Here is a 72089-nt window from a genome sequence, read left to right as displayed (position 1 = left end):
ATGAAGGAGTCGTATCCGGCTCTATTTGCTTGAGGTATGTTTTCGAGGACGAAAACTTCTAAAGTGGGGGAGAGTTGTAACACCCCGAATATTGTTGGACTAATTCAAATATTATTTTAATATGATTATTGGAAGGTAAAATGATTTATTAAATAATATTGGGAATTATTATTATTATTAGTATAGATGTTAATTATTTAATAACAATTAAATAAATAAATGGAATATGAAGAGTGGAAGGGTAAAAGTGGAATTGGGATAAAAAGAGGCCAAAGTGAGAACTTAGGGTGTTTTCACGTATTGTTGCCTCAGAGTCAGAAAAGGGAGAAACGCTGAAGAGAAAGAGAAGGAAGAGGGAAAGGCCAAAGATTGCTCAGAGCTTCCTTCAATCCAAAGAGGTAAGGGGTCTGAACCTTATTAAACGATAATATGCGAGCAAATTCATGATATATGTTGGATTGTTGATGGATTTTGGGGATTTTAGGGAGATTGGGAAAGTTGGGGTTTTGATGGAAATCCCCGATTTGTGAGTTTCGTTGAGTTATATGCTTTATAACCGAAGTATGTTGTGTATGTATGACTGTTAAATGTTGATATTGGGTTGTTAGCTGTGGAGTATGAGTTATGGCAAGTAGAGAAGCAAAGCTGCGCTAGGTTCTGTAGCAGAGGGCTTCTGTTCGCGCGCGATTCGCGGCGCGAAGCCCAGTTCGCGGCGCGAACTGGGCAGAATCCAGAGGAGTTCTGGAACGCACCGTTCGCGGCGCGAACCCTGCTGCGCGGCGCGAACTGTGCTGTGCAGAAGTTGATGTTGGCGAGTTTGGGTACGTTGAGTTGCGAGACTCTTAGTAAGTCGCTGTACTTGTGTTATAAACAATTAATAGTGATTATATGATTGTGTATGAGGTGTTTATGATGATGAGATGTTGAATTTACGTGTTTGGTTATAAATGTGTTATGTAACGATGTGATATCGTTGTAATTGTTGTTGTTTTGTTGAGTGTGTGTCATGTTATTAATGATGATGATAACATGACTATATGATGCTGTGTTTGCTATGTTGATTATGATGCATGTTTGATGTGCATGCATTCATGAAAGGCCGATGCCTAGTGATGAACGGACTGAGTTCCAATGATGTTGTTGACTCCGGGCTTGTTGAGAGGCTTGGTTCCTTGCGGGGAACTCGGATTCTATGGTGATGAATCTGGGAGTGGTGATCCTATAGTTGGTCACAAAATGGGTATACCGAGTCGTGTTGAGTCATGCATGGGTGTGTGCATTGCATTGATATGTTGTTTTGTTGATGTTCATGAGTATGTTGATTATGATGATTATGATGAGCTGTGTTGGTATATGTGAAATATATTTATGTTTATATTTCTGTCGTTATATTATTATTTAATAATGTAATTCTCACCCCTTCTGCATGTGTTTATGTTCATCTATGATGAGCAATGTGCAGATAAAGCGGAGTAGATATTGTTGAGATTCCAGGAATAAGTGTAGAGTTATTCTACAGAGTCGAGTCAAATGCTCTGGTCATGTGACACCGGGATTATGGGATTCGATAGATAATATATTATTATTTTCGTTGTTATGATGACTAATATTGAGATGTTTGTTGAGATGATGTTGAAACATTATTATGAATTGTGATACGATGAATGATAATATTGGTGTTGTAGTCCGCTGCGAAGTTTTAATAAAATAAATAATATGTTTTTTGTTGTGATGTGATAAAAGTATTATGTTGTAAGAAATGTAAACTCTTCTACATGTTGTACTCTGATAATCTATCTAAATATGTCGTTTGGGTAGAAGGGTGTTACATTAGTGGTATCAGAGCATGGTCAGTCCAGTCGAGTCATAATGCGATGTTTTCCCTGTTGGTCGATTAGTGTAAATGACACTGTCGAGATTTAACGGTTGTAGTGGTGTTGTGCAGAGTATGGCTGGAGAAAATGACCGTGCGATTGCTGAGGCTTTGGCTGCTATGGCGCAGGCTATGCAGGCGCAGCAGAATCCGCCGGTCGACGAGTTTAAGAATTTGGGAAGGTTTCTGAAGAATAACCCTCCTACATTCAAAGGGCGCTATGATCCAGATGGTGCTCAGATTTGGCTGAGGGAAATTGAGAAGATTTTCCGGGTGATGACGTGTACTGAAGCGCAGAAGGTGCAGTTTGGTACGCATATGTTATCTGAAGAGGCTGAGAACTGGTGGGATAACACTCGCCAGAGAATCGAAGTACCAGGTGCTGAGATGACTTGGGAAAGGTTCAAGACGGTCTTTATGGAGAAATATTTTCCTGCTGATGTGCGATGTAAGAAGGAGATGGAATTTCTAGAACTGAAGCAGGGTAACATGTCTGTTGCTGATTACGCTTCGAAGTTTGAGGAGCTGGTGCAGTATTGTCCTCATTATAATGACGCTGGTGCTGAGGGATCCAAGTGTGTCAAGTTTGAGAACGGGTTGCGTCCCGAGATCAAACAAGGCATTGGTTACCAGGAGATTCGTAGGTTTCCTACACTGGTTAATAAGTGCAGGATATTTGAGGAAGATAGCAAGGCTAGGACTGCCCATTACAAGAGTCTTAGTGAGAAGAAGAATAAGGATCGTGGTGGTCCTTATGCATCTCCGAATGGTAAAGGTAAGCAGAAAGTGGTAGATGAGAAGAAGCCAAGTGGGGGAGGATCTCTCATAGCTGGTAAATGTTTCAAGTGTGGCGAGCCAGGCCACCGTGCGGATAGCTGTACCAAGAAAGTGCTGAGATGTTTCCGATGCGGTCAGGCTGGTCATAGAGTTACGGAATGTAAGGATGCTGGTCCGACATGTTTTAATTGTGGCGAGAAAGGCCATATCAGTTTGCAGTGCTCGAAACCGAAGAAGGCGGCTACTGCAGCTCATACTACTGGTAGGGTGTTTGCTCTGAGTGGGACTGAAACTCCTAAGAAGATAATCTGATTAAAGGTACTTGCTTGATTAATAATGTTGAATTGCTTGCTATTGTTGACACTGGTGCTACTCATTCGTTTATTTCGTATGAGTGTGCGACCAGGATTGGTGTGATTATGTCGTCCCTAGGCGGAAGTATGGTGATAGATACTCCTGCTAATGGTTCTGTGAAGACTTCTGTTGTCTGTCGAGGTTGTCATTTGACGATCTTTGAGAGAGAGTTCGTGGTTGATTTGGTGTGCTTACCCTTGCACCAAATTGATATTATTCTGGGAATGAATTGGCTAGAATTCTATGGCGTGTTTATCAACTGCTATAGTAAGACGGTGCGGTTTTCTGAAGTTGGTGAGAATGATGAGACAAGATTTCTATCTGCTAGGCAGGTGGGGAAATTTGTGAAAGATGAAGCCCAGATATTCGCTTTATTTGCGTCTCTGCAATCGGATAAGAAAGTGGTGAGTGTAGATTTGCCTGTTGTCTGTGAATTTCAGGATGTGTTTCCGGAGGATGTAAGTGAATTACCTCCAGAACGGGAAGTCGAATTTGCCATCGACTTAGTACCAGGTACGAGTCCAGTGTCGATGTCTCCTTATAGAATGTCGGCAACTGAATTAGTTGAATTGAAGAAGCAACTTGAAGAATTGCTTGAGAAGAAGTTTGTGCGTCCAAGTGTTTCTCCTTGGGGTGCACCAGTATTGTTAGTGAAGAAGAAAGAAGGTACGATGAGGTTGTGTGTCGATTATCGGCAGTTGAATAAGGTGACTATCAAGAATCGGTATCCATTGCCGAGGATTGATGATTTGATGGACCAGTTGGTTGGAGCTCATGTTTTCAGTAAGATTGATTTGCGGTCGGGTTATCATCAGATCCGAGTGAAGTCAGATGATATTGCGAAGACTGCTTTCCGTACGAGGTATGGTCATTATGAATACACTGTGATGCCGTTCGGTGTGTCTAATGCTCCAGGTGTGTTTATGGAATATATGAATCGTATATTTCATCCGTACCTTGATAATTTTGTTGTGGTGTTCATAGATGATATATTGATATATTCTAAGACGGAAGAAGAGCATGCAGGACATCTGAGAATTGTTTTGCAGGTGTTAAGAGAAAAGAAATTATATGCAAAGTTATCTAAATGTGAGTTCTGGTTGAAGGAAGTGAGTTTCCTTGGCCATGTGATTTCGAGTGGTGGGATTTCTGTTGATCCGGCTAAAGTTGATGCTGTATTACAGTGGGAGACTCCGAAGTCTGCTACTGAGATACGCAGCTTTCTGGGGTTAGCTGGTTATTATCGCAGATTTATTGAGGGCTTCTCTAAGTTGGCATTGCCGTTGACGCAGTTGACTAAGAAGGGTCAAGTGTATGTGTGGGATGCCGCTTGTGAAGCGAGTTTTGTTGAGTTGAAGAGGCGGTTGACCAGTGCTCCAGTGTTGATCTTGCCTAATCCTGGTGAGTCCTTCGTTGTTTATTGTGATGCTTCTTTGATGGGTCTTGGTGGTGTTTTGATGCAGAATGGTAAAGTTGTAGCTTATGCTTCTAGACAGTTGAAAGTTCATGAGAGGAATTATCCTACGCATGATCTAGAACTTGCAGCTGTTGTATTTGTGTTGAAAATGTGGAGGCATTATCTGTATGGTTCCAGATTCGAAGTGTTCAGTGATCACAAGAGTCTGAAGTATCTGTTTGATCAGAAAGAGTTAAATATGAGGCAGAGAAGGTGGTTAGAATTACTGAAGGATTTTGACTTTGAATTGAGTTATCATCCCGGTAAGGCTAATGTAGTTGCAGATGCGCTGAGTAGAAAGTCTCTACATATGTCTATGATGATGGTTCGAGAGCTTGAGTTAATTGAACAGTTCCGTGATATGAGGTTGGGTTGTGAAGTTTCCGCTGATAGTGTAAAGTTGGGTATGCTGAAGTTGACTAGTGGAATTCTGGAAGATATTCGGAATGGTCAGCAAGTTGATGTCGCTCTAGTTGATCATATTACTATGGTTAACCAGGGTAATGGTGGTAATTTTGAGATTGATGAGAATGGTATCCTGCGATTTAAAGGTAGAGTTTGTGTTCCTGAGGTGTCTGAATTGAAAAAGAGTATTCTTGAAGAGGGCCATAGGAGTGGATTGAGTATCCATCCAGGTGCAACTAAAATGTATCAAGATTTGAAGAAGTTGTTTTGGTGGGCTGGTATGAAAAGAGATGTTGCTAAGTTTGTGTATGCCTGTTTGACTTGTCAGAAGTCAAAGATTGAACATCAGAAACCGGCAGGTATGATGCAACCTTTGAAGATTCCTGAATGGAAGTGGGATAGCATTTCCATGGATTTTGTGACGGGATTGCCGAGGACGACGAAAGGTAATGATTCTATTTGGGTGATTGTGGATCGATTGACTAAGTCGGCGCATTTCTTGCCGATGAAGATTAATCACTCTTTAGAGAAGTTGGCAGAGTTGTATATTGAGGAGATAGTGAGGCTGCATGGTATTCCATCCAGTATTGTGTCTGATAGAGATCCCAGATTTACTTCTAGATTTTGGGAAAGTTTACAGAAAGCGTTGGGAACTAAGTTGAGGTTGAGTTCAGCTTATCATCCTCAGACTGATGGTCAGACTGAAAGAACTATCCAATCCTTGGAGGATTTGTTGAGAGCTTGTGTGTTGGAGCAGAGTGGTTCTTGGGATAGTTATTTGCCGTTGGTGGAGTTTACTTATAATAATAGTTTTCATGCTAGTATCGGTATGGCTCCATATGAAGCATTGTATGGTAGGAGGTGTAGAACTCCATTGTGTTGGTATGAATCAGGTGAGAGTGTTGTACTCGGACCTGAGATTGTGCAGCAGACGACTGAAAGGGTTAAGATGATTCAGGAGAAAATGAAGATTTCTCAGAGCCGTCAGAAGAGTTATCATGATAACAGAAGAAAGGCACTTAAGTTCCAAGAGGGAGATCATGTGTTCTTGAGAGTTACTCCGACGACAGGTGTGGGTAGAGCTTTAAAGTCTAAAAAGCTTACTCCGAGGTTTGTGGGTCCGTATCAGATTTTGAAGAGGGTTGGGGAAGTGGCGTATCGGATAGCTTTACCGCCGTCGCTTTCTAATCTGCATGATGTGTTTCATGTATCTCAGTTAAGAAAGTATATTGCGGATCCTTCGCATGTTGTTCAGTTGGATGATATCCAGGTGAGGGATAATTTGACCGTAGAGGTGTTGCCAATTCGGATAGATGACCGAGAAGAGAAGACCCTGAGAGGTAAGAAGATTGCTCTAGTGAAAGTTGTTTGGGGAGGTCCAGCTGGTGAGAGCTTGACTTGGGAGCGTGAAGATCAGATGAAGGAGTCGTATCCGGCTCTATTTGCTTGAGGTATGTTTTCGAGGACGAAAACTTCTAAAGTGGGGGAGAGTTGTAACACCCCGAATATTGTTGGACTAATTCAAATATTATTTTAATATGATTATTGGAAGGTAAAATGATTTATTAAATAATATTGGGAATTATTATTATTATTAGTATAGATGTTAATTATTTAATAACAATTAAATAAATAAATGGAATATGAAGAGTGGAAGGGTAAAAGTGGAATTGGGATAAAAAGAGGCCAAAGTGAGAACTTAGGTGTTTTCACGTATTGTTGCCTCAGAGTCAGAAAAAGGGAGAAACGCTGAAGAGAAAGAGAAGGAAGAGGGAAAGGCCAAAGATTGCTCAGAGCTTCCTTCAATCCAAAGAGGTAAGGGGTCTGAACCTTATTAAACGATAATATGCGAGCAAATTCATGATATATGTTGGATTGTTGATGGATTTTGGGGATTTTAGGGAGATTGGGAAAGTTGGGGTTTTGATGGAAATCCCCGATTTGTGAGTTTCGTTGAGTTATATGCTTTATAACCGAAGTATGTTGTGTATGTATGACTGTTAAATGTTGATATTGGGTTGTTAGCTGTGGAGTATGAGTTATGGCAAGTAGAGAAGCAAAGCTGCGCTAGGTTCTGTAGCAGAGGGCTTCTGTTCGCGCGCGATTCGCGGCGCGAAGCCCAGTTCGCGGCGCGAACTGGGCAGAATCCAGAGGAGTTCTGGAACGCACCGTTCGCGGCGCGAACCCTGCTGCGCGGCGCGAACTGTGCTGTGCAGAAGTTGATGTTGGCGAGTTTTGGGTACGTTGAGTTGCGAGACTCTTAGTAAGTCGCTGTACTTGTGTTATAAACAATTAATAGTGATTATATGATTGTGTATGAGGTGTTTATGATGATGAGATGTTGAATTTACGTGTTTGGTTATAAATGTGTTATGTAACGATGTGATATCGTTGTAATATTGTTGTTGTTTTGTTGAGTGTGTGTCATGTTATTAATGATGATGATAACATGACTATATGATGCTGTTGTTGCTATGTTGATTATGATGCATGTTTGATGTGCATGCATTCATGAAAGGCCGATGCCTAGTGATGAACGGACTGAGTTCCAATGATGTTGTTGACTCCGGGCTTGTTGAGAGGCTTGGTTCCTTGCGGGGAACTCGGATTCTATGGTGATGAATCTGGGAGTGGTGATCCTATAGTTGGTCACAAAATGGGTATACCGAGTCGTGTTGAGTCATGCATGGGTGTGTGCATTGCATTGATATGTTGTTTTGTTGATGTTCATGAGTATGTTGATTATGATGATTATGATGAGCTGTGTTGGTATATGTGAAATATATTTATGTTTATATTTCTGTCGTTATATTATTATTTAATAATGTAATTCTCACCCCTTCTGCATGTGTTTATGTTCATCTATGATGAGCAATGTGCAGATAAAGCGGAGTAGATATTGTTGAGGTTCCAGGAATAAGTGTAGAGTTATTCTACAGAGTCGAGTCAAATGCTCTGGTCATGTGACACCGGGATTATGGGATTCGATAGATAATATATTATTATTTACGTTGTTTATGATGACTAATATTGAGATGTTTGTTGAGATGATGTTGAAACATTATTATGAATTGTGATACGATGAATGATAATATTGGTGTTGTAGTCCGCTGCGAAGTTTTAATAAAATAAATAATATGTTTTTTGTTGTGATGTGATAAAAGTATTATGTTGTAAGAAATGTAAACTCTTCTACATGTTGTACTCTGATAATCTATCTAAATATGTCGTTTGGGTAGAAGGGTGTTACATAATACCTACATAACCTAAATAGACATCGACATTTATTCGATCTAGTGTCATCATATTTCAACTTTTTATTTATTTATTTATTTATACACATGCCTCTTTCACAACCTAACACAATAAATTGTTTTCTTATATTAGCACCAGAAGTAAATATCTAGATGACTATGACAAGATTTAACTTAACAACTTCACTGCAAATATAAATCAACAAATCATCTAGTGAAATAAATTTATTTTCAATCATAAAATACTTCCCAACATTAACCTCTAGTTGAACAAACATCATATTCATCAACACGAAATTTCTAAAAAATATTAAATATTAAAAATATTATATATTGAAGATTTGTGATTAGATTCTATAGATCTAAAAAAAACTATTTATGATTTTGTTAAAAAATTGAAATAAATAAATAAATAAATATAAATATATATATATATATATATATATATATATATATATATATATATATATATATATATATATATATATATATATATATATATATCTATATATAATACTTATATAATATATTTATCTCCATCTTAAATATTTAGAATTAAAAATTAATGCAAGAATTAACTTAACTAACAAACAAGAATAAGTTTAAGAAATTTAAATTTAAAAATAATAATAGATGTTAATTGTAAGACCAATGAATTTGAGAATTTAATTTGCCATTCTCTAACTTATACCTGACACCCTCACATATAAGGGTGTTCGTGGTGTGGCTTGCGCAATTTTTACGCTTAAAATTATTTGAACTGCAAGAGAAAAAATATGTGGTTTGGTTTGGTTTGATTTGGTTGAATTGTAGAAATAAAACCAAACCGAATCAAATCAAACTAATGTGGTTTGAATTAGTTCGTTTTTTTACAAGATTTTTATGGAGGCATAAATACTTCTATAGAGAACAATATAACTTTGTATTTAGTTATTCATACATTACCAAATAACAACAAAACTCATCATATTTAGACGAAAACTGATCATTCAATATACAAAATCATATTAGACAAAAGTGAAAAAATTAGTAGCATAAAACAATGTAAAAAACATTATAATAAAACAAAGAAAATAAAGAAAATAGAGAAAATTGTAAGGTTAAAGCATAATATGTTTGAGTTTTGAGTTGGATGTGAGATAAGTGAAGTTTGAGTTGTAACCTAATACAATTTGGTTTGGTTTGTAAAATACAAACCGCAAATCAAACTGAATCGCGTGGTTTTGTTGAAAAATGACTTAAACACATACGGTTTTTTGCAGTTTCGGTTTGGTTTGGTTGGGTTTGCAGTTTCCTATTGGGTTTGTTTGATTTTGAACACCCTTATCCACACATTGTGTTAATTGACTATATTATCCTTTACAACTTTAAAACAATTATTTCGAATCCATGCAAAACTTATGTATTTCACAAAATTTCTTGGCGATACCGGAATATTGAAACTCATACCTCCAATTTTATCAAAAGTAATAATTTGTCCACTTTCATGCTTTTTTACCGACAATGTTAAAATACCCGATAAAAAATCATAACTATCATGAATATTTTATGAAAATTTTGGTAAAAACGCATGTCTTTATACCGTGAATTTTGAAAATGCCAATATAAATATAGGAGTTTTTACCGGGGTTTTTAACATTGTCGGTATAAATATTTGAGTTTGTATGATGTTTCCTCCCTTCACCACTTCTTTTATCAACCAGGAGCTTGTATCAAGGCTACATGAGATTTGGGAGTTACTGAGGAGGCCATGATAAATGAGTTTTCATTTAATAGGGAAGCTCACTTTCACATGGCTAGGCTTCGGGACATGTATACCGGGCTTGTGGAGCGACATATGTATGAGGCCGCCGCAAGGGTATACATGCTACATCTAGTAACATGTACTATCTTTGCAAATAAGTCTCATGTTTATGTTGATGGTCGGCACATGTGATTGTTCAGTAGCCTTGAGCATGTCAGCTGTACTTGGGGATGCGCTGCATTGATTGTCCTATATGCAGCACTTGGAGATGCGACTACCTTCGAGAACATGAAGTTTGTTGGCTATATGAGTCTATTCCAAGTATATTAAAAAATATTATATTTATAATTTCGTTCTTATTTAATTGTTACGTATGACATTTTTTTATTTGTCTATGTTCTTTAATCAATATTGGATATACGAGTCTTTCTCCATCATTTGTGACAGAAGGGTGCAACCTACCTCTATTGGCTCCCGATGGCAAAAAGATGGAAGGTCAGGCAAGCATATCCAGGTGGTGTTCTAGAGTACAAAAGGAGGCTTGATGCATTGGCAGTAGAGGACACCCTATGCAGATGGCATAGTCTATCATGAGTTTTATGAGTCTTCTTTATTTTCTGGTTATTTACGTGAGAGAACTTAGTGGCTACACACTTACCTGAGAGATGTATGTGCAAATATGGGTATGTCTAGAGCATCCCACGACCAGTTTATATTGTTCCAACTGAGGGAATTGACAGATGGTTTCAAGGTAACATCATTCGCTCTGCTCGTGCCATTAGAGATAGTGCACTAAAGGTTCAGCACCCCGCGCAGCATGAAGATGGTTACTTGGAGTGGTACCTTATTGTATTACACCCCTCGCATAATCCCACACGTTGAGCATACAGATGATGGCGTGTCTTGTGGTGCTGTGAGACATGCCGATGACGTGCCATCGTCTCCACCTGGTGTTATTGACTAGCAGCGCTTGCAAATGATTTCTATTATTATGGATAACCTCATGGGTTTGGTAAACCCAAATGGTGAGGTTTATACCGGATTATCGTAGACAACATACATAACTCATGGGGGATCTATTTAGATATTTGATTTTACATTTGTATTATTTGTATATTTTGTGACTCAGACTATTTAACACCTTACTTTTTATTACATAATATTTTGTCGATTACATGTTTGAAAGATGAACATAACTGAACACATTACAACTAATATAAATTAACAATAATAAATAACAAAACCTAGACACTACCATATGGACGTTTTAACATATTGATTATGTCGTCGACGTATTTACAAATTTCCGCTTCAAACTCTGTCGATCCCTTAGTTAGCATACGATGAAATGTTATCCACATAACTTTCAAATCTTCATCTGTCTTCAACTCAATAAGTTCGTATTTCACATTTCCATCAGTATCAATCCAATCTACACGAAACTCGATCTTACTCACCTTTCTGTTCTCAGTGTCGAACAATATGTCATTCAACTTGGATCTCAATATAACGAGCCATGTAATGCCCTTCGAAAACCGAAACTCTAAGAGGTTTCACCCAATTGAAATACATTTTTGACTTAAAAAAAACCGAGACATTATAAGATGTTTTTCTTAACAACACATGATTCATTTTGAACCAATTTTAGATTCATACAACTTTAGATTCATTTTGAACCATCCAAAATAGTCGATACAATCAGAATTGAACAAAACCGTCGACAAAATCATAATCATTAAAAATTTAAACTATCAGAATTTTTTATTTCCTTAAAATTTTCAGTATCACATGTTATTTCTTAAAACATTGGTATTGTTTTAAAATAGCGATCATTTTAAAAAAAATCAGTATAAATTTTTTTAAAATATACTATTAGAATTTTGAAATATTAGAAATTTCTTTTATTGAAGTATCAGAAATTTAGGGCCTGTTTGAAACACTTTTCAATTTTAGTTCTTTAAATTTGTTTTTCAAATCTATTTTAAAAAACTATTTTTAAGAAGAAAATTAACAAAAAATTTGTTTGATAAAGTAACTTTTAAAAACTGTTTTAAAAATATGAAAATGAAAAAACTTGTTTGATAATCTAATCTTTTAAAATCACATTAATGTTATTAATGAAAATTATAAATTTTTTATGTTTTTTCTTCAAGTTTTATAATACTAAAAACCAAAAAGTGAGAAGCAAAACACAATTAAACTGTTTCACTTTTTTACTTTTAAAAACTGAAAATAGAAAAGAGTTTTTAAAAACAGTTTTGCAAAACATTATATTCAAACAAGTTTTTAAGTTTTAAATTTTCAAAAACTAAAAAAGAGTTTTTAAGATGCATTTCAAACAGACCCTTAATTCCTACATTTTAATCCAATTTTGCTGAAAGACAATTCTAAAATTAATGAAATATATGGGAGCATCAATATAATCTTGGAGGTGCTCGAACAATTTTGTCAAAAGACTAAGGGCCCGTTTGAATGAGTTTTAGTTTTTAGTTTTTAAAAACTATTTTGGAAATTAAGTTTTAAAAAAAAGTTTTGAGGAAAAAACATGTTTGGTAATCTAATTTTTAAAAATTGTTTTAAAATTGAACATCGTTACAAATTTGTCATTTATGAATATAGTACCATTTTTTCTTGTTTTGTCTTCTTCCTAATTTCAAAAACTAAAAACCAAAAACCCAAAACCTCTAAAATCTATTTTAGATTTTTAGTTTTAAAAACTCACAAATAGAAAATAGTTTTGAGAAATAGTTTTATAAAATTAGACTACCAAACAAATTTTATAATTTCTAATTTTTAAAAACTAAAAAACAGTTTTCCAAAACCATATCAAACATGCCCTAAATTTTAAGGAAGCTTTAAATATTTAAATGGTGACAGGTGGTGTAACTAGAGTAATGAGAGGTTTATATATCAGTTTTCTTAATTTGTATGGAATTTATTTAAAAATTAAAAATAATATCGGGACTGAGTCTGTAACTGGGTTTGTTCGTCGTCGTCTTCGGAGTGCAAAGCCGCAGTTGTTTGCTGAATCATTCTACAATTCCATCGAATGCACGAGCGATGAACTATCATTATAGTTAGAAACCTAGAAATCTCTGTTTTAGAGATTTGATGGCGGGAACGGGGTTCGGTGGCGCAATAGCACCGACGCCACTGGTTAGATCATGGAGAACCGCCTTTTTAACACTGAGAGACGAAACCCTAACGAATCCTCCTCGCAATTCCACTGCTCAATTGCTCCACAATCTCATTTTCTCTCATTCGCATACTCTGCTAAGTGCAGCACCCGAACTTTCTTCTCACGAGGTATCAATGCCTTTTATTTATTCTTATTTGCTTTTTTAGATTTTTCGTAACTTTCTCTCTGATTTTTTGTTTGATTTGTCGTTAAGGTTTTATCGGACATAGTGTTTTTGATGGAATTGGTTGCTTCTACTTCTTCAGATGAAGAAGACTGTGTTCATATCTATACTCAAGCTTCACGCTTGGTATCAGTTCTATTTTTGGCTTTCTTATAGTTTTCTGATTTAATTTATTTACATTAGGATTGAATTGTATTTAATAAGAATGCTAATTGATCTGGCTTCTCGCAGGTCCATGATATATGTCGACAAGTTAAGTTCGACATAAATGGCTCCTCTTTCGGTAGTGTTCTTGGTTCTTTCGGGAAGATGCTGGACCGGTTTCTTGGAAAAGATGCTACTGGTGATAAGTTAACTGGAATTTGCAGAGCCGCAGCAATTGTTTCTGCTGTTGAATGCTTGCATGCTATTAGGTTATTTCACGCTCCTGAAATGAATTGATATACTTGCTGCAATTTTACTTTGGCTGTACTTACGACAACTAGTATATAACTATGTCTTCTGTTTGGGGTTTAGTGATGCTTTTATTTGTGAATCGTAAGAGACAGAGCATGTTTTTGGTTTCCACAAGCTCTTTTCTAGTACATATGAGATTTAGATTCTGAACTTTCGGTATTTTTTTTAATTAGTAATGAAAGTGTTATTGTTTAAACCATGAGTGGGAGGGCTTTATTCATAATGTAGGTTGTTATAATGCAGTTTGAGTGGGGAATATCCACACACCTGGAGGGTGCAAGGCACCTAGGAACTGAAAGAAAAACTCTAGACTTTTTTGATTGTTAATTTTTTTAAAGGTTTTTGAAACTGTCTGTTAATTGGAAAACAGTGAGAAAGTAAATTGGGAGTTTCATATATTCCTTTTTGAATCTTCTCTTAACTGAAGATTCACAACATATTACAAAATTCATAGGAGGCTCATCCTAAACTCAGCTGGGGTTAAACCTGCACCTAAAGCTAACAAACTTGCATCTCGAGCTATCGAGCTTTTAGGCAGTTACCACTGCCAGAGCTAATGTGGCATTTTTCTAACAAACTGTCATGAGAGGGAGACACGACATCTCCACCAAAAATCTTAAGGCATCAGGTATATGAGTTCTCTCTTATAAATCCAAGATTCTACCCATTCATAGGCAATGTGGGACTTTAACCACTCACACCTGTACACAACACACTGAGCTTGCTATGCAACTCTAGAAATAGAGCAGAGGAGAGAGGTTTGGTCAAAATATCTGCCTTCTGGTCAGGACCTGGAATCTGAACAGCAGACAGCTTTTCATGGATAAAGAACAAATCAATCTCCATGTGTTAAGTTTGAGTATGTAGGAACTAGATTGTGAGCCATGACAACGGTACTCTGGTAGTCACAGTAAATAACAGGAGGAAGGAAGTCCACCTTGAACTCATGAAGCAGAGTTTGAGCCCACAGTAACACTTCTCTAATAAACTTACTAAGGCCAAAAGGCACTAATACAAGCTGCAGTTATTTATAGCATCAAACCTATGAGATCATGAAGCAGTGTTTGAACCCGTTCGCACCCCTAAGCACTTTTCGTTCTAACAAACTGACGAAAGACCAAAAGACACTTTTACAAGCCGCCGTTATTTATAGCAGAAAACACATGAGAACAACTCAAATACTCGCAATGATAATTTATCAAATAATATATTAGTTCCTGAAATATCTCCTCATATATTTATTACACTGATAGTGCATACCAATTAAACTCTAATGTTAATATACTAAATTTTTTTAGTTTTTTTTTTGTTATCACCTTTCAACTTTTTGTCGGTACTTTAGATTTACCCTATAAAATCTGCTCCCTGTCCAGATGTATCATTACTCTACCGAATCGAAGATGGTTGCAATCTGAAGATACTATACTAGTTAAATTTCTACTTCATGTTATTGTTAGCTCTCAAGGTGTGTCATTTTGGATGCCTCGTTCAGTATACAAAGAAAGACCAGCTGTGATTAATATGAGTTTTTCCACAGAAAGCAGTTCAAGTGAGCTACAGGCAGTATCTTTTGAGATGCTTGGCGAAGCAATCTCAAGAGCTGGGTCATCTTTCCCGGTTGATATCTGGAGATCAATGTTTGAGGTATATAATACTTCTTCCTTTTATTTCCTTATAACATTTGTATATTAATTCCAGCAAAATATTTTAACTGGTTTCTTCTGAAATAGGTGGTCAGAAAAACAATGGATGTCATGGTATTAAAAACCTCAGTTGTGGAAGATAATGCAATGTCCAGGTAACCTGTTTGTTGGAAGATCTCAGTAGAAGCCAATGATACAACTCATTGAGAATTGAGATTCATGCTTTGGCTATATGTCATTAACTACAAGTTGCTGACGCATTTTTCTGCAGGTTTTATGAATCTTTCCTGAGATGTCTGCATCTGATCCTTACTGATGCTAAATGTTCGGTATCTGAGCATGTAAGGAAGACTTTATTTTTTAATAATTTTAAGGGTAGTGCTAATATGTGTCCTAAGGGCACATGTTAAGAACTAAATAAAGAAATTTATTTTGGAAGTTTTGTATTGAATTTATTACAAACATGTAATTAATTTTTTTAATTATTTTTTCAAGACAAATTTTCTAATTATAGGTTTCTTAACATGTGCCCTAAGGGCACATGTTAGCATTACCCTAATTTTAATGCAAAGAACAAATAAATGTGTTTTACCTTTACCATTAACCATTGTGACACTTGGATCTTTTTTCAAGGTGTCAGTTTTTGTTGCTGTGCTACGAATGTTCTTAAATTACGGCCTTTCTGGTAGAACCCCAAGTACTCTGCTAGTTGGCCAGACGAAAAATAATCTTAATTATATCAGTCCTAAGGTACACAGGGATCAACTGAACAAGTCAGATCATAGTGTATATCGGCCTCCACACTTGCGCAAAAAAGACTGCTCAAATGTGAAGCCCAATAGAGCAACGTATTCTCAATATATCTCTGATAGTGAATCTTCTGCTATCAATGTTACATCTTCAGATTCAGATTTTAGTGATGGAGATGGGTCAGCTAAAGAGAGTGCTAGAGGGCAGTACTCTAGGGTTAGAGTTGCTACTATAATTTGTATGCAGGTAAATTCCAGATTTACTGTCCTCTCACCCTTCCGATGTAGTTTCATGATGTACTTTCATGAGAACGTAAATCCTAATATTGAAGTTACTGTTAGATTAGCCCAAAATTTATATTTAAAATTTAGTTTAAGATTTGAAATAGTAATTTTTTAATTCTCAGAATTGGGAAAATCTATATGCTAATTATCACCAAATACTGGATTTGAGGCAATGTGAATAGAAACTTGCCTCTCATAGACTCGTACTAGTTTATAATACCCAATAATAGGTCGCAAGTAATTTGTGTCATAGCTCACCATTTTAATTGTGGATTTGATCTTTTCAATGCGTGCATTTTGCTTCTAATTTTTCACTACATATTTTCACCAAAAAATATCACAAATTATTGATATAAATCTTCAGTTTACAGGACATCACGTCTATTAGGTAAAATGATAAGCAGAAAGAGTGAGAATTTCAAAGATAGATTCTCTAAGAAATGAAGAGAATTTTTGTGCTGCTGATACCGCAGGTACTTATAGCAGAGGATACAGCAGTAGGTAGATACAGAGATTAGTTACAATTGAAAAGCTGATGTTCTAACTAAATTGATGGAAGTAGCTTAAAGAGAAGATTCTAGAACTGAACTACAAATATTGCAAATTAGTAATGAGCAGACTGACGCTACAAGAGAGAATAGAAGTTTGACGATATAACCTGTATGAAGCATACTATAATAATATTCAGTTCATCTGAATACACCACACAGCCAATCCACTCAGAATAACCATACACCTCACAGCTACCAAATTTCCGGACGTTCTAGACTTCTAGGATGTGTTTTGTGTGAATACGAACATGTTATATCATACACCTCACAGCCATCCACTCAGAATAACCATAGACCTCACAGATACCAATATAACCAAATGTTCTAGACTTCTAGTACGTATTGTGCGAACGTAACATGTTATGTCACTGAAATAACGAGTCTTAATAACTGCATTGGCTGTGATGTGATAAAACACTTATACAAATAATCTAATCTAGTTCAAGTCAAATTAAGTGCTAATAATTTCAGCCTAGCTCTATAACGCTCCTAGCATTATAATTCAAAACTTTAACATTTAATTTGACTTGAAATCAAATTAGTCTGTGTTCCTTCTTATCGAACTTGTAAATTCATATTCTATAGAGTATTTTTATTGTTTATTTTAGTATGCATCAAAATCACTATGTAAAACAACAGATATAAATAGGGCATCTATAAGTTTGAAAACAATCGGTTTTAAAATTGAAGAAGACGGTTACAGCAGGAACTAAGGTAAACATTTCCCCCCTAAAGTTTTCTAATATTTTTTATCAGGTAAGAAAACCAATTTCAAACTTGCATATTTTGCAACCCTTTCCCGTCTCAAGATTTATAAAGATAGGATAGATATTCATCAATTATTTGTGTTATTTAATTTAAGTTACCCTTTGGTGACCATGAGATAGATCTTCGTCATTTTTCCCGTTGATTACCATCACCGACAGGAAAGTTATTTTGGCAACTTTGCCCTGGTTGCTTCTGGGTTTTTATTTCTTATTTACTATCGTTGTGATTATGCTGGGTGTGAAGGACCTTTGTCAAGCTGATTCTAAATCTTTCTCCATGCAATGGTCGTTGCTTTTGCCAACCAGTGATGTACTACAACCAAGGTATGGCCTGAGCATTCTTCTAGCATTTTATTCAAATTTCTACTATCATGTTTCTCGTCTCATGCCATTTGACTTTGTTTTGGTTTTTTTCTGACCATATAATTGTTTTATTTGCATATTCATAGGATGCGTGATGCAACTTTAATGACTTGCCTGCTATTTGATCCTTGTTTGAAGGTAACAACTTTTGTTGATATTTATGTATGGCTGTCTCACTTTTATTGTAAATTTCACCTTGAGTGTTAGTGGTCTCCCAACAACAATTTTCTACTTTGAAATTTAGCATGTGTTTGTTTTTGTGTCGAAGTAGCTTTGGGATGTGAAAAAATTAAGGCAGACGCAGTACCAAACATACCATTCGTTGCTGTATCTTTTTTTATTTTTATTATTAGAATGTGCCGTTACTCGCAGCTTTATTATGCTTCATTTTAACTATTATTTTATTTTACATTTGCTTTGTATTATGTTCTAGAATCTTCTGATTCTGTAACTAACTGAACTACCTTCGGTTAGTTACAACTATTATTTTACATATGTTGCAGGTTATTAGAATCTATAACTTGATAAATAGCTTTGGCTTGGTATAGTTGTTATTGTTTTTGAACATTAATTTTCTATCAATGCTTCAGCCTCTCCTGTCAGAGTTCTAACATGGTATCTAGAGTTTGGTCAGAACCCTTAATGAGCTCTGAAAATTTTGGTTCTCTCCCTCCTCCGGTGAATCCTGTCACCTCTTCTAGTTCCATTATTGAGAAGCTTGACAGTTAGAACTCTTGCTTTGGTACTATCTTCTAAATTTAATAATCCCATTGAAGTTCTTCAATGTTGAAGATAAATGATCTTGGTCCCATTTCTGAGAGAACAATACAAGAAAAATGCTTATGTCACAGCCCAACTCTTTGCCTTGTATGCTATTTGGTGGGCAATTGACAACACAAGTAAAACAATATAAATTTTGCTTAGAGAATTATTTATAATATGCACTCTTATTATTATTATATAATATCTAATACACTGTATGACATAGTTTTACAATATTAATGTATGTTAGAATCTGAATATTATTTATTGAGACGTTGAATATAAAAGCACTAATCTCTATATATAGAGTATTCTAACCTAATGGGCTTTACTAAAAGAAAGATCCAAAACATGAATTAATACTAATAATACTAAAAATAACAATAGTAAAGCATTTATTTAAAACAATATATATAATATTTAATACTCTTGATTCTTGAAGTAACTTAATTCCTTCTCATGTTAAATAAATACTGCTGTATATAATACGTAATAATATGTATAATATTGTTCTGTAATAACCATTTCTTTGGCATTTTCTCTGCATTTAGCACTTTCCCATTTTTGCCAACTCTTGCATCTCTTGTCATATACACACACAGCCCACTCCTCTGGAGCTCATATTTGTTTTCTTTCTAAAAATAAGCATTTGTAATGAGTCTATCGTATTCGCATATAAGAAAAGGTTATATTATGCTATCTATAGGCACGTATGGCATCTGCGTCAACACTAGCGGCCATGTTGGATGGTCCATCTTCCATTTTTCTGCAAGCAGCAGAATACAAAGAATCTAGCAAAGTTGGATCTTTTACCGCACTTTCAAGCTCCCTTGGGCAAATTTTACTGGAAATTCATAAAGGTAGCTAAAACATCTGCAGTATCTTATTTAATTACGTAGTCGAACAGTTTTTTTTATTAAACTTGTGTTCTTTAAAAAATTACTGACTCTTCATTTTCCATGGATTACTTGATTTTCACCCTTCCATTTTTTTCCTTCTATTGCAGGTATTCTTTACTTAATACAGAATGAAGCTCATGGTAAATTGCTGGCATTGTTATTCAAAATTATCAGGCTTTTGATATTACATACACCGTATGTCTCTTTGCTTCCAGCACCATCAATATATTTTATTTAATCTCACAATGCTAGTTCTGTTATAGTTGGAGTCGGGATTTTCTTCCGCGTCATTTGAAATGCTGTAGGAGGCGGATAAGATGATTGTATAAATGTTTAACTAAGACAACATGATTGAACCGCTCAGCAACTTCCATCTATAATTGAACCGCGCTGCCTAATGGTTTTCTGAATGCTCAATGTTGTCACCATTTAATAAGTGGGAGTGTACTACTGAATGTTGAAATTGAAACAATTGAAAATGAAACCCGGGGATGAAAAGTCGGGAATTGCAAATATGAAATCCAAATAGACAATTAAGCGATGTATCATTGAATATGTGGCGAACAACACAAAATTAGATTAATGTTTACATCTAATCCTTCAACCTCCTGTTCATGTAGGTTGTGAGGGAAATTTATAATTGATTAATGTAAGTCTGACAGAATTACTCACATAATCTTAAGCCACAAATTTTAACCAAAATATCTTGAAATTATACAGATAAGCCAGCTATTAATGCTTTTATCTTCTACTGCCTTTACATCACAACTTCTTTATGTTTTAGTGTCAGACAGCTCATTATTTCGTATGATCAAATTATAGGGATCTAAGTTGAGAAGGAATATATGAATTGTATTGCAGCTTGCGCAAAATGCAAGAGGCTAAGTACTTGTAGAAGTTGTAGCGTTTGGGGAGAATAAAATATAGGAAGTAGGGTAAACATTCAATAATTACAGGGAATAACAAAATAATTAATTACAAAAATTGATGTTGGTTATGCTTAATATATGCAAAATGTTTAATAGCATTAATTACACCAATATCACATTTGCTTCTTAATTTCTAGGAGTTAGTTTTGGGTCATTCAGTCTTCATTCTGAATGTAAACCGGTTAATTATGCTATCTTTACTGTTGACAGTTGACACTGGATTTTCAGTCTTTTATCTATTTATGCTTGTGGAAAATTAATTATTTTGCTCACTGAAATAGTTTTGTTTGCCAGATATTCGAGAATGCCACCAAATTTGTTGCCTACTGTTATTACTTCTCTTAGGACGAGGATTGAAGAAGGGTTTCGGTCCAAAAGTGACCGGAATAATCTGCTGGTTAGTTGTATGATTGTTCAAAGTATTGTTGTCCTTCTGGACCCAGAACTTCTGGGGCAGTAATATGTGTTTGACATGACCCGTGTTAGCAGGATCCTGCGGTTGGTTGTTTGACATTAGCTCTGTCTTCCTCACCATCCTCTGCTCAAGTAAAGAAGTTGCTCCACGATGAAGTTTCCTCAGGTATCTTTTATAGTACTCTTGATGTTTAAAGTAATTGAATAAGTTATCATTTAAAATAAAAGAAATGGTCTAAAATCTTAGATCAACCATTGCTCTAGATGTGAATATTTATGAATATTCATTCATTCTTAGTTTTTGTTCACATAATTCTTGAATGTGTATTTCATTTGAATGTTTCAGTTATTTTGATCGAGATAGATATAGAGTCACATACCTGATTAATAGTGAATGCATAGAAAATGATATTTTTTTGTGTATTGTTTAATTGGATTGGTGTTGCATTAATGATGTAAAAGCTAGGTGACGGAATAAGTTTCAGGGGTGTATTATCAGATTGTGGGGGATTTGATTAACGAGGTCGTGGTGGGTTTTTATAATTTGAAGGTTGTTGGGATATTATTTAGTCTATTTGTCACTAGGCTTGGATGTGTACCTATGGTAATAGTGTTCAATCTAATTATAAGTAATGATGCACAAAGTTTGATCAGGCATTGCAATGAATCCTAGGCGTCACCTTTGAGATTATGCATATTGCTTGGGATATCCTTGAAATCTCCGGGGTCAACTTTATGATTCATAAACAGGGAATTTGAAGATTTTTGATCAGGCATATTGCGTGACATATCCTTGAAATTCTGAGAGCTAATCACCTCTAAGCCTGAGCATATTCAAATATTTTATCATTAGAAAAATTGCTAAATGTAAGAAATGTTGTTCACTTACCCTAGCCATATAGCATTTTATTTTCACTTATCTTTACCACTCTTTCCAATGGGCTTTGCATATAGAATTTTGTTTTGCTCTTGGGATATATGAGCAATGAGTCAACAATGGATATTGCTCCACAATATTCTACTGGTTTGATTTTGGATATATGATACTGCTATCTGTTGGTTTGGCTTCATGTCTGCAATTGTTGGTTTTCCTTCAGGTTATCTCGAGAAAGAAAAGAAGTCGGGTGTTCTTTCTTTGTTATTTGAGTATGCATCGCAAGGAAGTTGCCCAAGCATTTGCCTTGAAGCCCTTCAGGTAATCTTGTCAGAGAACATATTTTTAGCATAATTTGCTGAGTGAAATGTGCAGTCTCCGTTTTGTTAAGGTGTCTCTGCATGTGTTGATTTTGTTGCAGACATAGAGTTACAATCTGTTACAGACTGTTAGGTAGCCCATAGCAAACCTATTAGAGTTAAGCTATAGAGGCTGTAAATTGAGAGCATAATCTCTCTCAGACCGTTCAACAACACTTTTTTTAGAGTGTTGACTTGACATTTTGTCTTTTTTGTCTGTTAATATATTTTTTGGCTTAGTTGCACTTTTAGCTTCCTAGCTATTTTTGTTGTGCGATTTGAGTGTCTCAAGTTCCAATTGCGCTCATTCAGTCACTAAACTTCCCATTGAGTCACTAAACTTTACCCCCACTGACAACTAGGCCCCTTTGTTAGTCTTCTGTCCATTTACTAATGGAAAATGATTATGTGGCACTTATGTAGTTCTTTTTGGGCTTTCCTTGATGTGGCTATGTGGAGATGCTACCTTGGATTTTACACGAGAGACCAAAAGTGCAATTACATCAAATTAAAAAAATGGAATCCCATGGTGTGAGTGAACCCATGCCTCATGGGTTTTAGACACACATGCACACTATTCTAGTCATCTCATTTTCATGTGTATACTTTTTTTTTGTATGTGCACAGGTGATTATTATATATAAGCTTATTTTTATTAATATATATGTATTTTCATCGATACATAAACATATTTATATAGGTGCACATTATGAGTTATTGTAGGTTTCAAATGTAATTTCTGCTTCTATAATATATGCAAAAAGTCATGTGATAAGATAATATTGGTTGTGTTTAATAGTTTTTTTAATGTTGATTTATAAGTATTACAACTTGTTTACAATAGTACATAATGAGAAAATAGAAAGAAATCTCATTTTCAAATAATGAACTCTGGACAAAACTTATACACATTCAACTCAACTAACACACCAGTTGAGCTACCCTATCTATCATAAAATCATTAAATATATCCCACCGGTCATTATTATGAGCAAAAAGGTGACCTTAAATCTTTCATTATTATAAGCAGAAGTTAATAAATTTTAAACTAATTAATATTTGTGTTACTATTATACCCCTGATTTAATTTAAAAGCATTTAATGTTGGTAAGCTTTATAGTAAATTTTATTTTGATTGCACATGAAATCAAAAAAATTAATTACACTTAACTAACTTTTTTAATCGGTGTGAAAGTAGTTATTTTGCTTATAATTGTGACCGGAAGAAGTATATTAACGTCTGGAAACTGTTAAGTGTATACGGATGTAAATGTAAATAATGTGTAATTGGATTCAATTCATTAATTACTAGTAATAATCCGTACACATATTTTGCTACTAATTTGCACTCATTTAAAAATTAAAAGATGTATGTTACCATTCTAGACCTTTTTCATTTGGACTGAAAAGGAGCATTCACTGCCGTTGACCCAAACACACCCGACTCACATTTTACTTGAACTCGTTTAAGTTTGGGTTCAACTATAACCAATCTGTTCAAACCTAATAGAGTTTGATAAAGAGAGCATATTAGAGAAGAATAGAGTTTGCTATTAACAGAATTCTTGACTGAATGATCCAAGTGAGTGCTGTATTTATAACAGACTCAGAGTTTGTTATAGATCTCAAGTTCAGCATAACTGACTGAGATCTATTGGCCTAACCTACTGCCAGCTCATCATACTTCAGTATTACACTCTAATACTCTAATATTTTCCCCTCAAATGGTGCTGCCCGTTGAGGGAAGACACTTTTCTTGAAGGAGTGTGGTTTTGTCTACCACTTTGAGGCTATCTCTGAGTGTGAGGAACCTTAGAGCTGATAAAGGTTTTGTTAAAATATCTGCATTCTGCAGGTTGGCTGGGATGTGCTTGACAGAGAAAGTGGTGTTGAGCATTTTTTCCCTGAGAAAAAATATGTCAAACTCCATGTGTTTAGTTTTAGCATGAAATATAGGATTGTGAGATAGTGCCACAATGCTGAGATTGTCACAGTAGAGAGTAGGAGCTAAAGTTGTAACTTGTAATTCTGAGAGTAGTGACTGAATCCATAGAGCTTCAGATGTAGTGCTGACCAAACTCCTATATTCTGCTTCAGTGCTAGATCAGGCTATGAGGTTTGTTTTTTTGACCACCGAGAAATTAGGTTTGGTCCAAGATAAATGCAGGACCCTGATGTAGATTTTCTGTCATCAGGGTCAGAGCCCCAGTCAGCATCAGAAAATGCTGTGATGGAAATAGGCTGCAGAGGGTTAGCTGGTTGAAACTGTAAGCCATGATGTATGGTGCCTTTGAGGTATCTCAGTATTCTTTCGACAGCCACCCAATGACTCTGCATAGGTTGAGCCAGAAACTGGCAAGCTTTATTGACAGAGAAACTGATCTCAGGTCTGGTAATGGTAGCATTCTGCAAAGCTCCTACCACTGACCTGTAATAAGTAGGATCTGAGAGATAGTCTGATCCCTGCTTGGTGAGTTTCAGATTAGACACCATGGTAGCAGGGAGACTTTTAGCCACACTTGCTGGTAATGAATCCAAACTGATGTAATGCAATAGAAAGCCTTTCAAACCAAGCCCTAGGGGCCTGTTTCGACCCATAAATAGCTTTGTTAAGCTTGCATAGGTGATTATTCTGCAGTAGTAGGATGAGAATTTTGAGGATAAAGGTGATGTATAGGTGATTATTCTGCAGTAGTAGCAGATAATGAGTGATTGGAAGATGCTTCTTCATTGGATTGAAGAAAGATGAAACAACAGGAGATGAATGGAAGAGTGGACTCTGAGAAGTAGTGGGTGAGTCTTGTTGAAGAGGAGTGGAAAGTGCTAAGTTATTGTGCTGTGAGGGATGAGGTTCAGTATTTGAATGTTGAGAAGAGCCTGGAGAGAATGATGGAGGAACTGGGACAGAAATTTGAGTAGGGGATGAGGGAGATGTTGGAGACTTGGGAAATAAGGATGTGTATGGAAACCTGATTTCATTGAATATGACATTTTTAGAGATGTAAATCTTGCCACAGGTGCCATACAATTGTAACCCTTGTGGTGTGCAGAGTACCCTAGAAATAGGTGATAGACAAATTTGTGAGAGTTGTAGGGCCTGAGGTGTGGGTAACATGCACATCCAAACACCTTGAGAGATTTGTAGTCAGGTTCAGATTGATACATGGTGCTGTAAGGTGACTGCATAGCTAGAACATTGGTTGGCATTCTATTGATAAGATAGGCTGCTGCTTGAAAGGCATGATCCCAGAATTTTAGAGGTGTGGATGCTTGAGCTAAAAGTGTGAGACCTGTTTCCACCACATGTCTGTGTTTTCTTTCCACATACCCATTCTGATGATGATGTGTGTGAGGGCATGTAAGCCTATGAGTGATACCTTGTGTGGCAAGTAGAGGAATGAGTGGTTGAAATTCACTTCCTCCATCAGTTTGAACTGTCTTGATCTAACAGTTAAACTGAGTTGTGACATATGCCATAAAGGTGGTGAATATGGATGTCACTTCAGACTTGTGTCATTAGGAATATCCAGGTATACCTTGTGAATGCATCTACACAGGTTAGTAGGTATTTAAACCCAGCAGTTGAAAGCATGGGTGCAGGACCCCAAACATCAGCAAATATGAGTTCAAAAGGAGCATAATATTGAGTAGTGGAAGAAGTAGAGGGTAACCTATGAACTTTACCCAAACAACAAGCAGTGCAAAAGTCTAATTTGGATTGATGAGGAATAGGAATATTACACTTGGATAGAACAGCCTTGAGGACCTCATGATGAGGGTGCCCCAGTCTGTTATGCCACTGAGAATATAGAGAGGGACCTATAGCAGTGGTGTTTTTATATGTACATGTGCTGAATGTAAATTGCCACTAATGAGTGTGTGCACACAAGGTGATAAACTAGCAGAATAGGAGGGAGCCTTGAGATTGCCAAATGAGTATAGTCCATCTTTCCCAAGAGATCCTTGTAATAACACTTCAGAGGTAGCCTGGGATTTGACTAGACAGAAGTCAGGATGGAATTCAAAATATACTCTGTTGTCACGTGCAAACTGACTCACTGATATCAAGTTCTTGGTGATCTTAGGTACAAGCAATAAGTTATTCAAAGTGAGTGTGACATGTGGTTTGTGTGCAGATGGAAATGAAGTGTTACCAATTGAAGTGATAGGCAGACCTTGACCATTACCAAGCATAACTTGATCAGTGTCTGAGGTAGAGATGCTGTCAAGGAAGTGATCTGCAGAATTGGTAACATGATGCGTGGCACCTGAGTCTGCATACCACTGAGAGTTTCCAGCTTGACTTGTGCCTGAGTCTGAACCTGCTAGATAAGCTTGGTGTTGTTTGCCAGCATAGGAAGATGTTGTAGGTCTAGGTATGAAACCAGGTGTAGGAACACACCATTGAGAAGGAGGCATCCATTGTTGTGGCATCTGTGATGGAACACCTGCTGAGTACCAAGGATTCTGAAAATTGGATGCAGGTTGAGGTGGTATGATTGGATTACGCCACTGATTAGGTCCAGAAGGCGTAACCTATAGCCTGTAGTAACAGACTTTAGCATCATGTCCAGTTTTAGCACAGATATGGCACTGAACTTTTGACCTACCACCATTACGACCACCACCTCGAGAGAATCGACCACTGCGACCACCACGATTGCCATCAAATCGAGGTGTAGGATCGGTGATGATCGAAGATGGCGAGTCTTGAGCTTGAGGAACAGTACCTTGTGTAAGATTGACGGAGAGTGAATCATGAGGCACCACTCGTGACGATCGATCCAAGCGCGCTTCATGAGAGAGAAGCATGGTTTCGGCGACGACGACTTCACATGGTTCGTCACGATACTGAATGATCGAAGCAGATATTCCGGTGGCAATCCATCCACAATCGTCTTAAGTTGATCGCGATGCGAAACTGGATCTCCAATCAATTTAAGAATATCTACAATATGTTGAGTACGTCCTAAGTACTTAGCAATGGTACAGCCACCTTTCTCCATGCTTCGCAGTTCATAACGCAGTTGACGCGATTTCGCGTAGATCTGAGTGCGTTGGAACTGATCGATGACGGTCCAGACTTCATGAGCATGTATGCATTTGACTACGCGTGGAAGAACTGATTCCGATAGTGTGGTGAGAAGCCAGGTGAAGAGAAGTGAATCTTCTTGATGCCATTGCAGATAGGCTGGATTTTCAGTCTCGGAAGCACGATCCGCCGTGGAGAGATAACGCGGAGGAATCACCAGATTAACCAGATGACAATGCAGTTTGTGAATGCGAATAATGCCTTCGACTTGTTGCTTCCATGAGAGGAAGTTGTTGTTGTCAAGCTTAATGCTGATTTTCTGTGCAAATGTTTTGAACGCATTCTTCAGTGACGAAGCTGCTGCGTTTTGTGAAGAAGAGGTGGTGCCACTCACCGGAGTGTTGTTTTTCGGTGAGGATGATGAACCATTTGTAGCGGAAGAAGACATGGCTGTGATAGATCCCAAGCTCATGATACCATAATAGAGTTTGATAAAAGAGAGCATATTAGAAAAGAATAGAGTTTGTTATTAACAGAATTCTTGATTGAATGATACTGTTAAGAGTCCCACATTGGACAATATATGGCCTGAACATGTGTTTATAAATGGGGGCAGTCCTCACTCTACCAACCGGTTTTGTAGAGTTGAGTTAGGTCCAATCACACATTCTGAACAGATACAAGTGAAGTGCTGTATTTATAACAGACTCAGAGTTTGTTAAAGATCTCAGTTCAGCATGACTGACTGAGATCTATTTGCCTAACCTACTGCCAGCTCATCATACTTCAGTATTACACTCTAATATTCTAATGAAACTTGAAGTGGTTTGGTTTGGTTTGGATAATGGTTATAAACCAAATTTGTTAACTTGCATACCCAACCTGTTAAAAAATATGAATTTTTAAATTTTTGTTCATATAATTAAGAATTTATATGTTGATTAAAAAATGATTCAATTTAATTAAACTGTTACGATTTAAAATTGTAAATTTAGTCTAAACTTATAAAAAAAAGAGTTTAATTTAAGTATTGGATTTTTATATCAATTTTTTTGTTCCATAGGTTCAAACCAACCCTCTCATCATCGGGGTTTTGACTCAACCCAAACCAATGAAAAATAGGGGTATTCTCATTACACTCACTGAATTTCTCATGAACCCTATGAAACTCTTACAATGCCTCTGTCTGAAAGTTATCTTTCAGACGCACCTATTAGCCTCTGTAGTTCATTTGACCCAACTCAGTAAAAGTTAAGGGACTGTGTCTGGTAGTAATTTTCTGGACGCACCCTCTGTCATTCATTTGAACTTATTTAGTAAAAGTTAAAGGAATGTGTCCGGAAGTTATCTTCCGGATGCACACATTTTGTTCATTTGCCCTTACTCAGTAAAAGTTGAAGCGATGTGTCCGGAAGATAACTTTCGGAAAAGTGATACTTGGGTTCCAAAAGATAACTTTTTGAAAGGTGATGTTCTTCTGTTTTTATATTTCAGAAAAGCAAACTCAATTGAAACACATGGGTGCGACATGGAAATAACTTCCAGAATGAGCAGTTTCGGGTTTTTATAGGGTGTGAGAAATACATAGGGTGTAGTGGGCAACCTCTGAAAAATATAGGATTTTGGCAAAAAAAAACGTCCCAACCCAACACAACCCGTGAACACCTATGCCAAATAGTAAAATCCCAACTATATTGATGTTATGTTATTAAACGAGTCAGTATTGATGTTATTAAAGTTTGTTTCTCTCTAGTCACAATTTATGTTTCCTCTATTATTTTTGGCAAATGTCATAATTATTTACATGAAGTTAATTTATCAATTAAAATGTGTTAAAAATGAGCTTACATACTCCCTCTGGTATCTGTTATGCGAAAAAAAAAGTGATCTCAAATCTTAATTACTATTATAAAAGTTAATAACTTTTGAACTAATTAATGTTTGGATTATTATTATACCCTTCATTTAGTTTAAAAGCATTTAATATTGGTAGTTGATTCATCTAATATCAATAATGATATTATAGTAAATTTTACTTTGACTACATGAAATCTAAAAAATTAATCGCACTTAACTAACGTTTTTAAATAGTGTGAAATTATTTTTTTTTGCTTATAATTATCACCGGCTAAAATACATATCTAATTGTGAGGAATCCAAGTACTTGGTTTATGGAATTTTATTATCATACAACTATAATTTTTTTATGCATTAAGTACCGATACGACATCGTACTTTATCCCGGACATGTCTCTAAATGCCAATTTAAGTTTTTTTTGGGTGAGGTAGTCTAGTGGCCTGAATTTCACCCTTTAGAAGTGAATAAGTGGGATGTCGCGGGTTCGAACTCACTCCCCTGCAGTAGTCTGATGTTCCTGCACAACTACCAACTGAGTTGACTTAACATAACAATGACAATTTAAGTCTTATAAATGGTATATTGTATTGAAATATTGTAATTGTCATCTGTTTTATAAGAGTATTTATTTTCTTTCTGGATAAGGTTACTAAATTTTCATGGCTTACTGCAAAATTGAAGAGTAAGGTTTGTGTAACTAAATTGGTGAATTGCCTGTCATTTTGACCTGGTAATTTTCACCAGTAATTGTATTCAAATTTAAAGGTAGTAGTTATTGGTTGATATGCTTTATCCATAATTTATTCAATAGTTAGTGAAAGTGTCATGGTAGTTTATTTATCTGTTCAGACTAATCTTTTTCAGGCACTTAAAGCTGTATCCCACAATTACCCTAGCATAGTGACTGCATGTTGGGGACAAGTTTCCTCAACTGTATATAGTTTCCTTAGTATTGTATGTCCTGAAGTTCCTTCAAAGCAGTCAAATGAGCATGTTGGGAGTACAACAGCGTTTAATAACGAAAAAATTCTTATTGCTGCTATAAAGGTAATGACTTTGTTCCTCCTTTTGCCTTTATTCTATTTCTTCTTAAATGATTAAATGGTGTATACTAAGTAATCAATTCTATTAGAGTACAGAAACCACATGTCATGTGTTGTATACATAAAAATTGATTGGATTCTCTGTATTCTTATCTAAGAGTGGTAAATACTGTGTCTAAGGAAATATTGGGTTTATAAAATCTACGTAAATTTCTGTGCTATGATATTTCCATATTTTTTTGGTCTGTAATAAAATGTATGTGAATTTTGAAGGTTCTAGACGAGTGTCTTCGTGCTGTGTCTGGATTTCAAGGAACGGAAGATCTTTCAGATGATAAAGTTGTGGATGTTCCTTTTACATCCGACTGCATTAGGTTGAAGAAAGTGTCATCTGCTCCATCTTATGAACTAGAGTGCAAAGAGGATGATGTAGTTAACTCTGAAGAACGTGAATCTGGAATTGAGCAATGGTGTGAGGCAATGGAGAAGCATATGCCTCTTATCTTATGTCACTCCTCTGCAATGGTATAAATTTTATTTCCTTTAATTTCATATTGGTATTTTTTATATTCTGAATAATTGAATCATTTATTATTTGATTTGATTTTTATCAATTAACTATTAGAAAATAAGTGGTGAATGCAATATTGATTCACTCCTCAGCCCAAGGCTGGTTTAATAGAGAGGGCACAATTAATTCTCCTCCTTGAATCAAGGAGAAAATAGTTACAAAAGAAAATTGAAAGAAAAAACAGATGGAAATATCTAGAAGCACCTAGAAATAATAAAAAGGAAAAAGTTATACATGGATTCTCCAACTATAAAACAGTTTACTTCTTTGCTAACTTGGACAACTTTACATGTCTGGTAACAGAGTAAATTCAAAAGAAAGTTCAGGCACTGTGTAAGTAGATGTTGGAACTTGAGGGTGTCTTAGTCTATATACTCAACAAGAACAAACTCTTACATGCTTGTATGAATAGAGATCCTAACTTAATTAAGTCATGGCTTAAAGAAACTTGTTATGTCTTGCCTTTTAACACGATAGCTTCTGAATGTTAGTCCTTGGCTTTGATCTTAACTTTTGGACTAACTGTGTCTCTCACCTTTCCTGGTAGAGAAAATTCTAATTCCTCTCAAAATTAGAAAAGGCTAATAGATTATCAAGGAAGCAATCGAGAAAGATTAGAGTTAAAAGGCTAAGTGATTCAAATATGTAAGAGGTAAGATACTCAAATCAAACATGAAATGTCTAATAGAGGCAACAATGGCGCAAACTTGGTATGTCAAATTGAACAATTCTTGATTTTGGCAAAATGTCTTTTCTGTAGTGCTTTTGTGTCGAATCACCTTTTTTTAAGCACTTGTCTTTTCAGGTTTTTCTCTGTACATTTGAATTCTTCTCATTTTTCAAATCAATTTAGGTTTTTGAATTTCTAGAATCAGTCGTGTATAGAAGAAATAGCATAAAAAACAAGTTTGCAAAAGAAATTTGGATTAAACAGTTGCATGTGATGAAGTTGCATTTTTTTTTGCAAAGCAAAAATCCAGCAACCCTAGAATTCTACATTTCAAGTAATCACCAAACCAAACCTTCCTACACATACTCTAACACTAATAACTCAAGCTAGCACAAAATTTGGATTACAAAGATGCTACAAATTGAAGTTTTTCTCAGAAACATCAAGAACACATAACATTAGGTGACTAGCTCTGAATACCAGTTGATAAAGATGTAATTGATTCCATATCAGAAGAAAGATCTAATCAAATAGTTTCTTGAATCCAAGTAGAAAATGAAATGGGATAAACAAACAAGCAAATATGGTTTAGGTGGAGGGAATGAAGAAGGAAGGCGCCATAATTACGAATTTATGATGATTGATAAGCCAAGACGTGAACTGCCACAACGGTAAGAAAACCTTTGATAAGATTCAAGCAAGTTCTAATCCAAGAATTCAAAGAGGTGAAAATCTCACTCACGAGCTCATTAGAGAGAATTCTAATTCATCTTAAAGTTAGAAAATGAGAGTCTAACAAAAGTATTTAAAGAAAGATTCTCCCATTACTAAATGGGCCCATTAGGCCAACTATCTAGGCCCATATCAGGATTACACTACTTAACAAAAATAAAATTACTACAATTCAAATTAAACACAAATAGAATAAAAAGTTATTCTAAAGTCTTGACTTCAGTTTTTTCTTGTTTTCTTCCTAATTAGATAATTTTAGGTTCTCATAAAAAAACTAATGTCTAACAAATTCTAGTAATTGTATATCTCTTATTTCTTTTTTTCAGTTTGTTCTTTTGCTAATTTGTCCATAAAATTATAACATTGCTGAATCTAAATGCATAGGTAATTTGTCTTTAATGAATGTCTTCTTTTTCTGTTTTTTCCTGAAAGGCGAGGGCTGTGTCAGTTACATGTTTTGCGGGAATGACTTCGTCTGTGTTCATCTCTTTCACAAAAGAGAAGCAGAACTTCATTTTGTCTTCTTTAGTAAGTATGATACATAACTTACGCAATGCAATGAATTGTACTGAATTAACTGACACCATTCCTTGCAAATGTTGTGTAGGTCCACACTGCTGTTCATGATAATGCATCATCAGTGAGGTCTGCTGCCTGTCGAGCCATTGGTGTCATTTCATGTTTTCCACAAGTGTGTCAGAGGTTACACTAAAACTTGTAGCAGTGTCAATATTCAACATTATGAAATCCTTTTGAACCTTTTGTATCAAATTAATCAGAGTCAAACTAAAAATTTCAATAATATCTTTAGTGCAGAGGTACTTGACAAGTTTATTCATGCTATTGAGATAAACACTCGAGATGCCCTAATCTCTGTAAGATCTGCTTTACATTTCTAACTCCACACATCGTTACATACTTCAATGCTATGTAGGCTGGAATTTAGAGATTTTATTACATCAGGTTAGGATAACGGCTTCATGGGCATTGGCAAATATATGTGATGCCATTCGTCACTGTGTTAGAATTCTCCACTTTGGACAGATGGGTGAGGGTGAGCTTAATTTGATATCTATGAATCAATAGTCAACCATTTGGTATCAAGACTACATTCCAGATTTCTTTGTTTTTAATTTTCTTCTATCATGAATCTTTTTTGCAGATTCAAACTCCAACCCCCAGTTTATTGTATCATTGAGCGAATGTGCTTTGCGTCTTACAGAGGATGGGGATAAGGTAGATTTATTCCTTTTCTTTGTTTTCTCTAGTCATATCTTTTATGTTAATGAATTATTTTGTTTGTATAGATTTATCAGGTAAATCTTACACTTTGAATATTGGACTCCTTTTAACAGAGTTGTCTTTGATTCATATTTTATTAATTTGTGTTTCTCATTAATAGGTTAAATCTAATGCTGTGAGGGCTCTTGGGTATATTTCACAAATCTTCAATTGTTCAACGCCAAGATCTCAAGATACGTTTGTGCACAACCTTGAGAATCCAATGACGTGTAAACGGCGTTGCCTATTAGATTCCCTTGAAGATTTTCATAGGCTGGAGAAAATAGTTCAGGCATTTATTTCCTGCATTACTACTGGGAATGTTAAGGTACCAAGATTATGTTGTTTTAATTTGATTGTGTTAAGAGTCCCACATCGGACAATATATGGCCTGAACATGTGCTTATAAGTGGGGGCAATCCTCACTCTACCAACCGGTTTAAACCGGTTTTGTAGGGTTGAGTAAGGCCAAACCACACATTCTTAACATGGTATCAGAGCCTCGTTTAAGATCCGGTGGGCCACCTACCACCTACTATGGTTTCCGCTATCGGGCCACCCACCATTTATTTCCGCGCTCCAATTTCTTAACAGATTGTTTAAAGTAAATTTGATTTCTAAATCTTGTAAACTTCATTCTTGAATCACAAGTCTCTGTTTATCAGGTCCAGTGGAATGCTTGTCATGCTCTAGGAAACCTATTCTTGAATGAGACATTAAGACTGCAGGACATGAGTTGGTATGTTGAACTAAACACATGCATCCTATGCTTCTCACAGACACACACTGCATGTCTTTATTCTTCTCTTAGATATTAGATATTGTAATTTGTAGCATCAATGAAGTAATTATGTATTAGCATTAGAGTTACTGCACTCATATGAGTAGGTTTAGTTGTGTGTAACACAAATCCAATTCCTTACTCTCTGCTCTTTTACCATGATATCTCTAATCTAAAGGAAGATGGTCTTTTTTTCCCATGTGCTCACAGTTGTGCCTCCATCACTGGCTTCCCTCACTGTTTGGATACTTTTTTAGCTGTCCTCCACCGTCAGCAACAAAGTTTTGCAGTGAGATTCAACTGTAGGCAGTCTTGGATTGGCACTGGAAACTGCCTACTGACCTTCCTCAGAGAATTTTATAGTGTATAAGATCCAACTCTGCATGCACCCCCACACGAGAGCATTTTTAGCCTCATGCTTCAACCATATTTCTGTTGTCGTACTCATTCCTTTGAACAACTCATCTTTCTCTTTTCAGATTGTTACCTTCTACAAATCCTAACCCTGTTGCATAAATAGTACACCCCTTCTTTGACCCCCTCATCCTAGCCTAAGTGTCCCATGTTTTTCTGCCTCATTCACTTTCATTATTCCTACCACTGCCTTTTTCACCTCCATCAATTACTTGTGATAGAGTACATGACTTATAACCTGTTTCTGTTTGTATCAGAGTAGGAAAAACATTAACCATGATTATATTAGTTAATAGTTAATACCTGTTATGACATTTCAGCAGTGAGTTACTGTAATTATGTATTAGCATTAGAGTTACTGCACTCATATGAGTAGGTTTAGTTGTGTGTAACACAAATCCAATTCCTTACTCTCTGCTCTTTTACCATGATATCTCTAATCTAAAGGAAGATGGTCTTTTTTTCCCATGTGTTCACAGTTGTGCCTCCATCACTGGCTTCCCTCACTGTTTGGATACTTTTTTAGCTGTCCTCCACCGTCAGCAACAAAGTTTTGCAGTGAGATTCAACTGTAGGCAGTCTTGGATTGGCACTGGAAACTGCCTACTGACCTTCCTCAGAGAATTTTATAGTGTATAAGATCCAACTCTGCATGCACCCCCACACGAGAGCATTTTTAGCCTCATGCTTCAACCATATTTCTCTTGTCGTACTCATTCCTTTGAACAACTCATCTTTCTCTTTTCAGATTGTTACCTTCTACAAATCCTAACCCTGTTGCATAAATAGTACACCCCTTCTTTGACCCCCTCATCCTAGCCTAAGTGTCCCATGTTTTTCTGCCTCATTCACTTTCATTATTCCTACCACTGCCTTTTTCACCTCCATCAATTACTTGTGATAGAGTACATGACTTATAACCTGTTTCTGTTTGTATCAGAGTAGGAAAAACATTAAGCATGATTATATTAGTTAATAGTTAATACCTGTTATGACATTTCAGCAGTGAGTTACTGTAATTATGTATTAGCATTAGAGTTACTGCACTCATATGAGTAGGTTTAGTTGTGTGTAACACAAATCCAATTCCTTACTCTCTGCTCTTTTACCATGATATCTCTAATCTAAAGGAAGATGGTCTTTTTTTCCCATGTGCTCACAGTTGTGCCTCCATCACTGGCTTCCCTCACTGTTTGGATACTTTTTTAGCTGTCCTCCACCGTCAGCAACAAAGTTTTGCAGTGAGATTCAACTGTAGGCAGTCTTGGATTGGCACTGGAAACTGCCTACTGACCTTCCTCAGAGAATTTTATAGTGTATAAGATCCAACTCTGCATGCACCCCCACACGAGAGCATTTTTAGCCTCATGCTTCAACCATATTTCTCTTGTCGTACTCATTCCTTTGAACAACTCATCTTTCTCTTTTCAGATTGTTACCTTCTACAAATCCTAACCCTGTTGCATAAATAGTACACCCCTTCTTTGACCCCCTCATCCTAGCCTAAGTGTCCCATGTTTTTCTGCCTCATTCACTTTCATTATTCCTACCACTGCCTTTTTCACCTCCATCAATTACTTGTGATAGAGTACATGACTTATAACCTGTTTCTGTTTGTATCAGAGTAGGAAAAACATTAAGCATGATTATATTAGTTAATAGTTAATACCTGTTATGACATTTCAGCAGTGAGGTCGGCCAGCTGAACAATTCTGTTACAAGCAGTTACTGAACTGTCTTTATTCTATGTACTATAAGTACTAATCTTAGCTCAGAAAATCAGAATATAGAAATTAATCATTCACAACTTTTCAATAGCCGTAGCCGTAGTGTATAGTCCTGTATCCAGGTAGCTTCTGTTCTATATGTAGAAACGTGTTTTGAATATCATTTATTTGAAAATAAGGGGTGAATACTATTATGACTTATTCCTCAGCTTTAGTTGGTTTAAATGGAAAGAGTACTAATCACCTCATTGAATCAACGCACATTAATTAGAGTAGAAAATACTAGAAACTCATAGTAAAAGTAAAAAATAAAATACGCAGTAAATAGTAAAAATAAAACGGTAATCCAACATTATTAATTGAGTTAAGTGTGCAACACTAATCTCAATATATAGGGAAACTTTGAATAATGGGCCTAATGCAAAAAAAATCAAATAGTTACATATTTTACTTTAGAGCGATCCTCCGCAAACTACTGGATGGATATCTATCATTCCCAATTTGCAAATAAATTGGCTATCCTCCCCAAGCTAGTGAATGGATATATTTGATTCCCAACTTGCAAATAAATTGGCTAAATTGTTATGTGGACATGGATTTTGTTTACCCATCTTCCAAGTAGTGTTTAGAAGAAATGTAGGAAGTTGTTAGTTATCAATCCGCTCCTAAGTTTTTCTTTGATGAAGTGTCGTTTTATCTCAATGTGTTTTGTCCTTTCTAGGCGAATAAGATTATGAGCTGATTTATTTTCGCAAAATAACTTTGTAGGGTCTTCATATTTTATCTTCGTGTTATTAAGCACAATTTTCATCTGCAATAGCTTTAAATTTTGACCTCTTTGGTCTTGTAAGTCTGATCCAAAATTACTTCCTCCGTCTCATAATAAGTGTCTTATTTGAATTTTGCGCGGTTCTTGAAAAAATGATTAGATATGTTGATTTTAATGATAAAATTATTATTATTTATTAAAATATCTTTATTTATTATAGTCAGTGAAATAATTGAAAAGAGTGAAAGTTAATAAATAGGGGTATAGTAGTGGAAAAAAGTAATAAATGTTGTATTGATATTCTAAAGAGACGTTTATTTTAAGACATAAAAAAAGTGCAAATGAGACACTTTTTATTAGACAGATGGAGTATATTGTGTGGTAATTTTCTAAGCCTTTATTTTTATAAATATTATTAAGCTTTGCTTTATAGCTCGAAAGAGAGTTCTAGAGCTTGAGAAATCTCCCCACATCATTAACTTCATTAGTATGTTAGAGTATCTTAGATTGTTTCTTAGAATCAGTTTCCAGATTTATGTCATTCATTACGTACCAATTTTATGATTCAAAGTCTTATTTTTCTTCCCTATATACCTAAAAGATTAAAACCCTCCAACATCAAAATAAACTATGGCCTTGGAACAATGTTTGCAGGGCGCCGGTTGTGTTTGGCATGCTTCTGCAGCTATTACATAATTCATCTAATTATAAGATCAGGATACAAGCTGCTGCTGCATTGGCTGTGCCTTTGTCGGTGCAAGGTAATGTATTTTCTTATCATTAATTTGGATGTCATTTTTTTATTTTGTTTCAGCTTTCACTTAAAAAGTGTGGGTAATTGTCAACTGATTAGTTAATATGGTATATTTTTTATTTTAAGTTTTTTTTTTCTTTTAAAGATAAAAGTGTCATTTTATCATATCTATTATCTAGTGTTATGTAGTGCATCGCCAAAATAAAATGGCATTCTCTCATGTGATACAACACAATGTCATACCAAATACTACATATCATCAAAATTTTAATTTTCCTTACACCAAGTCTTAACTTTGGCTGATGCAGTGCAACATGGCAAATGGATATATGATATGGACACAAATATCATTTCAATATCAAATTGACTAAAACCAGCCTTTTGATTTCATCTTCTTCCACCCCATCTCATCCATCCCTTTGGTTTCGACAATCAACCATTTCTATGAACCCATTTCGCCTACTTCACCCTATCCTCCCCCTCTTCCCCTTCCCGTAATCACAATATGGCAACGGTGCAGGTTGGAGGCGAGTTTTGCCTCCCCCGCCCCCGACAGAGGTTGTTTTTTCCGCACCCACACCCATTTGACGTCGGGGTTGAAATTTCAATCCTCATCCCCACCTTCAACGGGTGTTGGTTTTTCCGTCCGCATCCGCCCCCGCCATATTTATAAAATAATAAAATTAAAATACTACTCTCTCGGTCTCATAAAAAGTGTCTCATTTGTACTTTTTCTTTGATTCAAAATAATTGTCCTTTTACAATATCAATGCAACATTTATTATTATTTTTCCACTATCATACCCTTATTTATTAGCTTTCACTTTATTCAACCACTCTTTTAACTACAATTAATAGGGGTATTCTAGTAAATGATATTATTTTTATCATCTAAACCAATATATCTAATCATTTTTTTAAGAATCGTGAATTGTTCAAATTGGACACTTTTTATGAGACAGAGGGAGTATATTATAATTAATATTATTACTTATTAAATAATAATAAAATAAAATCATATTGAAATATATATTTTCAATTAAAAGGAGATTACAATTTATTGTATATAATTAAATATTAAATAAAAATGATTGTGTAAAAAAATATATATTTTACTAACGGTGGGTTTTGGGTGTCTGGAAAATAGGGTTGATACCTCTCTCATTATTATTTCTGGTATATATAGAGGTTACAGGGTTATACAAGTAATTACACTAATTAATTACATTTAATAAGAACAAATCAATTTCTGATTTGTTTCCCTTATTCTAGGAACAAACCCTTAATCTATGAATAAACTAATTCCTATTCACATCCCCCTCAAATTGATGCTGTTGGTCAATGAGCATCAATTTGCTAACAAGAAACTGATGACGTGGACGCGGAAGAGCCTTGCTCTGTTCGAGGAAATCCAAGTTCAGCCAAAAGACCACGAAGCCAAATTATTTCAGAACAGGTAGCAGACATGGCACGATACTCAGATTCAGTAGAAGATTTAGAGACTCTCGCTTGTTTCTTACTTTTCCATGATATCAATGAAGAGCCAAGAAACATGCACCAACCAGTGACAGATTGCCGAGTATCAGGACATCCTGCCCAATCGACATCACTATAAGCACTCAGTTTAGAAGCAATTCCAGTGGGAAAGAATAAACCACGATGAGAGCTTCCCTTTAGGTAGCGAATTATGCGGCGAACTGCTGCCAAGTGAAGATGACGAGGAGAGTGCATGAATTGACTTACTTGTTGAACAGCAAAAGATATGTCAGGGCGAGTAATAGTCAGGTAATTAAGGCTATCCACGAGTTGACGATACAATAAGGGATCAGGCAAGAGCTCACCATCATCACGATGATATTTAACATTAACCTCAAGAGGAGTATCCACTGGATTAGTCGATTGTAGACCAGCCATAGAAATTAAATCTGTGGCATACTTGTGTTGATGGAGGAATGTGCCCTTGGATGTAGAATGAACCTCGAGACCAAGAAAGTAATGCAAATTACCAAGATCTTTCATATGAAACGATGCTTGTAACTGTTGTTTAAGGCTTTGAATCGAAGCATGATCAGAACCAGTAATAATCATATCATCAACATACAGAAGAAGTAGGACAATTCTAGTAGAAGTTCTATGAATAAATAGAGAAGAATCATATTGACTCTGAGTAAAGGAGAACCCAAGTAGAGTTGAGCGGTTTTTCATACCATGCTCTAGGCGCTTGTTTCAAACCATATAAGGAGCGTTTGAGCTTGCACACACCCTTAGATGACAAGAATAAACCTTGAGGAGAAGTCATATAAATATCTTCCATCAGGTCACCATGAAGAAAAGCATTTTTCACATCCATTTGATGAAGAGACCACTCGTTAGAAGCAGTTGTGGAGAGTATTGTACGAACAGATGTCATTTTGGCAACCGGTGCAAATGTCTCATCATAATCAATTTCATATTCCTGCTTATTTCCTAAGGCAATCGATCGAGCCTTGAAACGATTGAGAGACCCATCAAAATTCAGTTTCACAGAATACACCCATTTGCAGCGTATGGGTTTGATATCAGGGGGACAAGAGACAATATCCCATGTAAAATTCTCTTGAAGAGCCTGAAGTTCCTCATTCATTGCTTTTATCCAGCGCACGTCTTTAACAGCCTGTGCATAACAAGTAGGAATAGATATGCTAGACAATGAGGCGGTCAGAGAAGTATGTGAGGAATCATACCTGTCTGGTGAATATTTATCTGGTGCTTTAGATATTCGACTAGAACGTCGTTGTTTGACCGGTTCAGGATCAAGTGGTGGATCTGTGTCGGGAGGGGCCGTGGGAACCTGTTTTCTGCGTTGTCTGACATATGTGATTCCTGGTTTGTAACGTTCTATAGATCGAGGCATAACAGAAAAATTAGGAAGAATAGTAATTTCATTTGTGACAGGAGAAAGAGAATGAAACATAAATTGATTATCAAAAAATGTAACATTCCTAGAAACTCGAAAGCGGTGATTAGACACATCATAACACACAAAACCCTTATGAGAGTTGTTATACCCCATAAATGCACATTGAATAGACTATGCTCCAAGCTTATTTCGTTCAAACTGAGGTAAGTGAACAAAACACACACATCCAAAAGTATGTAAATAACTATAATCAGGCTGAGTTTTAAAAAGACGAAAGAAAGGAGAATCAAAATCAATAACCGTAGAAGGAAAGAGCCTCTACCCAAAATCGGGATGGCACAGAAGCTTGAAGAAGTAAGGTGCGCGTTACATCAAGCAAATGACGATTCTTTTGCTCTGCCATCCCGTTTTGTTGGGGGGGTATTGGGACAAGATCGTTGAGATAAGATCCCTTTTTGTTGAAGGTACTCCTGAAACTCATGAGACATATACTCACCTCCAGAGTCAGATCGAAAAATTTTCACACTTATTGAAATTGAGTTTCAACATATGTCAAAAACTTCTGAAACATAAAAAACACTTCAAACTTAGATCGAAGAAAATATATCCAAGTGAAATGACTCTAGTCATCAGTAAATGTGACAAAATATTTATAGTGAGCATGAGATGCTGCAGGAGACATTCCCACACATCACTATGAATCATCTCAAAACAAGTGGAGGCACGATGAGCACCTGATGGAAAAGGAAGTGTTTTACTTTTAGCCAATTTGCAAACAGAACATGAAATATGAAATAGAAGCAGTACAGACATGTTTATTTCCCAACAAACCAGTTTTAAATAAATGAGACAAAACAACAGAATTTGAATGGTCCAATTTTCTATGCCAATCCTCATAAGAGTTCAAAACACTATTACTAGCAAAAGATAAATGACTAGAGCTAAACTGGAGCGGAAACAATCTTCCCAGTTTAGGCCCCTTCGCGATCACCTTCCTCGACACCTGCTCCTGCACAAGACAATCAACACGAGAAAAATTAACATTATAATTGTTATCCACCAATTGACCAACTGACAATAAGTTGGAACCAAGTCCGGGTGATACAAGCACGTCACGAAAGTTAGAGTTTATGTCACCAACATCACTGATAGTGAGTTTATTACCATCAGCAATTTGAATTTGCTGATTGCCATTATAAGAATGTAAATTGTGCAAGTATTTAGAGGAACCCGTCATGTGATTGGATGCACCAGAATCAAGAAACCACGGTTGAGAAACATTAGAAGACTTATCCTGAATTCCCAAGGCTGAAAGAGCAGAATGTACCATTTGTTGAATCATTTCAGGTTGTAGAACACCGTCATTAGATGCACCAGTACTGAGAGGACCAACTGTAGAGTTGGTAGTGGCATGGAATGCTTGGGCTGGACGTTGTGCTGGTTGGGGAGGACGCGTGGGACAATCAGAGATGATATGACCCTGCTGTTTGCAATAGTTGCAAAACTTCTTACTGCAGCTGCAAGCAATATGTCCAAATTGTTTGCAAGAAAAACATTGGATTTGTCGCATATCACGACCCTTTCCTCTGCTCTGAGCAACATATGCAATTGCCACGAGTTCGGAACTGACAGCATCATGAGACATAGTTCCTTGAGTAAGCAGACGTTGTTCTTCCCTGAGAAGTTCACCAACACAAGTATCCAAAGAAGGAACATGATTCCTATTTAGCAAAGCACCTCTGACAACCTCAAATTCTGAACGAAGTTTCATGAGAAATTGATCTCGCCCACTGGTGTTGTAAACTTCTTGAACAGCCGCGAGGGAGGTCTTGGGAACCTTAGCGTGTATAATAGCGGAGTGTTCTGTCCAGAGATTTAGAAAACCAGAATAGTATTCTTGAATAGACAAGTCACCTTGTTTATAGTTGGCTCTGTCTAGCTCTAACTGAAACCGTTTTGCCGAGTTGTCTTGGTTATAAATGCGCTTCAAATAATTCCACATTTCTTGAGCAGTTGAAAAAGAGCGCGAATTATTGATCATCTGAGGATCAATATTATTGAGAATCCAAGTGATGATTTGAGCATCTTTAGTTTCCCACACATCTAAAGCAGTTTTCTCCGTCGGTGCCTTAGAGACATCATCTAAGTGACTCCATAATCCCTTTCCTCTAACATACATCTTAAATTGAAATTTCCATGCCGAATAATTTTTGCCGGTAAAACGGACACAAAAATTATCTCTTTCTTTTTCGGAAGCCATCTAAGTTAGTATGCAACAAGATTCAACCTCACTAATTGATAAATTATTATAATAATAATAATTATTATAATAATTATTATGATTATAATAATAATCCAGCAACAGTAAACAAACCAAATACTCCACGAACAGTATAGTGTCCATAATCCACAAACAGTGCAACAAGAAGATAACCAAGATAACCCACGAACCGAGCAATCCACAAACAAAGCAAATGCGATTTTGAAGAAGCGGCAGAATCAAAAGATAATCACGATCAAGAATCTCAAACCAAGAACATCCAAGAACAAAAAAAATCAAAATTGCAACAAAAAAAAAATCAAACACGACCGAGAATCACGATTTGGGAAAAGGATCGCAAAACAAACCGAAGCCCTAACCCTAGAATCACGATGAAATCTCCACGAAACAAATTCCACGTTGATCGATCAGAGACCCATAAACGATGAACAACAAAATCGATCAGAACCAGAAAATCACAGGTTTGATCGCGAGGTTGATACCATGTCAGGAAAATAGGTTTGATACCTCTCTCATTATTGTTTCTGGTATATATAGAGGTTACAGGGTTATACAAGTAATTACACTAATTAAGTACATTTAATGAGAACAAATCAATTTCTGATTTGTTTTCCTTATTCTAGGAACAAACCCTTAATCTATGAATCAACTAATTCCTATTCACATTGGGGATGAGTGTGGGACGGAGATAAACATCCCCGCCCCCTACTTTGTACATTGGAAAAAATGTGTGCCCGTCATTGCACCCTGTTAAAGCGGGTTTCTCCGTCAATTAGGGCAGTTTTGGGTGTATTCAGTCAATTTCGAATTTTGGTGTCATGTCTAAGAGAGATTAAAAAAGCTAAGGAAGATTATTCTACACAGAAAAATAGAGAAGGAAGAGTGCAATGGAAAGGGATTATGAGTTGGAGAGTACATATGTGTGAGGTTATGGGTTAGAAATTCGATAGATTTGTGAGAGAGAGAAGTGATAAGGGGAAGATCAACCGAAGGGGTGAAGATAGAGCGTTGCAGTTAGAAGAGGGAGAGAACGGCTAAATGAGAGAGAAACCTCTACTCCTTTCTTCTTCATCCGCTTCTCTTTTTAAAGGTCTGTCTTTTGCTAAATCATGGTGTACTTTTCCAAGTCAAATAACGTTAACCATTTTACAGTTAAGAGTGACAGAAGGGACTCAATTGCGTTAATAGAGACAATATAAGGACCAAAATGACAGTTTCCTTTATTTAATGTTACTATTTTAAAAATACCCTTCACTTTGTTCAAGGCAACTAGTATGCGAGAACCTTCTTCAAGAAATTTAAATAAACTTAATAATATTCTCAACCTGTTTGTAGGCTAGTTTTGCTTATACTTGAGTCTGGAGGGAGTAATTTAAGGTGTACATAAACCATGATTTTGACTGACATTCTGTTACCTGCTTTTCCTTAAAATTTATTTGGTTCTAATTAATTTTACTCATTCGAAGTAATTTAGTTTCCAAGCCCTTATTTGAATATAACTTGATCTCCCATGTTTTAGCAGATTATGGTCGATCCTTTTCAGATATTGTGCGATCCATAGAGCATATAATGGAGAATATAGATCGGGACTCAATTTCAGGCCCTTCGAATTTCAAGTATAGGGTTTCATTACAAAAACAGGTCATACTTTATATTCATCAATGTCATGTTAAGCTCATCATTTTGGAAGTCAAATGATATATGAAAAACCATGAATTTCTGGATGGCTGTGGTTTATACTGGATGTTAATAGTCCCACATTTTCTACTCATGGTCCCATTTTAGTCTTTTTAATTTTGGACAGTACCAATGTACCATGAATCCAATCTTATTTTAAGAAATGTATTAATTGGTAATTATTCAATCTAGGTTATATATGTCACTAAGCTGCACAACTATGTATCAACTCAAATTTCTTGGATATAATATTTGTCTTTTTCATTCAAATTGGCTTTAGAGCTCCCTGTCTACTACCCTAGAAATTTGGGTGCATTTTTCCATGAAGTGTTGTGACTTAACAGTCCAGCATTTTCTTCTTTTGTAATCGTTGTAAGTTAGCTTAGCCATAGATTATTAGTTGCCGTTACCATAAATTCAGTCTTCTTTTAGTAATAGAATTGATTAGTATTTTTTTTATTCTGGCCTATATATGAACTGTGTTGTGCAACTTTATCATTTCTATGAAACTATCATAACTTTGAAAAGAAATCTTACTATTTTGAACATAAATTTGAAAACTATATGTGTTGGACTTTCCGCCTTAATTGCGGCACTTTGGCTTGCTTCATTACAGTCCCTAACACCTTCAGCATGTTAGCTTTGAAGGGGTGAGTTTAGTCCCACATTGCTTAGAGATATGACTTGTGTTGTGTTTATAAATGGAGGCAATCCTCACCTTACAAGCCGGTTTTGTAGGGATGAGTTAGGCCCAACCCAAATTCTGAGATGGTATTAGAGAGCCTATCCTAAATCCATTGTTGGGCTTCCTGCATTGTCCACGCTTCAGGCTCATTGAGGTCCAAGCGTGAGGGGGTGTGTGTTGGACTTTTTGCCTTAATTGCGGTACTTTGGCTTGCATCATTGCAGTCCCTAACACCTTCATTGTGTTAGTTTTGAAGGGGTTGATTTAGTCTCACATTGTTTAGAGATATGGTTTGTGTTGTATTTATAAATGGGGACAATCCTCACCCGGTTTTGTAGGAATGAGTTAGGCTTAATCCAAATTCTGAGAATATGGTAAAGAATTTTGAGTGAACATGCACAACATTCTTCTGATTTTATTCATGATTTTGAATTATGAAGATATGGCATTGTTCAGTCATTTTCTTTTTCTTTGTTGTTAATTAATTGAATTGCTCAATTTTAAATGCAGCTTACCTTGACAATGTTACACGTTCTACGCTTCACATCAAGTACAAATGATCAAATGTTAAAAGATTTTCTAGTGCAGGTAAGTATTTTATATCGATGGGATATGCAAAACTCAGGAACAGTGATGTTTTTTTTATCAGTGACTGAATATTGTCTTCACACAATAAAGTGATGATATGTTGAAGTTATAATCAGAGTATGGACAACATATCACATGATAAATTTGGTTTTCTATGCCGAGATTGATTATGGAAGTTACCTTTGACAAATTTGGTTGAATAAACGCTAGAGTTTTGTAAAAGCTACCTTGACAAATTTGGCGGAATGACTGTCGGTAATAGTAGTTATGCAACTACATGCTAGCATGCATTTGCAATTTCAGTTTTTCTCGGTATTATCCTAATTGCATGCGGAACATTGTATTTTCTGGGTTACTCAATAGCCTCGGGTGGAGTTTTCTCTTAACTTAATTTTTGTTCTATTTTATTCATGTAAAGAAAGCTTCCATCCTTGAAGATTGGCTCAAGGAACTTTGCTCATCTGTTGGGGACACGGTTGATGTTCAAGATAAATCCATTGCAGACCGAAAGAAAGTAATGATATCCAGCGCAATACAATCATTGATAGAAGTATACAAAGAAAAACAACAGCATGCAATTGCTCAAAAGTTTGTGGAATTAAACAACAACATATGAAGGGGGTTCATGTAATGATTTGTTTTCTAGCCCAACCAGCCAAAATTATACTATTCTAGCTTGTGGAATTAACTGGCCTCGGGAGCTGAGCAATGGCCATTTGGCAATAGATCAAATTCCAGTCGAGATGATTTATTTGATAAAGCAATGCAGAGATTTTTTTTCTCAACAAGAGGATCTTTTTGTATCTAGATATTTGGAACAAACTATGTTTGTTTTGTTTTGTTTTGGCAAAGTAGATTATATTTGTTAATGCCTAATGAGTAATTCAAAATCAAATCAATAAATAAAATAGCATGCAAATCATTCCTAAACAAGGAAATGAAGCACATTAAGGGTGGGGCTGGAAGAGAGATTTTGGAGAATTTTGGAGGGATAGCTTAATTAGTTTCTTGTTCCCTTAATTTAATTTATGGTTTCTTTTTATTGAGTTAATAAACTATTTTTAAGTCTTTCAAAAAGTATATTCATTAGCGAATTTGGTCCTGTGTTAAAATTTGTAAAATGAATGTCAGTTGACACAATCGCTTCCAGTGAATTAATATTGGTGGTAAATGACATTAAATACCAACATATCATTCATCCTTATTATTTGATATTTTTAAATATAATATTAAGAATATTTGTATATCGAATAGTTATACAGTCGACTATATAATGTAATTAGTTATAATCTTTTTCTATATAGTATAGTTTCAATAATGCTTTTCAACATACGATTTATTCAAATGTCTCTTAGTCTCTTGTATTTCAACATGGTATTTAGGTTTGTTAAAAGACAATTCTTATTTCGCCGTGCTTTATCCGGTTGATCCACTGTCTTCCGGTGAGATTTTTTTTTGCAAACTGTGTCATCACTTCGATTTGCCTCTCACTTTTCAAAATTCTTTGGTAATCTACCAGCAGAAGCGCCTCTTTCGATCCAGTGGTTTCTCACTTTTCATTGGCAGAAACCTCTGCATGTGGCAACACGTCCGACGGTCGATCTCGACAATTTTCCCACTGCTCCACTCTCCATAGGACAATTGTTTCAGATCCGATACTCACGACTATTCTTCATAATTGTGTGTCAAACTACGATGATTTCCTCAGGTGGTATCAGAATTATCAGAATTTAGATTCTACTGTTTCGGTAACACACACTGGTTATTCATCCTCTTGTCTCTCTCAATCATCTTGTCTTGGATCTTGGGTCCTTGATTCTGGTGCGTCTGGTCATGTTACTGGTAATAAAAATCTTTTCTCTTCCCTCTCTACATCCGGTTTCTTACCTACTATAACTTCTGCTACTGGTTCTCAAACCCGGTCTGAAGGGATTGATATTGTTCAAATTCTACCTTCTCTCTCGGTTACTTCTGTCCTCTATGTACCTCATTGTCCATTTAATTTATTTTTAGTCAGTTGTTTAACTCGTTCTCTTGATTGTAGTGTCATCTTCATTAACAATAATGTTATCCTGCAGGATCGGAGTTCGGGACGGACGATAGGTGTCGGATGTGAGTCTCAAAGCCTTTATTACCTCTCAGTGTCATCTTAGACATGCTCAGCCAAAGATTCTCCACTCACTATTCATGCTCAGTTAGGTCATCTTAGTCTTTTCAAACTATATAAGTTGGTGTCAAATTTATCGAAGATATCTAATTTACATTGTGAGTCGTTCAGCTAGGGAAACACAATCGTGGTCAGTTTCCCAATCGAGTCAATAAACGAGCTTCGTCCCCTTTTGCTTTAGTTCACACCGATGTTTAGGATCCCTAACGTACTGTCTCTACTCTTGAATCTATGTATTTTGTCACCTTTATTGATTATTTTCACGTTGCACGTGGTTAATTTTAATGAAGAATAGATCTGAATTATTTTCTATCTTTGAACAATTCTATCAAAAAATAAGAACTCAATTCGGTGTGTCTATCTGTACCTTAAGAAGTTATAATCCCCGTGAATATTTATCCCAGCAATTTTAGAATTTTATATCACGCAATAGTATTCTCCATCAAACATCTTGTCCTCACACACCTCAACAAAACGGGGTAGCCGAACGCAAAAATCGACATCTGGTAGAAATCACTCGGATCCTACTTCTCCATGGTAATGTTCCACTTCCATTTTGGGGGGATGCTGTGCTAACGACATGTTACCTTATAAATCGCATGCCTTCATCCGTCCTTAAGAATAAAATCCCTCATTCAATCCTTTTTCCCAATTCCCCACTTCATCAAATTCCTCCCCGAGTCTTCGGATTCACATGTTTTGTACACAATCTCTCTCTTGGTCTTGATAAAGTCTCAGCTCGATCACTAAAGCGTGTCTTTATTGGTTATCATCGATCCCAAAAAGGTTATCGTTGTTATTCACATACTCTACAACGATACCTAGTATCGGCCGATGTTACCTTCTTCGAGTCGATTCCATATTTTGAGTCCAGTCGCGTAACTCCAAAACCCATTCAAGAAAGTAATCCTACACCTTTTCCGACAATTATTAATGTCTCTCCTACCATTCCCCCATCAGTCTAGGGCTCCTGACCCATCCACTTCTCGACCACTTCAAACATATCAGCGTCATCACCCAACGCATGTCGTCCCTGTCCCTGAAGTCATACCTGTCCCTGAGGTCAAATGTCTCTGAGGTCATTGAAGACTCTCCTCCGACGCCTCCGTCATCACCGAATCTGATCCTGCAACCTGAGTCCGATCTTCCGATTGCCATTCGAAAAGGTATACGTCAAACATGAAATCCTTCTCCACATTATATTGATTTATGTTATCATTGTCTTTCCCCTTTGTAGTATACTTGTTTGTCTTCTCTGTCTTCTCTTTCTATTCCTAAAACTCCAGGTGAAGCATTATCTCACCCTGAGTGGAGGCAAGCAATGATTGATGAAATGTGTGCTCTTTAAAGCAGGTACCTAGGAATTGGTTCCTCTACCCCATGGGAAATCTTTAGTAGGTTGTCGTTGGTTTTATACAGTGAAGGTTAGTCCAGATGGTAAGATTGATCGATTTAAAGCTCACTTTATAACCAAAGGATAGACTCAGATTTTTGGATTGGATTATAGTGATACCTTCTCGCCTGTAGCCAAGATGTCATCTGTTAGACTTCTTCTAGCCATTGCAGCCATTCGACATTGGCTTGTTCATCAACTTGACATCAAAAATGCTTTTTTACATGGTGATCTTGAAGAGGAAGTATATATGGAGCAACCACCTAGATTTGTTGCTAAGGGGGAGTCATCGAATATGGTGTGTAGGTTACACATGTCTCTTTATGGTCTTAAGCAATCTCCGAGAGCTTGGTTTGACAGATTCACACTGTAGTACAACAGTTTGGTATGGTCCGTAGTGAAGCTGACCATTATGCTTTTATCGTCACTCAGCCCAATGGTGTATTTATCTTATTGTGTATGTAGATGATATTCTCGTAACGGATAGTGATCATCAGGGTATACTCCAGTTAAAGCAATATCTCTCGAATCAATTTCAGACAAAAGATCTTGATACACTTTGTTATTTCCTGGGTATTGAGGTAGCCCAATCTAAAGATGGTTTAGTGATTTCTCAGCGGAAATATGCTATGGATATTTTGGAAGAAACAGGTTTGTTGAATGCTAAACCAGCTGATACTCCTATGGATCCAGGTGTCAAACTACTACCCAATCAGGGGGAGCCTCTATCTGACTCAAGAAGGTATAAAAGATTGGTTTGAAAGTTGAATTATCTCACAGTCACTCGTCCAGACATTTCTTTTGCAGTTAGTGTGGTAAGTCAGTTCTTAAACTCCCCTTGTCAGGAACACATGGACGTTGTTATCAGGATTCTGAGATACATCAAATGTGCTCCAGGAAAAGGTCTAGTGTATGAAAATAAAAGATATACTCAGATAGTTGGATATTCCGATGCTGATTGGGCAGGGTCATCCATTGATAGACAATCCATCTCTAGGTATTGTGTACTTGTTGGAGGAAACCTTATATCTTGGAAAAGTAAGAAACAAAATATAGTTACAAGATCAAGCGTTGAGGCAGAGTATAGGATCATGACAATGACAACATGTGAACTTATTTGGTTAAAACAGTTGCTCAAGGAACTTCAAATTGAAGAAGCAAGATCAATGACACTTATTTGTGATAATCAAGCCGCATTGCACATTGCTTCAAATCCAGTCTTCCATGAGAGGACCAAACATATTGAGATAGACTGTCACTTTGTCAGAGAGAAAATCGAATCAGGTGACATCGTCACAAACTTTGTCAACTCTAATGATCAATTGGCAGACGTGTTTACAAAATCTATGCGAAGCCCTAGAACTAATTACATATGTAACAAGCTTGGTGCATTTGACTTATATGCTAAAGCTTGAGGGGGAGTGTTGATATTTGTAAATATAATATTAAGAATATTTGTATATCGAATAGTCTCATATCGACTATATCATGTAATTAGTTATAATATCTTTATATATATAATATAGTCTCCGTAGTGCTTTTCAACACACAGTTTATTCAAATGTCTCTTAATCTTTTGTATTTCAACACTTATCATCATCAAATTAAACTTCTAAAAATATTTATCATCAAATTAAAATTTTAAATTCTTTTATCATCAAATCAAATCAAATAAAAAATTTCAACCCATAGCAACAAAATAAAAATCTAAACTTAGAAATTTCAATTTTTTAAACTTCAAATCAAACCGTATATGTGAAATTCAAATTTTTCAAATTAAGGAAGAACAAAAAATTTCAAACTAAGGGCCTGTTTGATATGGTTTTGAAAAACTGTTTTTTAGTTTTTAAAAATTAAAAATTATAAAATTTGTTTGGTAGTCTAATTTTATAAAACTATTTCTCAAAACTATTTTCTATTTGTGAGTTTTTAAAACTAAAAATCTAAAATAGGTTTTAGAGGTTTTGATTTTTTGGTTTTTAGTTTTGGAAATTAAGAAGAGGACAAAACAAGAAAAAATGGTATTATATTCATCAATGGCAAATTTGTAACCATGTTCAACTTTAAAACAATTTTTGAAAATTAGATTACCAAACATGTTTTTTCCTCAAAACTTTTTTTAAAAACTTAATTTTCAAAATGGTTTTTAAAAACTAAAATCTAAAACTCATTCAAACGAGCCCTAAATCTCCTGTGAAAATCAAACCACACAACAAACCTAAATCTAAACCTTTAACAATAACAATTCCTTAAACCATATAATAACATACCCAAAACTAAAATGTATCATGTGAAAAAAATGTTTCCAAAATGAACGATGAGAATGTCTAGGATTTCATTGTTGTTCCTTTATTTGGTTTCCTTCTCACTACGTCTGTAATTCTACCACTTTACACTTGTTGGTAACAAGTTGACCTATCGATTAAGTTGAGCTAGGATATTATATATGAATGTGTCATACGCCATGTAGGGAATTTAATGAATATATCCATTCAGGTTACAATGGGACTAAAATTGTGTGGGCTTGTGATTCAGATTATTGGCCATACTTTGAAGTAATAAATAGTTTGAAGAAATTGTATTTCAACGGAGTCTCTTCCTCAATATTTGATCAAGGTAAAATTATTATTTCAACTGAGTTTTTCTTCCCGTAGAGTTTCAGCTTCCTGATGACATCAAATCTCTTGCCGCCTTGACGTCTAAGTTAAATGAATTGTTGTCTGATACCGAAAATAGAAATGTGAGAAAAATCAAATTTCGTGAAGATTGAATTGGTACTGACAGAATGGTGAAATACAATCTTATTGATTTGAAGACCGGTGAAGATGTGAAAAGTATGTCGAGATTATTTCGCCGTAGGTTAACAAAGGGGTCGATCGAATTAGATGCTAAGATTTTAAGGTCTGCCGACGACATAATTAAGATGATGAAACGTCCAGAATCATCTGGTAGTGTCTAGATTTTCTTATTTATCATTGTTTTTTTTAAGTTATGTAATCCATTATCAAATATTAATTTATGTTGATGTTGCATGAATGAAAGATAAAAAATATTATCTAATAAAAATTTCTATGAAGATGTCTGAGTAATGTTACATGTAATGATAATATACAAATAATACATAAAGATAATAATGTATAAATAGGTCTCATATGTGTTATGTGTGCAACACGAGATAATTATAAACCTCGTCATCTAGGTTTACCAAACATGACAAGGTTTATTTGAGAAGACCCAGCCTCAACAACCCTAATATGGTATGTCGCTCTATCTATTGCTTTGTCTGTAATAGTGTCGTCCCTGCCTCTGTATTTGAATGCAAAAGACGGAAAAAAAATTAATAACTATCGAAAATTCTGAAATTTTCGGTAAAAAACAAAATCTTTATAATTGAAAATTCTGAAATTTCCAATAAAAAATAAAGTTTTTATAACTACCAGGAGTTTTTAGGTGAATCGAAAATTTTGAAATTTCTGGTTAAAATATTTTTATTATTATTGGAAATTTTGAAATTTCTAGTATAAAATCATACAAATTTAGTAATTTATAGTAAAAAAAACTAATTGATTTTGAAATTTCCGATAGAAACTTCAAATTCGCATGTGAAAATTATGAATTTCAAAAATGAATGAGAAACTTTTGCAGGGGTACTCAATTGTAGAAAGATTGTGGTTTTATGATCCTATGAAGAAACTACGAAGATTTTTTCGGAAGACAATTTAGGTATAACTAGGTTGGAAAACATTGCATTAATGCATGGTAATGGTAATGTGCATTTTATAAGCGGTCCACCCATTGTTACAATCAGAAAGATAAAAAATTTCATTATCACTTGAATGTTGTATGGCCCACTGAAGTGGACATGGACAAATGTTTACTTATATTGAATGAGGTTAATGGTAAGGAAGAGTCCATTAATTATTTTGGAAAAAGACAAAACATGAGACACGTGATGGAATTGAGACCACTATTATCGTAGAAGCGGGAATAGATTCTAACAGTGAAATAAATTAGAGACTAGTATATTGTAATGTTGGATTAGATTGCAATTCTATAAAAAATGATACAAGCGAGGACAATGTAATGAAAGTTCATTTTGAAGACTTATACAAGAAGATTGAAATTGAAGATAACTTTAGTGTGGAAGTTTGTGAGCAAGGAGAATAGGGTGTTGCACAAACGGAAGTAGGGAACGAGAAGGAATCAGTGAAGAGAAAGAAATATGGAAAAGGAAAGAAAAGAGGAAAGATAAATTGAAAGAGAAAGAAAAATGGAAAGGCAAAGGAAAAATAGGAAAGAGAAGGTAACTAGTGTTGGCAAAGTTAAAAAGAAGAGGGAGTGACCATCTAAAAAATAGATAACAAGTGGGATTAAATGTAGCTCTGATTTTCTAGAAAGTGTAGTTGGTGATGATAATGAAAGTGGTGAGGCAAAATTGAAGTATCGAGGTTTGAGTGAGAATGAATGGTACAATAGTGTGATAATGAATATAAAGATGAAAAATTCCACACATTTAAGTTGTAGATTACAAGTGGAAACTTGGAACATACTTTTTTTCAAAACATGACTTTCAAGAAGGGATGAGGACATATGCAATACATTATGGTAGGGATTTTAAGTATAAGAAAAAATACAACAAGAAGATGAAAATGAGTTGCAAAGAAGGATGCTCATGGAAGGTTTATTGGGAAAAGATGCCATAATAAGAGATATGGCAATTGAGAAAAATAGTGGACAACCATACTTATAATTGGGAGTATAAAGTTAGGTTACTTACATCAAAGTGGTTAAGGAATAACATACACACAAGCATGAGAGATAGGGAATTCAAGTTTGAAGTTGACAGACATTGTGGATAAGACTGAACATAAATGGAATGTAGGAATAAATAAGAGAGACATTAAGGGAAAAATCATTTTCTATTGATATTGTTCATGGTTCATCTATAGAACAATACACAAGAATATATGATTATGGTGATGAACTCTTGATGTCAAATCCTAATTCAACTATGAAGGTAACAACTCAGGCATACTAAAGTGGAGAGGACATACAAGATGGAACATCCTAGAGACTAATGTGCCCATATTTTTGAGAGAATTTACATATGCTTCAAAGGATGTAAGAAAAGTTTTTTCAAGTGCATGGAAATAATAATATTGGATGGTTATTTCCTATATAGATATTATGATAGACAAATCATATTTGTAATAGGAAGCGTTAATGTGCAAATTACAAGGGCAATATTATCGTATCTACGAGACTAGTTGTGTTTTAAATACTAGTTCAACAACTTTTATGATTTTAAGCAAGAGTTGTTTATAGATGTTTTGTTTGCGAAAAATAAAATGACAGAAAATAAATTGAGATTTCGTTGTTAACAGTGAAAAAATTTGTTGGGGTTAGATTTCATCTTTCTTATCTTCATGTATAATAGTTTGTTAGTAATATGCTCTTCTACTTAATTATTAATATACCCACTTATTGCTCTTATTGTATCTCATCTATGACTCAACGACATGAGATCAGTTGTATTAACTAATACAACAACATTAAGTTTCAATAGTTATACATCAACATCACATCACATTGGTCATGCAACAATATGTGCAGATATTATATCTAACCATATCTCTAAGCATTAACATCTACTATATGGAGACTTGGATCTCGTAACGATCAACACGTCTCATATGTCAAGCCGTACCATGAAGGCGTGTTTTAGGTAGCTAATCCAAAACAAGCATTAAGAACAAATAATCATCAATATTAAAGCTTAAGTTGAATTACATAAAACGTCATGATTGTAACTAATACATGAGTATAAAGATGACATATATAACCCCAACAAAAGATAATAATCTACGGTCACTCATCATAGCTTTACAATTAAACTCTAGAATAAAGAGGTTAAACATTATTTTCAACGATCCCTCAAACACCGCTTCTGCCTTCGATACTCCTCTCCTTATTCTCTCCTATTAAGACTTAAGGTGAACCTACTTTATTTTGTACTATCTTGAATCCAATGAAAACTCCCTTTGAACTGAACTTGGTCCTCCTATTTATAGGCATGAGAAAGGTAAGCTTGCTAGGTGCACTGCCCATCTTCGCCTAGTGCGCCCAGTTGCTTCCATGTTAAGCAATGTCATGCTCACCCTACAACTAATACACAAATCGTTCGACTCATACACAAACATTTCCTTCACCATGAAGTAATTTAGCCTTGAAATTTCTCTCATTTGTGCTAGCTGAATGCGCTCATGGACCTGGCCTAGCGGGCCTTGCTTGTAGGAAAATGGTATTGGCAAGGTCTTTATGTGTCTCTTGGTGGTTTTTCAGTCATTTTCCATTATTTTTTATTAATGTGCAAGTAACAAGTCTAAATATGTGTTTTATCACTTTTCACTAATAAAATGATGATTTTTATATTGATTATTTGTAAAATAAGTTAATAAGTTCCTACGTATTTTATCTAATTTTGGAACTTATCAACTCTCCCCAACTTATCTTTTTTGTTTTTCCTAAAAAACACATATTCAGAAGGTTTAGGAATTTTGAAATGTATGTTTCATGAGAGGGTGAATGACTAGGTCAAGAGTTTTTTAAAAGCATTTGTTTAGTGACATGATATTCTTTCTAATACAATTTCATGACCAGCATCATAAATATCCACAAACCATAGCATGAACGACTCTCTTCTTTTTATCATGCAGTCAAAGACTAAAATGATAACGCTTTTGGAAATATTTTCAGGCGTAAAAGAACTATGTTTAAATGCCTTGAGTGAATAAGTATGAGGATCAATTCCTCCCAAAATAGGTTTTTAATTCAATAGAAAAAGTATCTCTTGAGGGAGTATGGATATATTTTTCACTAAAAAGAGTTGCATTGGTTTCAAAAATCCAGGGCAAATTGGCTTAACTAAGGGGAATGAAATACTAGCTATTTCCATGATATTAGCGCGGTGAGAAGAAAATAAAACTCCATTGACTTTTTATAAAATTAAGATGAAGTGTACATTAGTGATCCACAAGAGTTGGAGGCCTTAGTAACTAATAATTATATGTCTATATTTTGCAATGATGGCTCTTTATATGCTTTTTGTGTTTCATAGAGTTTTCCAAGTCTATGTAACGAGGATATTGATAGGTTGGATAATGAGGTGATAGTATACAAGATTCTTGATATTGTGTACAACACGGGATCATATAAAGCTCTAGGGTTAAATGATCTTCAAGAAATCTTCTACCATTCCTAAAGGGATGTAGTTGAAGAATTATAGAGAGATATGATCTCGAATATCTTCCATGGTCCTTTAAAGGTAATATTCCTAAATGATACTATAATTACTTTGACTCCTAAAATAGAGTTTTTGTGTTCCATAAATCATTACTAAATTGATTTCTTCAAGACTCAATCATGTGATTAAAGGTTTGGTATGACCAACCTAAAGGAGTTTTGTGCCTAATAGACAGAGTGGTGGTAACATTATTATGGACCAAGAGGTTCTCCATTATATGAAAATCAAACATAGTAATAAAGGAAGAATTTAATATTGATATAAAGAAGGCTTATGATCATTTAGAATGATTTATTTTGTTAGGAACACTTTGGAGGATATTGGTTTGCATAGGAGGATGGTTGAGCTAACTTTGGAATGCATTATGTCTCCCATGTTGAGGATGTTATAGAATGGAAAAGTGATGGAGGATTTTATCCCATTATGTAGAATTAAGCAATGAGACCCTATCTCATCCAATATTTTTATCATTTGTCTCGAGAGGTTATTACACTTAGTGAATTTAGATGTCGACTATAATATTTGAGCTCTTATTCAAATTGTTTGAAGTGGACTAAAAATTTCTCACCCAACCTTTGCAAAAAATATTCTTCTATTTGCATAAACTTCAATGGAACAAGTTAATGTTAAATCTTAAGTTTTTTTTACACAATGTTATATCTTAAGTTATTAATCTCTTTTGTAGAGATCCAGGTCAAAAAATTGGTAAGAAAAATACCAAAATACTTTTCTCCTCTAATGTTTCTTGGTAAACCAAACAACATATTTGTAGTCCCTTTTAATACCAAATTAATGATGATCATGAAAAATTATCTAGGCATTCCATTTTTCCTTAAAAGATTTAGCAAGAAGTCGCTCCAGTCCACTCTCGATAAAATGATTAATAAACTTAGTAATTGGAAGGCCAAAACTTTATCATTTGCAGGAAGACTTGCTTCAGTACTTCTAGCGGTCCTGAGTTATGTTATGTAATCAAATTATCTTCCTAGATCTATTTGTGATTCCATTGATCAAATATGTGTAAGACCCTAATTTTGACCCTAATATCCCCCATGACATCATATCATTGCTCAATGCATTTGCCTCAAGGATCATAGCATGTGTGGCTCCTTAACCTTAGGGTGGGACTTGTGTGAGTTGGTTTGAGACCACCAAGCATGCTTGAATTGTGTATTATTGATTTTCTTATTTGCTTACTAACCAAAAGCACAAAAATATGTCACTAACTCTTTTTGTTTTGAAGCTCAAGTGATCATGTGCTCACCATGCTCCTAGGAGGCTCCTAAGCTCAATGAAGTGGCTACATGAAGATGAAAGCAAGCATGACAATGGTCCACAAAGTTCCTAATCATCATATATGTCTCCCAAGTATCTCAATTTTCCAATTTGATCAAGATAATCCAAAGGGCTTGAGGATTGTTTCCCAAGGAAACCCTAATTCAATTGTGCATTGACTGTGTCTTGCTCATGAAGCAACCTCAACCTATGATCAAATTCAATCAAGTGAAGTTCTTTAATTAATTATTTTATGCATATATGAGCCTATGTGAGTATCCTCAATCATTCATTCATCAAGATTTGAAGTTTGGCCTTGAGAAGTTGACCAGTCAAGTCATCTGACTAAACTGAGGATCACTGAGACCTAACTTTTGATGTGTTTGTAAATTGAAGATGACCCCAAGATAAACAATGTTCTTAAGAACCATATGAACAACTTTCATGTTCATCAAAAATCCATTTTAAACTTGGAAGGTCATCATTCATTTCAAAACATTATAGGTCATTTTGACTGAAACCCTAATTTTGGGTCAACTTCCCAAGGACTTAACTTCCTTATTTTTTATGATTTTGAGGTGAGACAAATTGAATTGGAAATCTTAAGATGTATACTTAAAATTTTATGTTGGACAAAATTTCATAATCCTAAAAGAAACACATGTGATAATACAAAATATTATAGGTCACTTTGGACCAAAACCATTGAATTTGAAAAATGTCCAACTTCAAATGCCCATAACTTTCTCATCAAAAATCCAAATGATGCAAAATTTAAGTCCAAATTGATCATATTGAAACTATCTACAACTTTGATGTTGGAGGTTATTCCATTTGAGGCTTGCATCATTGAAACAGAAGGGCTTGAAGTTGCTTGGTTTTGGGAAAAAATTCAAAGGGAACCTAGACATGTTTTGTACCTCCAACTTCAAATCCAGTTTTCATAAATTTCCAAACTCCAAATGGATTTTTGCCCAATATAGCTTTTGTTCCTTATGTCAAGAGCTTTCCAACCATTACTCACATGACCATGTTTGGATTTTCCATGTGTGATTTTCGAAGGGCTTAATGTTTATGATCAATTATGCAATTCACATTGAAACTTCATATGCAAGCAAATGCCAGGCCTTGTGCATGTCCAATTCATTCCAAAATGATCTCAGCTTGCAATTCCATTCACTTTTGGGCCTCACATGCGCCTGTACAGGCCCGTGCATTGAGGACCCAAAGTTCATGCACACGAGCATTACACTTCCATACAATGCTTTCCTTCTTTTCTTTTGGCATGGCAAGTTGTAGGAGCTTGGCTTACTAGTCATGATCTGTAACTTGTGTTTATTTGCCTATAGTTTTATTGACCGGACTCAGATAGGTGTGACTACTACATTAGTCCACTTACGATTGCTTAACATAACGCTAAATTGTCTTATGACACACTAACATGACCACTAACTACTAACTTTAATTTGAGCATTTAATTTCTTGCAATTTACTTTAATGCACTTTATTTCTTGCTCATTTATTCATATTGCCTTTTCCCTTTGCTCATTTGAGCACATATTTTATGTTTATGTCATTTTCCTTTTGCTCATTTGAGCTCATTATTGTATATAAATATATTGTTGCTTTGTGTTTGTTTTGTCTTTGTTTGTGTGAACCCAATGCAAAAAAGGAGAAAGGACTTAGAATTAGGACCTTACCTATGCTTAAAGGAGTTCAAGAGAAACTAGGCCTCATGCCTTTAGAATGCTAAATTAGTTGAAGAGCAACTAGGCCTCACGCCTTTAGAATGCTAAATCTTAAAGTTGACTTCAAAGGACCTCTAATCTAAACTCATTCTTTGTTCATTCCTCTTATTGTGTTGTGAACTTTTTGATGTTTGCTCTTGTGTGATAGGGATTCCATTTTGAGATAGTAAGAAGGACCATTGTCATGAGTAGCCAAGTTATGAGAGACAAACCAAATGGAGATCCTAGGAGCTTGAATGTATAATTGTTTTGATTGCTTGTTGCTTGCTAAGTCCAAAGGAAATGAGCATCTTGAATCATCTCTATGATTTCAAGAAAAGGAACTCCGAGGGTTTTATCTCTTCTCTTATCTTTGTATGCTTTAGGACTAGCCCTTCTCTTCTTCTCTCCACTCTAACCCAAGCCAAACTCTTTATGTGCAAACTTTGACTTTGTTTCAAATTAGAAACCTAGTCCTTATGCCTTTGACTTTCAAAAATCCTTTCATTAATACTCATTGTGAATGAATCTTAATCATACTTTGACTTCATTTTTGTAAATACTTCTAACTTGTAAATACAACTCACTTCAAGTTGTTTTTGTGGTTCCAATGGCCACCTTTGTTAAAACCTTTTTTTTATAAACATTAGTCATAGGTTTGAGTTATTATAGTGGTTGATGTAAACCTCACCTTATCCTTAGTGATTGGACTATAAGTCTTCCATACTTATTATAGGGTTAACCCCTCACTAGTATGTTGAAGCTCTCCTCACATGGTGGATTGTTGGTTTAGGTTGAGTTCTCTCCCTTTGATAACAAAAGACCTTAAGGCTTTTGATCAAATCAATTCACAAATCTTTTGAGATTTTTACCCCGAACTACGAGGTTTTGATCCTACCTTTGTGATGGTACGTAGGCAATGGGTTTATCCATTCAAACAACAAATTTGTAAATATAATCTATTCTTTTCTCATCCCCCCAATCTTTTGCACATATTTTCATAAATACCAACCTACAACACACATTTGCAAAAAGAGGTTCCCTTAAGTACTAAGGATGTTTTGGGTGCTTAAAACCTTCCCATCTCATAACCAACCCCCTTACCTAGATCTCTGACCTTTTTATTGGTTTTTGATTTGATAAAACTTCTTACTTGGCTTTTGTTCGCTTTTTAGCCTTTCCTTTGGACAAATAAAAGTGCGGTGGCGATTCAAATTGTATGTTTACTTTTGGTTTAGTCAATAAACCATAAGGTAACGAATACCCCGCTACAATATGTCGTAAAGATCTTTTGGGAAATCTAATTGTATACCAATTTTTTCCTTCTTAGAACAACATTTGCTTCTTATAACAAATTCTATGAGGGCTGCGGCTTAGAACAATAGATATTATTACTATAACTAGTATAAAGAAATATAAGTCTCTGGATATGCTGCATAAGAATCTTGGGTGGAGGCTTGGAATTTGTTTCCAAATTAATTTTTGGCAACTCAAGGATATCACAAAATGGAAGACTTATTGATACAGTTAACTAAAAGATACCTACAAATGAGTTCCGCAAACCTATTAAAAGTTATGTTAATTGGATAATAACTGGGAACTCCTTAATTTGGACACCCTTGTGCCTGACGATATTCTTGGCATGATTAGAGTGTTGTGATTTTTAGCCAATTCTAATGGTGATGATATTCATGTTTGTCATAGAGCAATTAATAAGAATTTTCCTCTGCATATGCATATATTGTTAGTGCGTGAGGCATTTTTAGTGAGGAGAGAATACATAGAGAATAAGGAAATAAGGATTACTATTATTGAAGAATGATTGTGTTATAAAACTGAATTATAAAGTATCTATTTATATACACCTAAGTGATTTGACTACTAAGTAACAAATATAACAAATTAACTTTGGGTTTGTGCCTCACACAACTTGGATTATATTATATCTCAACATACCCCTCATATAATCCAAGTTGTCCAACATACATTAATCATAGTCAATCTGAACTATTCCTAATTTATTTTTTAAATTCAGGAATCTGTCGATCTTCAATCCTTTGGTGAAAATGTCGACCAATTGTGCTTCACTTGAGAAATGTCTTACTTTAAGTTCACCTCGATTTACCTTCTCCCTTAGGAAATGAAATCTAACTTCGATGTGCTTACTTCTTCCATGCATAACTAGATTCTTTGCAAGATTTATGGCTGACTTGTTGTCAATCTATAGCACCAGAGGTTTCTTCACTTAGACCTCAATCTCTTCCAGCATATATCTGATCTAGATTGCTTGACATGCAACATATGATCCAGCTATATATTCATCCTCACACTATGAAAATGCCACCACAGGTTGCTTTCACGAGCACCATGTGTAACACCTCAAAATTTGCCCTCCTCTCTTGGGACTAGTTTAGCATATTGCATTTCATTTTGTAGGACATTAGGCATTACATCTTTGCATATCATGTGAAATAAACAAGGTCATCCTCCTAAGTCTTTCTCAGAAGATAGAGAGGTTAAGAGATGCAAGCCTGAGGGTCTCATAAATTGGTCACTAATCATCTGAGGGTTTGTGCTTCAATTAGGGTTTCTTGGTCTTTCAAGGAGTTTGAGCATTATCTTATTGGCAAGGGTACATCATCATCATCATGGTTATGTCATCCTCAGAGGCTCATTGTTTATGCTCAGATTCTTTGGGATTAGGGTTTTGACCTCTGGTCAACCCTAATCAGTGCATGCTACCAGCCAGGGATTTTCAAGGAGATGAGGTCTTTATTGAGATGGAGATCATCATGTGATTTTATTGAGCTTGTATAAGCTGGGGTTTCATTTTGGAGCCCTTTCATCAAGTGGTTGAGGCTCAAAGTCATCTGTGCATGTTTAAGTCATCTAGGGCTCAGAAAAGTCAACTGCAAGTCAACTGAGGGCTTGGAAGTGGAGAAATGAGTTTCAACATATCATTCATGTCCAAAAGAGGCTTATTTGTCATTACAAATGCATATCTTGAAGAATTTGAGGTCAGATCAAAAGTTTCCCAAAATGGAAAGTGACCTGTAATTTCAAGTTTCCAAAAATGGCAAGTTTTTGGACCAACTTCAATTCAACTTTCCAACATCAAAGAAGCTTCAAATGAATTTTTGTCCAACATGAAAGTTGAATATCTTTCTCTCCCATTTCCAAAAAGTCCAAGATCATGAGCATCTGATGGATGGTTGAAGAGATATGATCAAATCATTGCCAAGGGTGCATGGAACTTCAAATGAGCATATCTTTTGAACCAAAGCTCCAAATTGAGTGGTTCTTTTTGCAATATTCTTCTCCTGACCTCTAATTTCCAAATCATGCATCACATTACATAAAATCTCATCACATAATCACTTGCTATTCCATGCCTTTTTTGGAGGGAAATTGCAAAATTCAAAAATGGTGCATTGTATGGACTTTCTACCATTGCCATTGAGTTTAAAAAAGGATTTTAAGTGAAAATGATCAAGGGATTGGTACTGTTCACGTGTAATTAGTACATGCACCATGCATTTTCAAAATTTTGCAAAACACCTTATTTTCATTAGCTAAGTTAAACATGGATTAGCAAGTTGATTAGGAAAGGATATAAATACTCTAATCATAACAGAATTGAAGGAGGTTAATCACAATTCACATTTCTAGATCCAAAATTCTCTCTCCCTCCAAATTTTTCTTCCATTCATAATTCAAATTTTCTTCAAATAGCATTGCAATTTTACTTCATATTCTTGTTCCCTAGCTTTGATTTAGTGCAGATCAAGTGCTGGTTTGTTGAATTCGTGCAAGAATCAAGTGGTTGAAGCTCATGGAGTTGAAAATGGAAATTCAAGATTAAGCTAGATCTACACGTGTTCAAGCTTCCTTTTCTTCATCAAACATCATTGCAAGCATTGTGGAGTGAATTTGGATCAATACAAGCTGTGGATCGTGCAGTTCAAAGGTTCTGCTCTTCAAGAGGTTAATTTTCGATCCTCTTAATCTTGCAATTCATGAGTATATTTGTGTAGATCTTGCTTTCCTGGTGATTCTAGTAGAAAAATCGTGTGAAATGGTGTAGTATCCACTGAGTTATGCATGATTGAAGTTTTCATGTTAAAAATGTTTGTGATTGATTTGCATGATATAAGATGTTTTAGCATGATTCAACCATGGATTATTGATGTACATTGCATGAGGAATCCTTTGGTATGCTTTTTGTTGATTTCTGGAAAGTTTCTGGAATTTGGTGATGAACATTCATCATCTTCATCATGAAGACGATGAAGATGCATACATAACGACGAATTCTGGAAAAATTGCGTCGGTTCTTTGCAAATAGCGTCGGTTTGAACCGTCCAAATTTGCGCAGGCTTAGGGTTTTAATGAAACGATGTCGTTTTGCAAACTGGCGCGCGCTCATTTGAATTTTGACATGGTTCGATTCTCACCGAGTGCAGTTTTCAAATGTTCAACATTTTTTCATGTTTCCCTCCACTTTGCCATGCTTTGTTCATGTTTGAATTTCATTTTTTCCATCAACTTAGAAAAATCATATTAAATTGAAAAATGCTCCAAATCACTCCCAATTTTTTGCAAAATGATCCTTGGAATGTCTAGTTTTTTATGATCATGAATTTGGAAGTTGTGCATGGCTGGAAATTTATTTGCTCTAGGTTGATTGAACACATGTGCATGTATGACCTTGCTTGATTCAAACTATCATGAAATGCTTGTTTTTAATCCAATGGACTTGAAATTTTACATGCTGATTCTAGACACATTGATGGACCTTTGAGGCTTGGTTTGGTATTTTTCTCGTGTACCAATTCTGTTTTATGCTTGTGTTTGCATGGTGTGACAATTTGTGTCACACATTTGGTTGTCTTGCTTGTGCAATTTAATTTCCATATCAAATGATCTCTAATGCTTCTGATTTTTTGTATGATGGATGTTTTGGATGTGTTGAATACTCATGAATTTTTCCAGAATTATTTGAATCATTTCTGTTTTGATTGGGAATTTTCATTCATAATGATCATATGTATGCCTTGAATTGGTCATTGACTTCTCTTGCTTATTACATGAGCTTGCCTATTGATTTTGGTTTGGTCCTTTTTAGGACTTGTTCTTGACTGATTAAATATGATCCATGTTGAATATCAAGTTCTGTTTTGGATTTTTGATCCCCTTTTGACCCTAGGCTTTGACCTAGTGGTTTGTTACTGTTAGATACCCAAAAGTGCTTATTTGAGCTATCAAATATGGGTATCTTTCACTCCGTTTCCTTGCTAAAGTGTTCGAAACAACCTTTGTTTTTGATGAATTGCAATACAATGATAAACGATCTTGGTACCTTTGATTTGTGTGTTATTGTGCAGGAATTAAGCATGAAATAATAGAAAATGAAGCCACAAGAAAGTTGGCAAAGGGACCAAAGAAATGATGCATTCATCAGCTTGCTCGCTAGGCGAGGGCTGTGGTGAAGGACTCGCTAGGCGAGCGCCCAGTGAGAACCCAGCGAAAAGCTCCAGTATTTTACAGTGGCAAACATCAACAAATTCGCTAGGCGAGCTGCCAACGAAGTGTGTAGCGAACACGTCCAGACTTGGTGAAAAGCGCAGCCAGCACTCACTCACTAGGCGAGCCATTAGCGAGCTCCCAGCGAGCATTCCAGTAGCAAAACCTCTCAAGCTCGCTGGAGCGAAGGTTGAAGCGTGGGCTTCGCCTAGCGAAGGTTTTGTTCGCCCAGCGAACATGACAGTTTGGCAAAGGTTATTTCTCTGGGCGCAGGTGCCTCAGGTGCCCCATTTAGGGGCTCGCTAGGCGAGCCATTCTGCTTGCCTAGCGAGCATGACAGCTCAGTAGCAGCTCTATAACTAGCAAGGGCTACTTTTTGGAGTCATACTTTCACACCTCCATACTTTTGTACTTTTAAGATATTTTTCCAGCATTGCTCTGAGGATCTTTTGTGACCTAGAAATCATTTCTCTTCATCTCTTAACAATCTTTCACAAAAAGAAGGTGGATTCCCATCCAATCTCGATTATTCGACTCGGATGTTGATCAACCTTCTTCCGAAACTTGTTGACCAAGCTACCATGAAAATGAGTAGTTAAGTCCTTCATTTTGTCAAGGTTAGATGTAGATGATCATTAGCTTTGTGTGTAAATGGGATGATCTTCATTTGTAAACTCTTTAATGGTGAATATATGGTGAAAACTTTGTTCTTATTCAAAACTCGTTGTGTTGGTTTATGATCGAGAGATGTTTACCAACTCTTAACCTAGGTTTTCATCCAATCTTGTTTGTTAGCTAGAGATAGTAATGAATGATTTTGTTCACCATAAGGTTGAACCAAAAAGTTGTCATTTTGATAGATTGTGTTAGAGATAAACAATGGATCAAAATGGGAAAACTCATAATGTGTGTTAGAGATAAACACATTGGGAGGACTTTGTGAAATAGTTTATCATCTAAAGGAGTTTATAAGTTTTGTTGATCGAACATATACATGCAAAGTGATCGTCGAACCCTAACTTTGGCAATATTTCTCAAATATTAAAACCAAAACTTTTACCGCATTTTATTACACTTTTATGCAAGATACCGTGACAAACACCAAAACCCTATTGTTACCTTAAGCTAAGAATTGAAACAACTGTCGAAAGGCGGTGATATCTCACAATCCCTGTGGAGACGATAACAAAAACCCGACACTTAAAATTACATTCAACAAAATGGCGCCGTTGCCGGGGATTGTGAATTGATATTGCGAGCATCGCAATGGTTGCTTAATTTTTAGCTTTCGAATTTTTGACTTGTGCTTGTAATTTGTTTGGTTTAGTGCGCAACTTACGTTTTATGCGAGGGCAAATCCCTGTGGACGAACTTCTTTTTGATCCAGAGATCGAGAGAACCGCAAGGAGGCTTAATAGCAAAACGAGACGAAGGAGGCAACAAGCTAGACAACGTCAAGAACAAGGAGAAAGTTCTTCTACCACACATCCACCACCGTTCATACCTACCATGGAACCACCACCACCGCCCATTTCCACTCCATGCATAAACAGTCCAAGAAACACTGCTCAGTTTGCCAACCACACGGGAAGGCAGGCTGAGATGAAAACGGGAACTCTCAATTTATTATATGGAAGTCCATTCACCGGAATGGACCATGAAGATCCCTTTGCTTTTCTCACAAAATTTTATGAGATAGCATTGGCGGCCGGAGTGGATCAGGCTCAAGAGCTACCGTTGTTCAGAAGATTATTTCCTCACGCTTTGCTCGGCAAAGCAAAAGATTGGTACTTAGATCAAACACCAGCCGTCATGACAGACTGGAACGTGTTGGAGGAGAAGTTCATAGAGAGATTTTTCTCCCATAACCGGTTCATGGAATCCAAGACGGCCATCTCAGTGTTTGCACAAGGAATCAATGAATCCTTAAATGAAGCGTGGGAAAGATTCAAATCCATGCTTCGGAAGTGTAAAGGGCATGGATTTGATGAATTGACTCAAATCCATATTTTCAAAAATGGACTTCAACCAAATTGCAAGACGTTGTTGGATGCTACCTCGGGTGGCTCTTTATTGTCTAAAAGTGCCGAAGAAGCTACAAATATCATAAATCGAATGGCTCTAAATGATCTTCAGAGTCAAAGTAGAGGCAACTCTTTGAAGAAGCCGGGAGTGCTTGAACTTGGGACGAACGATGCCATCCTTGCCCAAAACAAACTCATCTCACAACAAGTGGAACTCTTAACGCAGCAAATAAAAGAGTTGAGAGAACCTTCTAAAGCTAAACAAATAGCTTGTTGTGAGCTTTGCAAAGGTGAGCATGACACCGGATTCTGTCCACCTCCGGGGTTCGAAGACGTAAACTACATGGCAAACCAAAGGGACTACCAACCGAGACAACAACAACAACAACCTTATCAACCACACCCTCAAAATCAACAACAACATTTCCAAGGGAACCAAGGGTTCCAACCTAGGAGTAACTATTACCATAACCAAGGTTATGGAGGTGGTTCTTCTAGCCGTCAAAACCCTCCCCAAAATCCTTATCAACCTCAACAACCGCCGGTCGTAACTTCTAAGTTGGAAGAGACATTGACACAATTCATGCAAATGTCAATGGCTAACCAAAAGAGCAATGACGCGGCTATAAAAAATCTCGAGACTCAAGTTGGGCAACTTGCTAAGCAACTCGCGGAACAACAACCCGGTCCTTCCTTTTCGGCAAACACGCAAACAAATCCTAAGGAACATTGTAAAGTGATCATGACGAGAAGTGGGAGGGAGTTGATCAGTGAGAATAAAAAAAGAGATGAGAAAGAAAATGAGGAGGAAATATTGGAGGAAAATATTGATGGTGAAGTGGGGGAGTGGAATGAGGAGGAAAAAGTTGAAAAGAACGAAAAGAATGGTGAAGTTGAAAAGAAAGAAAGTGTGGAAAGTGAGAAAAATAAGAGTGATGAGGTAATGGGGGAGGAAGTGAAAAAGCCTAGATGGAGGAGTTCTAGAGTTGCAAAGGGAAAGGAGGTAGTGAGCACTACTCCAATCCAAAACCTTCCTTATCCTCATGCTCCGTCCAAAAGGGAGAATGAACGGCATTACGCCCGGTTCATGGATATTTTTAAACAACTGCAAATCAACATTCCGTTTGCCGAAGCCTTGGAGCAAATGCCCAAGTATGCCAAATTCATGAAGGACATACTTACAAAAAAGCGGAGGTATACGGAACCGGAGACCATTGTCCTAGATGCGAGCTGTAGTGCAATTATTCAAAGGACGCTTTCAAAAAAAGAGGTTGATCCGGGAAGAGTTACTTTGCCGGTTAAAATTGGTGATATCTATGTCGGGAAAGGACTAATTGACTTGGGGTCAAGCATTAATCTTATACCTTTGTCTATTATAAAGAGGCTTGGCAACATTGAAATTAAGTCCATCCGAATGACGTTGCAATTGGCAGATAAGTCGACTACCCATCCTCATGGCGTAGCCCAAGATGTTTTGGTTAAAGTCGACAAATTCTTTTTCCCGGTCGATTTTATTGTTATTGATATGGAAGAAGATGATGATGCTCCGCTCATCTTGGGCCGACCGTTCATGAAAACTGCACGAATGATGATAGACGTTGATGACGGTTTGATGAAGGTGAGAGTCCAAAATGAGGAAGTTACATTCGATCTATTCGAAGCAATGAAGCATTCAAAAGATAGAAATGATAGCTTTCGCATCGATGTGATCGAAGAGGCAATTTTGGAGGTTTCTAAGCATATTCATGAGATATCTCCTATGGAGTTAGCTCTTGACGACTCATTGGAAGTTTTCACAGTTGAAGAAGAGCAAGCTCTTGAGGAATGCTTAAGGGAACTTGATGGTTTAGACGAACTACAACCGTGGGAAGTTGAGGAGGAAGACTTGAAGAAGGAGGTTAATGACGAAAAAGCGCCTATTGAATTGAAAATATTACCTTCTACTTTGAAGTATGTATTCCTAGATGAGACCGAAGCAAAGCCGGTCATCATAAGCAACCTTTTGTCAAATGATGAAGAAGCCCGCTTGATCAATGTGCTAAAAAAAAATCAAGAAGCCATGGGTTGGACTCTTTCCGATCTAAAAGGAATTAGCCCTTCCTATTGCATGCACAAGATCTTGATGGAAGAGGATTTTAAGCCGGTAGCTCAACCACAACGCCGCTTAAATCCTACCATGAAGGAGGTTGTAAGAAAAGAAGTTGTAAAGTTGTTGGATGCGGGAATGATTTACCCGATTTCGGATAGTCCATGGGTTAGTCCCGTGCATGTTGTTACGAAGAAAGGTGGAATTACCGTGATCCGCAATGACAAGGATGAGTTGATCCCTACTAAAGTTGCAACGGGGTGGCGAATGTGTATTGATTATAGGCGGTTGAATACCGCAACTCGAAAAGATCATTTTCCACTCCCGTTCATGGATCAAATGCTCGAAAGACTCTCGGGGCAACAATACTATTGTTTCTTGGATGGCTATTCCGGGTATAACCAAATTGCGGTTGACCCGACCGATCATGAAAAGACGGCTTTCACATGTCCGTTTGGAGTTTTCGCATACCGAAAAATGCCCTTTGGGTTGTGCAATGCACCAGCGACTTTCCAAAGATGTGTGCATGCCATTTTTGCCGACCTTATTGAGAAAACAATGGAAGTCTTCATGGATGACTTCTCGGTATTTGGTGGGTCCTTTAGTCTATGCTTGGCAAACTTGAAAACGGTGCTTGAAAGATGTGTGAAGACCAATCTTTTGCTTAATTGGGAGAAGTGTCACTTCATGGTGACCGAGGGGATAGTGCTTGGCCATAAAGTCTCTTCAAGAGGGCTTGAAGTTGATCGTGCTAAGGTTGAAGTGATTGAAAAGTTACCTCCTCTGGTGAATGTGAAGGGAATCCGAAGCTTTTTGGGGCACGTCGGGTTCTATCGGCGCTTTATCAAAGACTTCTCAAAGGTAGCTAAGCCTTTGAGTAATTTGCTAGCTAAGGACCAAGTATTTCTCTTAACCGATGAATGTTTGCAAGCTTTTGAAACTTTGAAAGAAAAATTGGTTACCGCTCCAATTATAGTCGCTCCAAATTGGAATTTAAATTTTGAGCTAATGTGTGATGCTAACGACTATGCAATCGGAGCGGTACTTGGCCAAAGAAAAGAAAAAAAATTCATGCGATACATTACGCAAGTAAAGTTCTTAATGAGGCTCAAATTAACTATGCCACCACTGAAAAAGAATTACTTGCGATAGTGTATGCGCTTGAAAAGTTTAGGTCTTATCTTATAGGGTCTAAAGTCGTAGTGTATACCGACCACGCGACGATTAAATATTTGCTCACCAAACCGGATTCGAAGCAAAGGCTCATCCGTTGGATCCTCTTGTTGCAAGAATTTGATGTTGAAATCAAAGACAAGAAAGGATCGGAAAATTTGTTGGCGGATCATTTATCCCGCTTAGTTAATGTGGAGGTTACCGCGTCAGAAAAGGAAATCCGGGAAGAATTTCCTGATGAAAAACTGTTCAAAGTTCAAGTTAGGCCGTGGTTTGCAGACTTTGCGAACCACAAGGCTAGTGGTTTTGTGCCTCCCGACCTAACTTCGAACCAAAAAAGGAAGTTTCTTTCGGATGCCAAGTATTACGTATGGGATGACCCATACTTGTTTAAGTTGGGGAGTGATAACCTTTTAAGGAGATGCGTTACTGGCGATGAAGCGTAGAGCATCCTTTGGCATTGTCACAACTCGCCTTACGGCGGACATTATAATGGGGTGAGAACGGCCACTAAAATCCTTCAGTCAGGATTTTATTGGCCCACTATTTTCAAAGACGCACATACCCATGCGCAAAGTTGTGATAGTTGCCAGAGAAGCGGTGGGATTGGTAAGAGAGACGAGATGCCTCTCCAAAACATCCAAGAGGTCGAAGTATTTGATTGTTGGGGCATCGATTTTGTAGGACCATTCCCACCCTCTTATGGTAACGAGTATATGCTTGTCGCAGTTGATTACGTTTCTAAGTGGGTTGAGGCGATTGCCTCACCTCGGGCGGATGCGAAAACGGTAATAAATTTTTTGAAGAAAAACATATTTTCCCGTTTTGAAACCCCCCGAGTGTTGATAAGTGACGGAGGGTCACACTTTTGTAATGCACCATTGGAAAGCATTTTAAAACATTACGGTGTATCACACAGAGTGGCAACTCCGTATCACCCGCAGGCGAATGGGCAAGCCGAGGTCTCTAATCGTGAGATTAAGAGAATCCTCGAAAAAATTGTGTCAAATTCGAAAAAAGAGTGGTCACAAAAATTGGATGAAGCGTTATGGGCATACCGTACCGCCTTTAAAGCTCCAATTGGCCTAACTCCTTTTCAATTGGTGTTTGGTAAAACTTGCCATTTGCCGGTCGAATTGGAGCACAAAGCCTTGTGGGCTCTGAAATTTTTAAATTTTGAAAATGATTTGGCCGGTGAGAAAAGGAAGGTGCAACTGCTTGAGTTGGAAGAGATGCGCAATGCCACATATCACTCAAGTTGGTTGTACAAAGAGAAGGTAAAAAAATACCATGACAAAAAGCTCCGAAAAAAAGAATTTGTGCCCGGACAGTTGGTCCTCTTGTTTAATTCCAGGTTGAAGTTATTCCCCGGAAAGTTGA

General features: G+C 36.1%; 1 protein-coding gene across 4 annotated transcripts; it reads left to right on the top strand.

Moving 5' to 3' along the window:
- The first annotated feature begins 12798 nt into the window (after positions 1–12798).
- LOC127083430 (uncharacterized) lies at positions 12799–47058 on the top strand. Of its 4 annotated transcripts, XM_051023741.1 has the most exons (28): positions 12800–13169; positions 13256–13351; positions 13457–13638; positions 15055–15146; positions 15219–15325; positions 15412–15479; positions 15596–15665; positions 15958–16320; positions 17921–18000; positions 18126–18177; positions 19508–19661; positions 19808–19895; positions 20924–21026; positions 21119–21209; positions 22141–22238; positions 30031–30213; positions 30483–30734; positions 32615–32710; positions 32790–32884; positions 32994–33057; positions 33146–33236; positions 33345–33418; positions 33585–33791; positions 34129–34202; positions 37809–37915; positions 44611–44729; positions 45961–46038; positions 46457–47058. In XM_051023741.1, the coding sequence occupies exons 1-28, from the start codon at positions 12975–12977 to the stop codon at positions 46652–46654; spliced, it is 3477 nt and encodes a 1158-aa protein (XP_050879698.1). In that variant the 5' UTR covers positions 12800–12974; the 3' UTR covers positions 46655–47058. The 4 variants fall into 4 exon arrangements, with proteins under 4 accessions (XP_050879697.1, XP_050879698.1, XP_050879695.1 ...); XM_051023740.1 differs by having other exon boundaries at positions 12799–13169; positions 15055–15325; positions 33146–33230; XM_051023738.1 differs by having other exon boundaries at positions 15055–15325.
- The last annotated feature ends 25031 nt before the right edge of the window (positions 47059–72089 follow it).

Source organism: Lathyrus oleraceus, chromosome 5 (genome assembly GCF_024323335.1).
Source record: "Lathyrus oleraceus cultivar Zhongwan6 chromosome 5, CAAS_Psat_ZW6_1.0, whole genome shotgun sequence".
Lineage (NCBI taxonomy): Eukaryota > Viridiplantae > Streptophyta > Magnoliopsida > Fabales > Fabaceae > Lathyrus > Lathyrus oleraceus.
The sequence above is the reverse complement of the archived record's forward strand: the minus strand, read 5'-3'. Positions and strand labels throughout refer to the sequence as shown.

Excerpts from the sequence above, each read along its gene's own strand:
- LOC127083430 (XM_051023738.1), top strand. The coding sequence starts at position 12,975 with ATGGCGGGAACGGGGTTCGGTGGCGCAATAGCACCGACGCCACTGGTT. Across the intron at positions 13,639-15,054 it reads GAATGCTTGCATGCTATTAG|ATGTATCATTACTCTACCGA; the intron begins GTTATTTCACGC and ends CTCCCTGTCCAG. Across the intron at positions 15,326-15,411 it reads TCTGGAGATCAATGTTTGAG|GTGGTCAGAAAAACAATGGA; the intron begins GTATATAATACT and ends CTTCTGAAATAG.